Below are 72,089 nucleotides of genomic sequence, written 5' to 3'. Positions count from 1 at the left end.
AAACAACACATGGCTTAATCTGTAATCAAACAGTGAACAAAACAACAGGAATAAATACATCTTTATTATTAACAGCTATATAAATTATCATAATCAACATCAACTAAATTCAAACCAAACAAACATTCATGCAGAAAATGAATATAATTCCTGGATTTGCATTGGTTTTACCGGCGTTCAGTAACTGTCAGCTGCAAAAAAAATGTCCAAATTTTGTCCGACTTATACGAGGGTCAAGACTAAATCCTCAGAATTTGAAGCTGAAAAGGGCATCCGACTTATAGTCGGATCGACTAATAGGCGAGTATCTACGGTAAATCACATTTAAAAAATCCCAATGGCACAAACATGAATGAGAACCAAGCATTTTAACTAAGTACATGAAGTAAATATTTAGGGATGCAGTAGAAAACAAATAAAATTTAAAGAATGCTCTCTATCGTGTAAGGGAGAAATCTCCAAATTGGGATTCAGAGAAAGGCTATGATAGTAACCGGAAATTATTTAGTCCCAAGGCAACAAAAGATGAATGGTTGGTGTGTTAGCAATGTAAAAAAAATGTACATACAATTTTTTTTGGTTTAAACAAAATTTGTTAGATTATTGACATACATTTGTTCATGTACATGTAACTGATATGTCTGTTAAAAGATGGAAACTAGTAGGGGGCCAAATAGTTCATGCCTGTAAAATGTAGGTTTATATACATGTAATGCATATGCATAATATTGTAATTTGGTGTCGTGCCTTTTTCAATCATATTTTAGAATGCCCTGCTGTAATTAAATAATCGGTTCTAAAATTCATCTTTTAGCAAAACTATTTTGAGTTATTTCCCTTTGAACGACCAAAATAAAAATTGTATTAAACTTTTTTTCAGATGCCATTGCAAGTGCAGACAACATCAGAATAACACCATCACTGCGTAGCAAGAAAGGTAAGATTACCATGGTAACAATCCGTGCTCAAGTCTGGACTTTATAAAAGCATAGTAGTACTTGAAAAGGATCACAATAGAAAATGAAATCTGAACTAAAAAAAATAACACTTCGGCCAAAAAAAATGTCTTCAACGTACATGTATGGTCATGAAGGTAGGTATGTCGACATTTCTTTTTTATTTTTTGTGACACCAATATTAGTCTTGTGATCAAATCAGGGTCTGTCAGGTAATCCTAAACAACTGCTGAACAATATATGTATTTTTTTTTTGCCATAAGCATACATGTACATGTATAAACGATTTCTGAACACACCTAAATGTGACCTTATACATTGTTCAAAGGGTGCTGAGGCCCTAAACTGAATGAAAACCAAAAATTAGTTACGTAACTTGAAAAGGGTCACTATCGTGTGTGAAAGACTGGGAAAATGTACTTTATTGCGATAAACTGCCCATATGTTGAATATGGTAAATGAAATTGATTATGTTTTGTATAATGATGTGTTAATCACAACATATTTCTTTTCAATTGAGGAAAAATTATTCAGGTGTTACACTTTTCATTTAGTACTCAAGCATTAAGCTGATTTTGTTGTAACATATGTTATGAAAATATTATTCATGTTAAACAGTTAAAATTTACATCGAAGGTCTTTGCTTATAATTAGTTTCCCAATAAAATACTACATGCATATATTGTAAAATTTGTTACAATGACTATGTTACAAAGGTATGTACCTGCTGCTTAATTTTCAAACTTCACTATTTTAGAACATGCATAGAAAATTAATTTGAAGTATTCTATATTTATAGATTATTGCTATTTTACCTATGACAACATTGTTAATTACATTGACAACGGCATGTGTGCCCTTAGTTTCTAGGGATAATTTTAAATATCACTCTACTGGGATGAGAATGAAAATTATCAGTCAGTAAGATCAAAGGAATTTTTTTTAAACGATAAATCTGTGTATCTCAGCTTTTTATTTTTCAAATTTAAAAAAAAGACCTAAATTATTTTGAAGAATAGAAACTTTTAGGCTGTTTTAGCTCCTATTTCAGATTTGCAGATAATCCAGAACCAAATAGATAAACAAAAATCATTAATTTAGTTGTAAAAAGAGAGGCAGAAACATTTTTGTGGCTAATTGTTGTTTTTTGTTTGTTTCATACATGCTTGTATAAATGAGCATTGCACAAGAATCTTTTAGGTCTAGTCCTAAAGAGATTTATAGTAGTGATTGAATCAGTTGCTTAATCTTCAATGACTGTTTCACCTGAACCCTTCTTTCTGATAGTTGAGTTCATTAGGTGATTTTTTTCACCAGGAAATGGTGATGCAAAGATTTAATGTTCATTCTAGGCTATGTCTATATGTCTTAAATCCCATCCATTGTTCTTTTTCTTTTCAACAGGATGGGCATGGACAAAAAACCCAATCACTTTTGACCAGTGGTCAGTTGAGTGTGTTTTTAAAGTGACCGGTAGAGGAAGAATTGGTGCTGATGGATTGGTATGTTGAAATTAAGATAACAATTGATATATTGAAAGATTCATATAAATATATGTTAAATAATTAAATGTGTAAATTTCATGCTGTTTAAATGTAAAAAAAAATAATAATATACTGATTTTTGTGCTTGTGCCAGAGTTCAAATATAAAAAAGAAGATATGGTATAATTGCCAATGAGACAGCTATCCACAAAATACCAAAATGACACAGACATTAACAACTATAGGTTACTGTACACAGTCTTCACGCTGGACTGCTAAATCTACAGGCCCGCAGCTCAATTTTTGAAATTTTCTAGTTAGATTCTGTTGGCCTGTAGGTCTGATTTTTACAGGCCCGAGAGCAATTTTACCAGCCTGGGCTGTCACTCGTCGTGAAGACTGCAGTGTACAGCCTTCAACAATGAGCAAAGCCCATACTGCAAAGTCAGCTATAAAAGGCCCCGATAACACAATGTAAAACAATGCAAAACCCATTTGGTAAAAACTGCCATCAAGAATATATTCATTTTACTAATGCAAGTGACGTGTAGATTTGACAAGAAATTCACAGCATGCATGCCAGTCAACAGATTTGTAGTATCTGTCAGAGTTGCAAAGGCTGAAAAATTAAACCTCAATCATTTATCATAAGTCGATATAATTCCACAAATATGACATAACTTAATGCTATTGACATGATATTTTACAGGCTGTGTGGTATACTACACAGAAGAGTCAGGAAGGAACCGTGTATGGTAGTACAGATATGTGGAATGGACTTGGTGTCTTCATGGACTCATTCGATAATGATGGACAGGTGAATATCAATAGAAGTTTCTAATACTCTTGGTCTAAACTTAAATTTCTAGTTAATTGCCTTCATCATTCATTTAATTCATAATGAGTGTTAAGATAATAAATTTATTTCTGACATCTCATGTGAAAATGCATTTGATCTTTGGCAAACTATAGACGGGTTTATCTACAACTGACCTAGAAAACATGGGCGCATCCATTAACCTCTCACGTGACCGGTCAGCCATTACAACCGTGAAAAATAAAGCACGTGCATTGATCAAAACATTATCGATTTTCTGTTTACATTTGTATTTCTTTCATTTATTAATTTATTTTACTATGGATAGCGCCGAAAGTTATAAAAAAGGTGGAGGCAATTCTTGTGCAGTTAATAGTTGTACAAATAATCGTAGAAAACTCCAGATGTGGAAAAAATCAATGTGTGAATTACACAACGAGTTGCACAATGACTGTCCTTGTTTGATCCCATACAAGTTTCATTTGATGCCTTCTGACGAATTAACAAAACTCGAGTGGATAAAAGCTATTAACAGAAAAACTTTGCCAAAACATGTTTATGTATGTTCCGAACATTTTCTTGATGGTGCGCCGTCAAAAAGAAATCCGTTTGCAAAATTAAAACTTGGTTATGACAGTAAAGTTACACCCGGCAGACGCAAGTTAGCACGTTGTGAAACGGCTGTGAAAAAACTAAAATTAAGTTATGAGAATGATTCTGGTGACGATAATGTGTCTGACTCTACTGGTTTTGAAGCTCTAGACATTTCTGTAAATAATGACAATGAAACGTATCCCGAGGCTACATGTAGTTTTAATGTAGCTTATCCTGAAACTGTAACTAAATCTACCCAGTATGATGAGACGGACTTTCTTATTTATGACGACCATCCCTATGCTGAAAAATGGTCAGACATGCAGACAACATCAACTCAGACAAAACTTTTATTGACAGAGGAGAAAGGTGTTCAGAGTAAAATAGAAGGGGGGACCATGTCAGCAAATACGAACATTGTGACTGACAGTGACGCCTTATTATATACTGGTGTAACCAAGGAAGTTTTTTTTACTTTAGTGGAATTACTACGTGCAGACAATCAATTCAATTTTCAACTAGATATTGCAGATCAGCTTTTACTTGTACTGATGAGGTTAAAACTTCATTTGATATTTGATGATTTAGGACGTCGCTTTGGTATTTCAAAAAGTTTGGCATGTAAATTATCTAATTCTTGGATGCCAGTTCTTGCTGAACAACTTAAAGGCTTGGTTGTTTGGCTTCCAAGAGAAACAATTCGAGCTTGTATTCCCGAATCTTTTCGTGAAAATTATCCTCGTACAACTGTGATAATTGATTGTGCTGAGACATTTATACAGAGACCAACAAATCTTAAGAGTAGGTCAGAGACTTATGGTAACTACAAGTCACATAATACTGCAAAATATCTTGTTGGCATTGCACCTCATGGACATATAATGTTTATATCTCGGGCTTTTGGAGGTAGGGCAAGTGATAAATTCATAGTAGAAAAAAGTGGCTTTTGTCAGTATCTTTTGCCAGGAGACGAGGTGATGGCAGATAGGGGTTTCACAATTGATGATTTACTTTTCCCACTCAGAGTCAAACTGAATATTCCAGCCTTTACAAAATGTAAACCACAACTTAGTAATGAGGATTTAACAACAACCAGGCGTATAGCAAGAGTAAGAATTCATGTGGAGCGTGCGATTCATAGACTTAAAGTTTTCAAAATTCTAAGTAGTACTGTTCCAGTGTCCTCCTTGAAAAACTTTGATGACATTCTTCTTGTATGTTCAGCCCTTGTGAACTTAAGATCAGACTTAATAAGAGAACCTGATGAATTTGCTGAAATTTAAGTTCTTTATTCAGATAGTTTATTTTGACTTGGTCTCATGTGTACAATTTTGTTAATAACCTAACACCTTATAGTTCAATTGATATTTGCCACTGGACATTAAAAAACAATCAATCATATTTATGTGTCATACCAGTCGGATACATGTATACATTTATATATACAAATGTAGGCAAATATTTACTAAACTATATAGTGCATGAACATGATGAATGAGTTTCTCTTTCAATAAATATATATATATATATAAAGTTAAAAAAGGGGGAGGCCAAAAGCATGGTTCATGTATGCTTTCTCTGGATCAATCTTTGTGAACTATTTGTGCACACATACACATTCATGTATCAGCACCGGCTTCTTTCACCACACAACATGTAGCTTTAAGTAAAATTATTTTCAAATATGCTTTTCGGGGGGGGGGGGGGGGGGAGGGGGGCTGCTCATTATTGAAGACTGGTGACATAAATTTGTACATGTATATTAGTTAACATTGTTGTTTTGTTTTTTTTGTTGATACTTATAATTGAAGTTGTCTTATTGGCAATCACACCACACCTGTACATAAGGGGGGCTCATTGTTGAAGACTGGTGACATAAATTTGTACATGTATATTAGTTAACATTGTTGTTTTGCTTTTATTGTTGATACTTATTGAAGTTGTCTTATTGGCAATCACACCTGTACATATACATGCACTACAACTGATTACAAAAAAAATTAAAAATTAAACATAATTTTATTCTTCTTTACATTTGTTTGTCACTGTTTAATGATTCAAATGTACATACATAAATCGGTTCTTATTGACTCAAATGTATCCAATATTATTCTGTTTTATGTTTATATTTGCCATATTTTAAAAAAGGAAGTGTCACTACTTAAAATGAACATGTGAAAGGTTTAACCTAAGTTAAATTAAACGAAAGAATAGAAATATCTTAATCAGCTTGTGCAATTTTAATTACTTCATAAAATTTCTAAATATTCTACTTAGTACAAGACGATCATTGTCAATCTCGTCGACTATTCTGTTCAGCATTTTATTAGAATAGAACGTCCTTAATCTGCGAACTAGTTGCTGAATATAATCTTCATCAAAAGCTATCTATAAGAATGTTATCATCTGGACTTCTCCAAATAAAAATTTTAGCTTTATGTAACCCGGTACAAAACATTGTTAATTGTATTTGCATAAAGTAGGCTCTGCTCCCTTTTTTCTTCAATACATAAATCCCCTCACTATTTTTTTCTACATCATATTTTGTATTGGCAATTAGTTCTTCTAAACAATTCCATTTGTTGGCAATAGGAAATGGGCATTTCACTTCCAGTATAGTGTCCCCATTCATTATGCCATCCGGACTAGCTGATAGCCAATTTTCTGTCAACGACACATACATCCCGTGATCAATAACGTTATGGCCCTCAGACTATAAATATTTTTTCGCAATAGGTTCTTGCTCATTACCATATCTTGTAAACTTATTCCCTGTAAACTTAGGGTACAAATGTTCTCTGATAAATGCAGAGCAATCTGTGGTTTCCTTTATTGGAACTTTGCTAGCACTGCTAGCTGTAAGGCGTATTTTTCTGGCATCCTTCCACAACACACTTCCACTCTGTCCTTTGGTGTTCATATGTAACTCTTGGACCTTAGCAGGAGTGAGAGAAATGTACTTAATAACGAAGTTAGAACACTTTCCGCATGAGTCTAAGGCTGTGTGATCCAGGGCTTTCCATTGAAATTGAAGTAGAAGGCTCAATTAAAATTGTAGGCGGCTATAACATGCGTTCGGCGAAGCCGGACCCCCACCAAGCTATAAGCTTGGTGCCTTACGGCGGGGGGTCTGGGGGCCGCTAAAGGCCCCCAGAAGCTCTGGCATAAATAGAGCAAAATCCTGCATTCTCGCAATCTACTTGCACCTAATTTAATCTTTCAAATGACAATTTTTTATGTATGAAATTAAAGAAAGAAAAAAAAAACTCAAAGAAATTTCATTTTTTTTTTATGTTGGTTTTATTTTCATTACCTTATGCTTAAAATTCATTTACTTTTAAAGGAGTTTTATTTAAATAATCATCCGGTTTGTTAGAAATCTTGATCGATTTATTTTGCATAACTACGTGCATTTGTAAAGAAATGACCCCCCTTTTCTCTCTAAAGACTGTTACGCGTTTTTAAATCATACAATTATTTCTCAAGCATTGACAGAAAATTGATATATCCTCTGATTTTCTCTTTTTTTTTTGTAAACTGTTCAATAAGTCGGATACATAAATCATTTGGAAATGTTATTTATTTGAGGTCGAGTCGACAATATTCTACTTTCGTTTTTGATCTTGATTCTCTGAACACCACGTGCACTTTGAAAAATGAACTTCAAAAGATACTGTTTTCCAGATTCTGAACAATATGATTTACTACACTTTCTTTAATTTGACTAATATTATTCCATAACATAAGATTGTCATCCTATCTAATTGTCTTCACGTTTTAAAAGCCAAAAAAAAACCAACGAGTTAATGACCATCGGAACGTCTCTATTGTTATCCTTCAATGACCACCGGAACGTCTCTCTTGTTATCTTTGAAAAGAAACGATGCATTCTGACTTTAAATAGACAACCAATCAGTGACCTGAATTCATGTGAACTATATTTAGCCCAAGGTAAACACCGACTTTTCATCCTTGTTTATCGTGACCGCGACTTTGCGACAATATTCGTCTCTCGGCTGCCTGTAAACATTTGAAAAGATATTTTTTTCTTTTTGAATTTATATTTTTGTCAGTGAAGTAGCCGGCACTTGAAGCCACTGTAAGCGGCGGATTTCCGCCGGCTACCGCCTTCAATGGAAAGCCCTGGTGATCGCCATGATCTTCTTGAATTATATCCTTAGTGAACGGTTTACATGCAAAACTTTTACTTGCTGTCGTTCCTTTGATGCTGAATAAAGGAAGTAGTTTAGAACTGTTAACTGCTTCCTTAAACTCTCTATCCAATGTATACATTGGTGTATCCCGACTACCTGGTATGTTATTATCTTCGTCACTGTCCATTATATCTTCCCCTGCTTTCGGTTTTTTTAAAATAATGTTCAATAGGGGCTTTGGTTCCACATTTCTCGTTGTTCCACGATTCCATTTTGCATTTTCATCCGTGCATGCTACACCTGTCAAGTTGTTTCGAACTGCATGTTCAATTTTCCACAAAACAGCCCCAACATGACTACACGTATGGCCTTGACCAGCCATACACGAACACCACCCGTTTACTATTGAGCCATCTTCATTACAAAGTACAAATACCTCATTTGTTCTTGAGACTGTTTGAGACGATCTTACTTCTCCTTTAAACATAATTGTCTTATTATTGTTAATATAATGCGTTGTAACACCAACGTTTCCACTTTGAAAATAGTTAAAGCTTTGAAGGCTTTTAAAGTTTTTCATTTGTTGACCGTCAACTGCTTTGGACTCCACAAGAAAGATGTAAATATCTCCGTACATCATATTTGGCCATACACGCATGTCGTCTATCCATGTTTTGACTTTATCAACACCCGGAGGTTTCCATTCTTTTGCTACTGATGACATTATGTTGATTTTCTTCGTTAAGATCGATTGACAATAAAGGCTTGTTTACAAATTTTTCACGGTTGTAATGGCGGCGCTGTTTACGACGACACCTAGGAGTCGCGTCTCTAACTAAGGGGGATAATCGAAAAAACCTGTCTATAGGGGTGATCTTATCTAAATATTATTTTCTACTAATTGATGCACACATATACATGTATACTACCCATTAATTAGGATTCATGAGTAAACAGTGAACTGAAATAAATGTTAATGGAATTTCAAATTTTGTAAAAAAAAACAACTAAAAAAGCAGGAAATCAAAAATCACCATGAATTTAGTAAACATTAATATAATTGAATCAACTGTACCTGATATTGAAATTTGTCACAAATAATAATTCATATTCAGACGTTTAATTGTAAAAATAAAATCTGTCAACGAAACTGTTGCCTAAAACCCAAAACTTTATTTCATATAATAATTTATAATGTGTATGATATTTTTTTTCAGCACAACAATCCTTATGTTATGGCTATGGTAAATGATGGAACTAAACAGTATGATCATCAGAGGTAAATATTATGTCCAAATAATGCATGAAAAACATTAACATTAAGTTGTGTGAAAACTACACATGAAAAACATTCACATTCAATGGTCATCTAAGAAAACTTTTACAGGAAATAATGAATGGATATTAGTCATGTAAGAACTACACATGAAAAACATGCCCATTACTTAAGTGAAAACTTTCACAGGAAAAATGCATGCAAATTATTCATGTAAAAACTAAGACAGAAAAACATGCATCTTAGTTATGTGTCAACCATATCATGCAAATTGGGAAACATACATTTGTTTAGTGTGAAAGCAAACACAGGAAAAACATGAATATGAAGTCATGTGAAAACTTAACACATGAAAAACATGAACATTAAATTAAGTCCACGAAAAAGGCAAATTTTCCACAATCCATGAAAATTGGTACCCACAAAAATGAATGAATCCACAGTTACATGTATTTATATATTACAGTGATGGTTCTCAACAACAGATAGGAGGGTGTATGAGAGATTTCAGAAACAAGCCTTACCCTGTCAGAGTTAAAGTGGAATATTACAATAGAATACTGACAGTATGTACATTGTTTGATGTCATGAAATTTTCTTTATCTTCAAAAATGATACATTGATAATCCTATTACTGCTCTCATAGAATCGAAAACAATGGTTTTATTTTAATTGACTGTCTAGTTACTAAACATCTTTGCGTAAAATATTTTGCTTATTTCTTGGAATAAAAGATTGAACTCTACAGATTAACAATTAATAAGCAAACCAGATCAATTCTGCTTTGGCATGTTTTACCTTCCAAAACTTGACAATTTCATGGGTTGTAAAAACAATAAATTGTATGAAAATTTTTTAAATTAAAGGGAGATAATTCAAACCTTATAAAAACAAAAATAACCTCCAAATTTATTTATACTAGTAAATATTAATTTCATTGTCAAGTAAATAAAAATGACTAGTATAAGTTTAACCCCTAACTTGTATGAGCAGAATTTAGATATTATAGATTACATTTGATTTAGGGGAGACAATAAAATAAAATCTGACATATTTAATTGTGTAAGTATTACCAATGACTTGTATTTACAGAATTTATTATAGATAACATTGTATTCTGTGTTCTTAAGGTTTTTATTAACACTGGTCTGACAAATAACAAGGATGATTTTGAGTTATGTTTACGCCAAGAGAACGTAGATTTACCTAAAGGTGGATACTTTGGAATATCTGCTGCTACAGGTGGACTCGCTGGTAAGTTTAGATAAAGGCTTTTTATGTAAACAGTGTTATTTTATGTATTAAAAAAAGTTCTTTGTGTCAAAAAGGAATTTTATGTATAAAAAAATGCATTTTGTGTAAAAATAAAAGAAGATGTGTTGTATATATCCTATTTAAATATTACTTTAGTTCTTGAAGAATGAGGCAATGTTAATTTAGAAAAAGAATGCCAATATAGTTTTTAATGATACATCATGTACATAGTTACCTTATTAATGTTACAAATGTGATTAATTTTTTTATTTTTTATTTTCAGAAAAAAAACATTTGTTCTTATTCTTTTCGATATGATGATATATAATCGATTTATTTGCTTTTTGGAATACTTTTTTGTTGATTGACTTCTTCCTTTTATTTGTGTTGCAATCATTTTTTTATTTTTTTTAGACGACCATGATGTGCTTGCATTCCTGACCCATTCTCTACATGATGGTGATCAACTGGTAATTAATCTTTACATTATGAATTAAAGTCATCATATCCTCTCTGTAACAGATATTTAACAGTTCTAATACAGTATGAAATTTTAATATCATTGCATACAAAAGAAGACAAAATACCAGGGGTTTATTAAAATTATAATTCAAATGAAAACATTCAACACTATCATGACTATGGCTAAAAGAAAATCGACAGAAAGAGATAAATAACAATGACAAAAGATTACACAGAACACAATTGAGCAACAGTAACCTACTTAACAAACCTGGTTTAGTTCATGTGCTCCAGAAGGATAAGAAGTTCCTGTTTAATCTGTCTGTACATCCATTTGTCTGTCTGTACATCTGTCCTGTTTCAGGTTAAAGTTTTTGGGCAAGGTAGTTTAAGCTAAGTTGAAGTCCAATCATCTTGATTGGTATATCTATAAATGCAGTTTCTGTATCATTTTAGTTTTAGCTGACACGAAATTTATAAATAGATTAATGTTCTCTTCACAGGCAGCAAAGACACAAGTTTCTGAACAAGAAAGACAAAAATATGAGAACGAGTTTGATAACTATTACAAAGAATTAGAAAAAAATAAACAAGAGTAAGTACACTTATTTCTCTTTTTGTTCACACTTTTCAGACAGACAATTGGTTTTTTTTATGCACCACATACGATAATAGAGGGCCATTGTGTTTTCTGGTACGTCCATTCATTCGTTCATCAGTCCCGCTTCAGTTAAAGGTTTTTGGTCAAGATAGTTTTTTGATAAGTTAAAGATTTTAAGTATTGTTTATTTTCAGCTTTAATGAAGCCCATCCAGACAAAGTTCGTCAAGATTATGAAGGAGAGGTAAATATAAAGATATCTACATCAATAATTAGGTCTATTCCAGAAAATTTTATGTGACATCCAGGGACAGCACTTTTTTTTAAACCCCGACCACCCACAGATATAAAAAAAAATTAGAACAACACTCCCTTTAGATTTGGTATTACAAATACAACCACCCATATAAAATTTTAAAAAATGCTTTCCCTGGGGGTACATAGTAATTTCTGGAACAGCCCTTACTTCAGAATGGTTTCAACATTGACAAAAAAAAAAATTTGAAGCATAAAATGTGACTTCCATGTTTATTTTGTGAGAAATTATATTCCCTAAAAAGTTGGGTTCAAAATGGTGGCTTTCATAGTATCGGACTGGTAGAACGTGGAATTTACCCCTTCAAAATATTTATCATGGTCCAATGAAAATAATTGTTACAAACGAATTGCATAAAAGTTGTTTATTGTCAAATAATGTTTATCCATTCTGTTAAAGTCATAAGAAACCTCAAATTAAAAATATAATGCGTATGTTTTTAGCTCACCTGGCCTAAAAGGCCATGTGAGCTTTTCTCATCACTTGGCGTCCGTCGTCGTCGACGTCGTCGTCGTCGTCGTCGTCGTCTGTCGTCGTTAACAATTTTTCAAACATCTTCTCCTCTGAAACTACTGAATGGATTTGAATGAAACTTAACATGATTGTTCCTTAGTATATCCTGCACAAAATGTGCGCTTCGATTTTTGATCCGTCAAAAAACATGGCCGCCGTTACTTAAAATAGAACATAGGGGTCAAATGCAGTTTTTGGCTTATATCTCAAAAACGAAAGCATTTAGAGCAAATCTGACATGGGGTAAAAATGTTTATTAGGTCAAGATCTATCAGCCCAGAAATTTTCAGATGAATCAAACAAACCATTGTTGGGTTGCTGCCACTTAATTGGTAATTTTAAGGAAATTTTGCAGTTTTTGGTCATTATCTTGAATATTATTATAGATAAAGATAAACTGTAAACAGCAAAAAAGATCAGCAAAGTAAGATCTACAAATAAGTTAATATGACCAAAATTGTCAATTGACCCCTTAAGGGGTTATTGTCCTTTAATGACAATTTTTCACAATTTGTTCATCATATTTGCTAACTTTAAAAAATCTTCTCCTCTGAAACTACTGAATGGATTTGGTTAAAACTTAGCATGGTTGTTCCTTAGATTTTCCTGCACAAAGTGTGTGCTTTGATTTTTGATCCGTCAAAAAACATGGCCGCCGTTACTTAAAATAGAACATAGGGGTCAAATGCAGTTTTTGGCTTATATCTCAAAAACGAAAGCATTAAGAGCAAATCTGACATGGAGTAAAAATGTTCATTAGGTCCATATCTATCAGCCCTGAAATTTTCAGATAAATCAAACATCCAATTGTTGGGTTGCTGCCACTTAATTGGTAATTTTAAGGAAATTTTGCAGTTTTTGGTCATTATCTTGAATATTATTATAGATAAAGATAAACTGTAAACAGCAAAAAAGATCAGCAAAGTAAGATCTACAAATAAGTTAATATGACCAAAATTGTCAATTGACCCCTTAAGGGGTTATTGTCCTTTAATGACAATTTTTCACAATTTGTTCATCATATTTGCTAACTTTAAAAAATCTTCTCCTCTGAAACTACTGAATGGATTTGGTTAAAACTTAGCATGGTTGTTCCTTAGATTATCCTTCACAAAGTGTGTGCTTTGATTTTTGATCCGTCAAAAAACATGGCCGCCATTACTTAAAATAGAACATAGGGGTCAAATGCAGTTTTTGGCTTATATCTCAAAAACGAAAGCATTAAGAGCAAATCTGACATGGAGTAAAAATGTTCATTAGGTCAATATCTATCAGCCCTGAAATTTTCAGATGAATCAAACATCCAATTGTTGGGTTGCTGCCACTTAATTGGTAATTTTAAGGAAATTTTGCAGTTTTTGGTCATTATCTTGAATATTATTATAGATAAAGATAAACTGTAAACAGCAAATATGATCAGCAAAGTAAGATCTACAAATAAGTTAATATGACCAAAATTGTCAATTGACCTCTTTAGGAGTTATTGCCCTTTAAAGACTTTTTTCACAATTTGTTCATCATGTTGACTTACTTTAAAAAATCTTCTCTTATGAAACTGCTGTATCAATTTCAGCCAAACTTAGGCTTAATGAGTTTCAGAGTTTCAGAGTATCTAGTATAATTTTTATATTTCATTTCCTTGTATGTCAAGAAACATAGCTCCTATGGCTAAAATAGAACATAGGAGAAAATGATTTTTTTTTGCTTTTGAAGAAAATAGGACGATTCAAAGAACATTTAAATAAATTGAAAAGCCAAAATAATCATTGATGAGAGATTAAACCAAAAAAATTCAGGTGAGCGATTCAGGCTCTTGAGAGCCTCTTGTTTATAACTCAATGGATAGTTTTCATTATAAAACTTATGTACATATACTTTTTCCTGAAGAAAATTCTTAGTTTATTCATATTTAGAAGAAGTTTACTTTATTTTCATTGCTTCCTTCCAGGAACATAGATGCCAACCATTACGATTTTTCCGTAGTTTTTCCGATTTTGCGATTAAAACTACGCTATTACGGTCAAAGTCGAATAGTTACGGATTCCCAATCATCGCCGTTCAATTTTGTAAAACGCGGATTTTTATCATTACTTTTCCGTCCTGGTCCGGTATTTAGAAAACGCCAATGTAATGCTTCTGGTTTCTCGGGAGTTATCAACCTATTGTTGGGTAACTAACTGACTTCCAAAGAGGCAAACTTGCATTTTATGAAGTAGCTTTCCCCCTTTCTCTTCTTCTCCTTGACAAAACGAAAATGTACGAGTAGAGAACATCTGAACAATTAAAATGTAATGAATGGAATGCTACTACAGACAACATGTTAAACGACAAATTTTAGTGCACATCACTTTGCAACCACTCGTCAGTAATTTTTATTGGTAAATGCACGTTTATGAATGATTACTGAAAACTTTTCAAAAATACGGAAAATTTGATAGTTTGTTACTGATTGTGTCAAAAGGGGGTTGGCATCTATGCAGGAAGCAATTCCCCAACATATTTTCCGTATGCAAAGTGACCTCAGTGTGATCCATCTCGTAAAAATCCGGTGATAGCAATACACACGTTTGTCCATAAAATAAACTATAATCTGATTGTACATGTTTAACACGTGCTTAACATCCATGCTTTTTTGTTGATTGTGGACAAACAGGTGACAATCGTTAAACTTCGGCTTCAAAACACGAACTTTACCTGCCATATTTTCACAACAACACTGACGGATTGAAAAAAAAATGACGATTATACGTAATTTATGCGACAAAAATGATAAAATCGTGCACAGAAGACTTAGTTTATGATGTTTGTATGCATTGGTTCAAGTATTGGAATAACATTATTTTTCACCGGTCACTCGTTTATTATGACTTAAAATATCTATGAATGTATTTTGAATATCTTAGATTTATATATATTTTTTTCTTTTGTTTTTAGTTCGATAATCAGGGTGAGAGAGAATTAAGGATGATATTTGAAGGACAGAATTCTATCCATCATGCTGTTAAAGAACTTAGAAAAACATTAGACGAGTTATTAGGGAGACAGGAAATGGTTCTCACAAGAGTCAGTCAGTTGTCAACTGGGGGCGCTGTACAAGCTCCACAAGGTGGCGCTCAACAGGTTAGTGGTGATCATTGAAGCTTTTTCACCAATATTCATGCAAAAACCATATTATATTGGTATAATTGTACAACAACTTATAAATACACACATTGAAATACTTTTGATTTAACATTTTTTAATCAGAAAAAAATTGAAACAGATTACACAGCAGGCTATTTTGTGAAATTTTCCTAGTCTGTAAGATCAATGAAACATTTTGTAAAATAGCATTAATAAACATTATCCCTATTTTGGGAAATTTTCCTTTAATCTTACTGACTGATAATTTCCCTTCTCAGCCATGTTAGAGTGATATAAAATATTATTGCTAGAATCTAAGGGGGCACCTGCCGTTGTCAATGTAAACGTCAACGTTGTCATAGGCAAAATAGCGATAAACTGATTATTCTTGGCCATCCCAACTCGATTGTTTTTCGCACTTTCACTTTACTGTCTCTATCAATAAAATCAATTGAGATGACCAATGATAATCTATAAATAGTCATGATGATGATGGATAAGCACATGTGTAATGGCAAACAAAAAAAGAAGAGCTGATATTAATCCAAAAAGAAAATATATAAAACAAAATTAATATAATTTGTATCCAAATGATATACTGTATACTGTTTCTATTGTTAGGTTGTATGTTTTTTACTTCTTAAACCAGAGAACAAATTTAACCATTTGAAATACTGTAAATTCAGAAATTATTACGACGTATTAAGTATTATGAAAAATGCAACCGGGTTAATTAAAATAGCAATGATTCTAACTCACATTTTGAAATTTTTTATATGAATCAAACAGAAATTTTCTCAATATCGCAAAATTAGAATTGCATTTTAGTCTGAAATGACCAAATGCATGCAGTGATATCTGAATTTGCAGAATATAAAAATATATGAATAATTTGTCTTTCTATAGCAGCAGATGGGAGGAGGAGGAGGTGTTCCAATGTTAGATACTATAAAGAGACATGAAGTAGACAGAGTTATGAATAATCAAAATGATTTAATGCAGAGTGCTCGAGAAATGAGGTAAGATTAAATACACTTTTTCCGTTTTTACCCCCTCTAAGAATACTGTTGACTCATCTATTTTTCTTGGATACAAATATTTGTTGATTTAAGAAAAATTCAATTTTAATTTTGATTTGTTTTTTTGTGGATTTGCAATTAAAGCTTGCATGATATAATATTAGTTGATTATAGAAAAATTCTATTTTTGTTCTAAATTGTTTTTTGTAGATTCACCATAAAAGCCTCAGGGAAATTTATAATTTATTGAACATGTTGAACACTTGATTTGCAGTTTGCCTCTAACATTTGATAAATATCAATGGAAGGTTATGCGAGGTCATACATCACTAAGATGGAAAAACACTAAACTGAAAAAAAGTCTAGATTATAAACTGTATTGCATAATCAATTAACACAATAAATATACATGTATGTCTTTTTCAGACAATTATTAAACGATATACAAAACAGAGCCCATTTCACGGGCCACTAGATATAGAAAATGATTGTACGTGTTGGGCATCTGTGTACTATGGACACATTCTTCATGTTCTTGTCTAGCCAACTAGCTATATATACTGATATATATACTTTTGATGCATAACTCATCCACTTAATAAAAATTTATGTTATTTCAGACAATTATTAAACGATATACAAAATAGAGCGAATGTTATACAACAGAATATGGGTCAGGGAGGAGGAGCCGCAGGCGGGGGCGGTGGTGGTGGTCTCCCCCAACATACACAACAAGCTATATCAGAGTTACAGGAACATATGAAATATGTCAGACAAGATGTAGTTAATTTAGTTAATAGGCCACAGGTAAGAAAATACTAATGTAGTGCAACAGTACAGTGTACTTAATATTTTAGAGAGATAGCTTCGTCCAAATGTATGGAATTACTATAAAACCAAACTGTGTTATGTCCACATCGCTTGCAAATGTGGCCCTGTTTTATAAAGAAACAGTTAACTTTAATCATTAGGCTAGAAGTAAGAAAATACTATATTCATCTAATATAACCTCGGGATCAATGCAATGTATTCAAGAATGTTCAAAATAGTTTTTTTGGATCAGCCCTAAGAAAAACTACTCCTAAATGGCACAAGTATTGATAAAAATTTTACATCGATTTTAGAACACTATCTGAGGATATTTTTAAAGGACTATAATCCCTATATAATGAAGGGGGGGATAATCAAATTTCTTAAATTATACTCATAATATTGTAAGTGGGAAGATTTCTTTTGTGAGTTCACTTATAGGGACACAAGCTGTCAAATTCATGTTCATCGATGTAACTCAAATTCTCATATTAGCTTTATAACAATGTAAAACATTTATCCAAATTATAAAAAACCTAGAACAAAACAAATTACAGAGCGTATAAGAATGATTTTTTGTGGATCGAATCAGTCAATCAAATGATTTACCTTTGTTTCACTTTCAATGTTGACATTCTTTTCTTTTTATAGCTTAACATGCATAATTCATCTCTAGCTTAGGGGTTAAATTAAAGTTCACTTGCAAGGGAATGATTCATCATTGATGTTTCTTAGCTTATTTTGACAAAATTGAACCAAACTGGCTTCTAAAAGCAAATTATTATTTCACTATTTCATTTCATTAATAATGAACAAAAAAAATCATGATTTAATTTTTTAATATATCTCTTAGCTAGTGCCCTTTTATTGATTGTTGATTGTTGATTATTTTTATTTTTCTATTTTTAGTCAGCTGGAGGTGTCGCCTGTCCACCACCATTAGCAGTGTCCTGTATAACACCAACATTATTTTTTGTTTCAATAATAGCACAATTTGTATTATTAATAGCATATATGGTTTATAGGTATGTATTATTTATTGATTATAACTTTTTTTATGAAAAGAAACAAAAAAAATATGATAAATAGAATTTTTGTTGATAAAAATGGATAGCTTGGGTAAAGTTGAGAATGGAAATGGGGATTATGTCAAGGAAACAGCTGAAAGGCCACAATGGGTCTTCAACACAGCGAGAAAATCCTGCACCAGGAGGAGGTCCTCAGCTGGCCCCTTCATAAAATTGTGAACTAGCTCAGTGAAAATGGACACCACACTAAACTCCAATTCATATAAATGAACTAAAATAAAAAAAAATAAGATTAAGCCAAAAAGTATATATGCTTGTTTCCTGTCTGCGGACAGGTCCGGAAATATTTTATTGTCTTTACAAAATAAATCAAGAAAAATGTTGTAAGTCTTAATATTAGACTATGAATCCTATTTCTGCTGGATTATTCACTCAAATTTGTGATAAATCCTATCTAGCTGTAAGAGTATTTGCATGAAAAATTTGCCAGATTTCATTATACAAATTACCCTTTATCAATCTACTTTGCAAGTGGTCATTTTTATTTTCTAAATTACACATAGGAAGACCTTTAACCTTAAATTTAAAGGAAAAGTGAACCATGCAAATTGGGTCTTGGAAACATTGATTTTATAACCTTAGAAGTCATGAATTGAATAATTTTCATTGTTAAATTCAAATATATACATGAACCTTTAAATGTGTTATTATATAATTTCCATCTTGTTTTGCAGGTCAAATAAAGAAGCACAAGCAAAGAAATTTTATTAAGAAATATTGTTATTTATATTGGTGTGAATGTTGAGATGAATAAAAGAAGATATGTGATGAAGTTAAAGATCATGACCGATATTTTATGAAGTTCAAGATCATAACAGATATTTTATGAAGTTCAAGATCACATTTTTTAAAGTGCTCAGGGTCTCTTATATGGCGCATTTATAGATATTTACTACTTGGCTGATTATTAACTAATGATAAATTCTTGTTTATTTCAAATTGATAAAATGATGAAATATTTAGACAAATAGGTAATTTTAAATTCTGTATATTATCTTCAAAAACATTAATAAAAGAAGAGACAATGAATGCACTTTTTGTCAACCCGTAAATCTTAAGTAGAATAAGTGATTTCAGTATTTTATTAATGATGACATGATAACTTATAAATACTAACCAAGGATATTTGTTTTCCTCATGTAATTTTTGTTCAGGTAATGAACTTTCTTTATTATTTTATTCACATTTTTATGTCTCAAGTGAAATAGTGTTTGGTTTTGCAAGTTATAGGGTTTTCTAGATAAGAAAAAATTAACTCATTTATAAAGCTTAAAATTTCAAAAATAAAAATGTTACACCTTTTGTGAGTAAAATTTTCTGTTACCTAAGAACTTAAAAAAGCGCTCTTGAGGCATATTTGATGCAAAAATAAACTATGTTCATGACAAAATGTACATTCAATTTTAAGTTTACTCACAATGCATTATATAAATATTCCTTGAATAACCTGTAAGAAAGAGACTTTAACATTTATCTTCCAGAATAAGGTGGTGTTCTCCTTTTAAATTGGTATGGTATTTCCGGGTAAACTTGGAATGAAAATAACATTTTAAAGAAAATTCTACAGCAAAATCTTTAGATAGTGTCTCTTTCAAACAATGAATCACCACGATGATTAAAAGACACTGTTGATATTATAATTCATTTAAAATTTTAAAAAGGAAAAACATCTTAAATCCTTTAATAGGTTTTACCATAATATGCAGGAGCTAAATAAATTTTTTTAGATGTGTAAAATCATTAAACAATTTTGCAATGAACTGATATTATTAATATTAGCATTTAATACAGTAGTATAGAAATTAAGCTGATATTTTTGTAAGTTTATATATTGGAGAGTCACAAATCAAAAACTGATATATATATAGTTAATTCAAGAAACACTTAAGGCTGCATCAAATTGTTTAAAATATAATTTTATTAAAAAAAATTTATACAGGTCTGAATTTTAAATAGATTTTTACAATTAAAGAAAATATTTGTTAAGCATTAGCTGATTTAACATGAGGGATTCAGCTGATTTTTTAATTTTTATAAAGTTGCCCCCTCCTCCCTTCCCCTCCCCTCCCCTCCCCAAAAAAAAATTGAAAATAAACAATAAAAGATTAAAATTATATTTAGAAAAGTTAGACGACAATAAGGTGATACTTTTCTGCTCATATTGAAAAGTTAAGTTTTGTTTACAATTGAAATCAAATTGATGTAGCCTAATAATGAGTATGTCACAAATAGAAAAATAAAAATATACCCTGTAGATTTTTTAAGCCTATAATTTTATGATTGTTGATGTTTTCCTAAAGACTTGTTGTTGTTAACGATTTTTGTTCTCAAGAACATGGTGCTAATCACTGTACAGGACGTGCTTCAGTAGAACTATAAAGTATATACAGCAAATTAGAATAGATGTAGATTTACTTATATCTTGATTCAAGATCAGCATTATGTTTTAAATAGTCTTATAAAAATACAGTGTCCAATCTATGCTCACAAAGATCTGCAAACACTCCGCTCTTCTTTCTGTTTTAAAGACCTTTCATTGAAAATTTGCAATGCTGAAATTTCATTGGCTGATTTTCCAGGAACTGAAACTAGAACAATGTTCTCAGTTCTCAGATCCTTCTAAGCTAAGCTTGGACATCAGCTCAGTATTTTAATCAGATATGTTTGAAAGTTAATACGGGGGTGCAATATCATTGTCACATCATAGCTATTTACTCTTTTTCAATGCGAAAGATTAATTAATTACATTTTGAAACTATATTGCATGGCTGTGTATGTAACACATGATATGTTTAAGTTTTAAAACTGTTTGTGTCGTGTAAAGTAAAAAAGTGTGTTTGCATATCAGGGTCTATCTACAGACCCTATGATACAAATTACCTCTTAAATACTAGACATTCCTAGAAGGAGTATCAAAAATTGAAAATAGCTGAAAAGCTTATAAATTTTACATCTGTTAAGATGAGTTTAGATATAGAATAAAAAATCAAAAAAGAAGTACAAAATTATTTTGTCTCCAATATCGCCTATTTCAATATTTATTTTATTTCTTTGAAATATGATTTCAAGTGTCTTATTTTTAACTTCCTTATCAATTTGTGTGCAGTTCTGAATCTAATTTGGTGCAATATATATCAGTGCTTCTTGCAATTGAAACTGAAATGTTGATTTCCAGAGTTGTCTTCCCTTGTTTGAAAAAAAAATGGTGCAATCAACTATAAAGCATATTCAATTTTAGTCAGTTTATTTATTTTTTGTTCTTTTTCAAATTAGTTTCATTTTTCTTTGGTTCTTAACTGGATTTTCTTAGGTGTTTTGGAACATGCTAAAATTTAAATAGCTTATTTTTACATATAAAAATCTAGTTAATACATTATTTATATACTTCCATAAAAATATTATATTTGAAACCATAGTAGCAATTTTCTAGCTGAGATGAATTTAGTTGATCTGGATAAGATTAGTAATCTCTATGTAGACTTAGTAATAAATATAATATATAATTCTGGGGATAAAATTATTGTACATAATATTTTCAAATCCTCAGGACCCACCAATTATCGAAAATTAATAAACTCAAAATACCCCACCTTCATTGCCAAAATTAGATAAATTTAGTGCAATAGTCCTACAAATGTGTTATTAAAACATTTGCTAATTTTTGTATTTCTTTAGAATGAACGATCATAAATTATAAGTTTCTAATGCCAACCCTTGGTATTAGTGACAGAATCTTCCAAAGTTGATTTCTGGATATGTGATGAGGATTACTAGAAAAACAAGAGCTACAACTAAAAATTTTATATTATGCCTGAAAAAACATTAAATTATATAAAATTATACTTGCAATAAAAAGATGATTTATTTCATTATTTTATTATTGAAATCTATAGATCAACACAGCTGGCTTTAAAAAAAATTCATTCAATAAATTCAGGTGACAAAATTACAATATGCATTTTGATACATGTGCAAGTAATGCAAACTATAACTAAATAAAGAGCAAAAACAAGTAAAACTATATTATTTAAATGAAATAACTGTAATTTAAATATGAAGTTTGATATATTGTCAGCATGCGAATTTTGTAAAGCAAAGGTGTTGATATGATCTGCGTCAGATAGAAATCAATTGTATGCAAATGCACATATGCATGTACATATAAAAGACCAGGCCCGTAGCCAGGAATTTCCAAGGGGGGGGGTTCGTTGGACTCATGAACTCGACTTTAACAGTCACAATTTGAACAAAACATTGACTTTAACAGTGCTTATTTGATTTCAAGGGGGGGGGGGGTCGTCCGAATCCCCCCTGGCTGAGGGTATGAAGACTGTGATTGATTTTGGAAAATATGAGTTTTAGTATGTTTTGTAGATTTTTCTTACAACAAATCATTTTTTAACAGTTTACAAACTTTCTACAGAAATTTTCTCCAATTGAAATAGATTAACGTCTTGAAAAATTGGTTTATTTATACAATTATGAAATAGATTTAATATTCATTTGCGTATGGTTGATTTCTACCCGATGAGGCCCATATATTATATAAATTTTATTCCATGTTGTAAACATTCCATTTTACATGTATTTTATCATGAATGAGTGATGGTGAGAGACAGAGATAAATTGGATGTGAGAGATATAATTGTTTATGATATATGCAATGGATTTATATTTTTTATTAAGATTTATTAAATTAATTTGATTTGCTGTGTTGGTTAAACCTGATTCTTCAAAAAATGTGCTTTTTTTCCAAATTTCTTATTTTTTTGTAATTTTTCCCCACTACCCTCACTTTTCCCCATACTATACTGTTTTTATTCTCCATAAGCTTGTCATCCCCTCTTGATAACTTCTGACCAGAAATATTTCATTAATCAATAAGAACTTAAAGATTATTAATGAAGCTGGAAACTTGGCTTTCCAACAGCAAAGAAAAAATAATTTTCTAGTATGTTTACATTGGGGTGAAGTCATCTAACATAATTTTCTTTTAAAACTTTTCAGTATACACCTTTCCCCACTTGGTTCTCGATTGTGAATTGTGAATAATCTGGAGGTAAACGTAAATGGTTCTTGTGCCATTAATGTAAATTTACTTATTGTTTTGTCCAGTTATATTTTGTAAATTAATTCACTACCAAAATTATACATGTGTTACCCAATTTTTTCTTGCAAGCAGTAAATTGAATTTATTCTTTTTATTTAGAGCAGTTTTTAAAGATGTACTTTGTTAAATCAAACATATTACGATGAGTTAATATGAATAAGTTGAAAAATAACCAGATAAAAGCAATTTCAACTGAATTATATTGATATTATTATGCAACAATTGTTAGATATAAATTGCAAGAAAATTAGTTCACACTTGTTTGATTTTGGTTGTAGTTGTTATGTTGTGAATTAACTGGAATATTATGAATTATTCGTTGTATGGATGTATGACTGGTTAATACGTTTTATTATTATTATGAATGTATGTAAATGTATGCCAAAAATAGTTATTTCAGATCTGGGTCAACTAAGCATTTATTTCTTTACCAAAATAACTATTTTTTCTCCTCTAACAAAATTTACACTTCACAGCATTTTGTTTTTTTTTTTTTTTTTTGAAAAAATGTAGATGAATGATTTTGAAATTGCAGATGTTTTCTTGTTTTTATATTGAAACAATTTGTTATGTACACCTATATTGTATTCAGCAACAAGTTGAACCAAATTTTCAATGATAATAAATCAGTATTACATTTTTATAAAATCTGTAAATTCAGAAATTGTTGCATGAACTTGAAGTGATTTTTTAACATGTTTACTTTGGAATAAATGTTGAATCATTATGTACCCTTACAAAAAAGATTACCATCAAATTATAATTTTGTAAATAAATTATTGCCAAAGAAGGAAAAGCTGTGTACAAATAAAGTTATCAAAATATATAATGCAAAGTTTTATTTTTCGTAAATAAATTTCTGTTGCAATCTTTTGCAATATTTAAAACATTGTAAAAATTCTGAATTTGCATTAAAAGAAATATTGATAATTTATTAGATATTGATTTCAGTCAAGAATATGCATGTAACCCCTTTCTTTGTAATTTATGTCCTTTAGTATAAATGGCAAGCTATTATATACCCCTGCCAAAAAAATAACCATCAAATTATAATTATTAAAGCAAAAATATTTATTTAAATTGTTGATATATTGTCCTAAATTAGGACACAAGTTATTCAAGGAGAAATGACAAATTGAATTTATTTTTTCAACTACAGCAACCTAAATATGTTGTTAATCTTTTAATAAGAACATGTTTGTATGAAATGACAGCAATCTCCAACTACATTTCTGCCATGACTTTGTATTTTCTAGTCATTCCTTCTGTTGAGTATTTGGTGTCTGGTACATTAAATTTCATTATCAGGAATATTGTTTATTTTATTTAATGCCATAAACGAATACTACTGTGTGGTTTTAAAAGATTTTGTCTCCCCCATTGGGTCTTGCATTGTTAGATGGAATTGAAGTTTTATCATTTAAATACATATGTATAAGAACATGCAACAGTATTCATTCATACAAAAATTAAAAAAAGGGTTAAAGTGTGGTGGAAGATATCAAAGAAACATTCAAACTCGTAAGAGGAACTCAAACTGACTACACCATGCCAAAGAAAATAAAAAAAAACACAATCTACAGGCTATAAAATACAACATAAAAACTCAATATTGAGATTCATTAACCACACCAAAACTTGCGGATATCTCAGGTGCTCCATACTCACAAAAAATAAACACTCTGTGTCTCACAAATGAGACACAATGAGTTGACAACGCATATACCACCTGAATCAAAGGATCAATCATAGATTCCTTGTGCATTGAAAATCCCTACATAAAATGGGATCATGAGGCATGACAGCTTTACACTTAGTTGCCTTTGAGGAGAATGAAAACACATTTAACTGAAGGGCATGATTTTGGTTGCAAGAAATCAAAATGAGTTGACAGTCAATAAACTAAATTATTATAAACTAGAGGCTGCAATAAACGAGTTTCCTTCGAATGGCATTTTTCGTCTAATTGATGGAATATACCGAGAACGTTTGTGTTGTGTGAAAACTATTTAAGCTTTAATCTGGTGTTGTAGAACAATTTTTGGTTATGTATTACGGGTTTCAAGGTTACAAGTAAAAATTGAAAAACAAGTTCAAAGTGCGACTTCTGGACAAAAACTTGGGTAAGGAGTCGACTGACAGTTCATTCGTATTTGCTTATTTGTAGATTTGTTTACATTTCCAAATCTCTCTTTTAATAATCTTCCGATTCAATCCCCAACTCCTCTTAAAAAGGGAGCCTTGATCGTAACCCTTGGCTAGCAAAGAGGTCCATCTACTGGTTTCCACAAAATATAAACATGGTTAAAAATCCTCATTTAAGAGTTTACTGACGGTTCCGGCCACCTTGACCTATTCACAGATGTCCTGCTGATCATATATATCGTTTCCTCAATCATTTAAGGGAAATAACTCAAAGTAGTGGACTGACGATTTCTTTCAAAAACGCAATAAAGTGGTAATAATAATGGGCATTCAATCAAAAACTTCAAGATATAAACTGACGGTTTCATTCATGTTGACTTATCTACGAATTAAGTTGCCATTTAAGGACGGTAACTCTTATAAGGATCCGATTTTCTTGTTGACTCAAAATATTCGTCGAACCCTTTTGCTAAATACGGTTTCAGTTTTACTCTCATCCTTTTACATTCTAATTATCTTGACAAAACCTTTTTTCACCCCATAGTTTGACCTATGTTTTAAAGCAGTTTTCTCTATATCTAAAAACAATTAAAAAAAGTGACTTGAGGAGGCTCGAGGGTACACAAAATTCAGCAAAAATTTAAACATATTTATTTTCATAATTTTTTTTACTTTAGTCCAAAAAGTGAGACTAAGCTATCCTACATTCCGTCGTCGTCGGTGTCGTCGTCGTCGGCGGCGGCGGCGTCCACAAATATTCACTCTGGTTAAAGTTTTTTTTAAATTTTAATAACTTTCTTAAGCTGTCCTGGATTTCTACCAAACTATGACAGAAGATCCAGAAGTACATTTTGTAAAAAAAATCCATTTTTTCCGTATTATAAATGGACTTAGATTTTCTGCCAGGAAACAACACATTCACTCTGGGATTGAACTTTTTTTAATTTATTAACTTTCTTATACTGTTTTGGATTTGTGCCAAACTTGGACAGAAGATTGTTTATGACCTAAACCTAGAAGGAAATTTTGTTTTCTTCCAGTTAATATTACATTCAGTCTGCAATTAAATTTTGTATACATTTATTAGATTCATAAACTATCCTGGATTTTTACCAAACTTGGACAGAAGCCTATTACAATCAAAAGGTAGTATCAACAGGAATATTTTATTGATTTATTTCCTCATTTTTATTGAGCCTGCGTTTTACAGAAAGAGTAGGCGAGACACTGGGTTCCGCGGCACCCTTAAGAATTTTATTTATTACACTAATAGTTGTTAATTTATGATATGGTACAAAAATCAACCCAAAAAAATCAATTTGTTTTGGCCCCAGATGACTTTCAAAATATTTACATTATTGCAAAAGATCCAAATCATCTCCCTTTGGTGAAAAAATGCCATTTTTTGCATTAAATTTGAAATATCTTTTCTTCAAATAAAGTGTACTCAAACTTAACATTTTTAAAAAATTTTAGCGATTTCTATAATTTAGTTCTTTTTTTATTTTGATATTTCCTTTTTTCTTCTATTAGTTCAACTGAAAAAAAGTACCATAACAGAAATGCACGCTTCTTTCGAAGGCAGATTGTGAGCTTAAATGAACGGTGACACCATAACTTTTTATTTTTTTTATTTAGTATAGGATAAAGTTTATCTAAAGAAAAATATAACAAAATCCTATATTTAAAAAAAAAAATGATTTATACCCTCGAGCCCAATAAGATTGATATTGTTTATGATCGTAATGTTTTGAACTGTGCTTTAGTGAAGCACCGCTAAAAAGAATCAGTTATATCAAAGTTTATCTTCCTGCGTAGAATTTAAAAAGCTGAAGTTTAAATATTTATTACATTAACATGTCCACGTCTGCATTTTCATCACACATGTTTCATGCATAATTTTTATTTCATTTTACTTTCCCTACAATTTTTGTGGAAATATTGATTGTAATGTAAATAACATATTTCCTCAATAAACGAATTCGTGCATGCACTTAATTTGAGGATAAATATCATACTTCATACTCACTCTAATAAAACCATCAAGTAAAAGATTCAACCGATTAGACTTATTGAGGAAATTTATTCCATTTCCTTTATTATTGTGATATACCTGACTTAGGTTAGGGGGATTAAAGCCAAGTATATATTTTGTAAATAAAACGAAGACCTTTCAAATTATGGTCCTTTTACTTTGATTTAAACGCCAAAAGAGGCTGATACATTTTATCATCAAAACAATCATGGTTAAGACAATACAGTTCCGGAAAATACGGATTCAACATACAGATATTTATAACATCCCCGCCCAAAAATGAAAAATTCCCATATTTTTCAAAAATGTTGAATTCGTGCTCCAAAAGAAAATAATAATCAAATTTTCATTTATATATGACAATACAACATACAAAATGATAGTCACCTCTGACTTTCACCATCTATTAATCTCTCATGTTTCACAGACATGTGAATACACATACATATGACCAAACGCTGGCTACTCTTAACTTCAACATATATATGATGTAGCGAAATCTTATAAAATACTGAATTTTAGTGTAATTTTAAAAAAATGATAGATATACAGTACGAGATTAGATTAAGTGGAGTCCCTGCTCCTGACTAATGGTTAGATACACCTTATAATGAATAAAATTTATAGATTACAATGTGAAAAAAAAATCTACTTTTGCGTTAACTTTCATGCTACCATCCCTATCATACACACATTCTCTCGATTAAATAAAACAATAAAGTGAAACAAATAAATTTCAGCAGAACAAGACTATCAACCAGGGTTTATTTTTGAGTCATCTCTAATGCACCACTAACACACAAATCAGATTTTCTTTTCTTACTCTGCACAGACAGATTGAAAATTTAAATGCTAGGATTTCCGTCAAATCAGTCATACATAATGTTCGTTATAATACCAAAAACAAGTCTTCATTTATCTTTACTAACAAGTGAAGTTAAGTATCTCAGTACTTCATTTCAAAACATTAACTTCTACCTCTATGACGTTTTAAAATATTTCACATGTTGAGGTATAAACAAAAACTAACCATTAGCAACTTTTAAACTACTTAGAAATACATCAATAAATTGAATAAGATAGCTGGCCTATCTAGTCTAATCAACATAATATGTACATGTGTACCAACAAAAACAAAAATCATTCAACACAGTGAACTTTGTCGGTATATGAATAAATTGAGATTTCAAACTAGTTAAATTTTCATCAGTAAATTAGCAGTCTTCAGTATCAGTGCAATAATAAGAATAGATTATATCTTCACGTTGACGACTTTGAGGCGGACTCCCTTTTCTGGTACCTATGGAAGAACGCCCGAGGGAGTGTGCCCTATGACCCCGGGTTCGACTGGTTTCCCGGATTTCTATGATGGTAACACTGAAAAGCATCATGACCGAATTGCTGACAAAGTTGACACTGCATAGTTTGACTTATTTCACCGTGACCATTCCAGTTGCAATTTGATCGATAATGACCAGAAGCCTGACAATTTAAGCACGTTTTTGGTCGGTTATTTCCTGCCTAACTTGAAAAGTTATTGTTGTAACGAGGGTTTTGATTTTTTGGAGGCATTCTTGGTTTGTTATCGCTACTTTGTGATTTTAATTCTCATAATGCTTTTGTGAGCTCTTTAACTTGGTTTTGTAACTCTTGAACCGGATTATTATCATTAACAACCATTGGTTTAACAGCTGCATTTTAATGTTTCATATGTTCATTTTGTATATATCAGGTACCAATTGTTCGATTTTAGGGTTCTCCACCATGTGATATACCAGACTTAGGTTTGGGGGACTAAAGACAAGTATATATTTTGGTAATAAAACGAAGACCTTTCAAATTATGACCATTTTACTTTGATTCAAACGCCAAAAGAGGCTGATACATGTAATCATCAAAACAATCATGGTTAAGACAATACAGTTCCGGAAAATACGGATTCAACATACAGATATATATAAAATTATTCTGTTTACCATCTCAGCACATTGCTAACCTACATAATGTGTAAAGGAAAGTAAAAGAACACAAACATTATGTGTGAAATATGTGCAATTTTATTTTAAAGACGTTGACATATGAATTGACATTGATAATGTAATACATATTTGAGTTTCTGTTTTAATTCCATTATGGAAGAGAAACCTTGTTATCATTGTTATCAATGGTGAATAAGGAGGCAGACCTCAGTCAAGGAAAATAACTCTTAAAATCATCAGTACGTTTGTGTCAACCATTTTCATAAATATATTCTAAGCTTCTAGTTTACAAAGGTTATTTCAAATCTGTTTCAGGTAAATACTTAAAACACATTGATGAAATTTGACTATTACAAACGCATCACTGTTTTAAAGAGCTACCTCACTGAACCAAGGTCTAACTCCTTTAACATAGCAAGATTATTGAAATCTCGAAAACTTAGATAAGCTATTTAAGCTAATAGTATGAATGAACACATAATTGTAAGAACATAATATAATTAGAATATGGATGAGGGCAAAACTAGGGCTTATAATAGAAAACGTTATCCACGAATAATTTTGTTCAAAAATCCTTATCTTATTGTTGACCTTAAATGGAAACTTAAACTTAGAACCATATCGACGCGCGTATCGTCTTCCGAAGACTCACCAGAGCAATCGAAAAAAAGACTAAAGACCGAATCAAATACAAAATAAAAATATAACCATCGATTACAATTTGTTTAGTCCTTTAATATATGTCTTCGCAATCCTTTTCATTTGTAACGTCATCTATGGACAATATTTATAAGGAGTTGACTGCCGATTTGGACATATTTACTTATCTAAATTTTTATAATTGATATCAAAACAGTAGTAAACAAAGCATAAATTGTTGCAGAATTGTCATTTAATAGCAAAGAGAATAAAAAACACACATAATTTAGATTATCTAAAGGCGCCTTAGCCCATTAAATGACAGTGTTGCCAATATTTTATTCTAAAAATGTATGGTAAAGTCCTAATAAGTTGCAACTGACGATTTTAAACTAAAAGTATTTGACCGCCATATTTATTTTGTTTTAGATACCTTTAAAAATGAACATGGTTGCATTAAGAAGTTCATTAATACTTATCAACCATCATTTAATCTCGGAAGCGAGCAAACAACTATATGTTTCAACAACGTAACGCCTCTTTAATTTTCTCCCAGAACACTATATTGCCCTGCTCATCGTTCGGATATTCTATATACGATTGTTTCTGAACAAGTTCTAGCATCACAAGTGGTATATCCTTTGTTTGAATCTGTTCTAGAAATATTAAGAATATAATGTTCTTGCCATCTCTGGAATAAATACTTTCCATACTCGCCATGTTGAACTCAAACATACAGTAATAAGACTCGAAAAACGCTTTACTTATAATACAAATGGTTTTTCTACTTTCATGAATAGCATTAGTTATGTTAACAGTTATGTCCTGACCTGGCAAAAAATCTCGGTGATGAACACAAAGTTTAAATTCTTCGTTTTTTTCCAAGTTTGAAATGCAATCTTTTATGACGAATGATCTATCATTGTCCGAGTACGAAAGGAAAGAATGGTACGAGTAATCGATGTTATCTTCGTTTGAAGCCTTGTAGCTGTAGTGTTTGCTCTTTGCCAGATAAAACATGTACCGAAATTTCCATCTGTACTTATAAACAAGAGCGGATAGAAGAAGGACGATTACGGTAAACACGCTGATGGTGGATCCTATAAGAATATCAGAATACGAGACACAGTCCCTTTGTTGTTGATGTATTATTTCCTTCATTGTATCTAATGTCACCTCTGAACCATCATCAAGGACACATCTGTATTGTCTTTGATGTAAAAATATAACTCGTGTTTTCGTCATCCAAGTGAGAAAAGGCAAAGTTACGCAATTACAGCTGAGGGGATTGTTATACATATTTATAGTTAGGTAAGATATCTTAGCGATATTGTCAAACATTGCCATATTCCTCTCAGTAAGGGATGTTATTAAATTATTCGATAAATCTAAGAATCGAAGGTTAGGTGATCGTGACAAGTCGAATGCGACTTCGCGTAAGCCATTTTGACCTAATATAATGTGTTTTAAATTAGGCTGTCCATGAAATAACCTGACGTTCAGTTTGTTAATATTATTTTGTGACAAATCAACGTATTCCAACACACTTTTGTTTGTTGTCATATATCTGTTTGACTGAAGAAAATCCCCAAGAAGGTTATCCCTCAGAATCAAAATGCGAATTTTATTTAAATTGACAGCAAACTGATTAAGTTTGTTAGTGGAAAGGTTTAAAAATCGTAAGCTGTCTGGTGATTCCCATAATTCAGATATGGGTCCTGCAAAGTTGTTCTCTGTAAGTCGTAATCTTTTTATTCGTGAACTGTTTAAACAATAACAAAGAGTATTCCATGTGGTAGATAAGTCTTCTGTTTTCTCGGTAAATGTGTTCCTAAATGATAATATTTCAATTGGTGTCTGCATCAATTCGCAAACTATACGAGGGAAATCTTCTATAACGAACTTTGTACCTAATTTGCGTAGCGTTAAGCTTTTCAATCGAGACATACCAAAATGAAAGTTGCGTAAAAACCTAATAGAACAAGAAATGTCTATATCAAGGTTCTTTAAATAAGGCACAAATCTAAAAGTAGTACTAGCAATTTGATAAAACCAACATTTTCCTATATCAATTGTATGCAAATGATTCAAAGATTTATAAACTTGTCCAAATGGATCTGCTTTTAATATATCTAATTCCACAGTTTCGAGCATCTTTAAATCTGACAGCGATTCATCTGGGATATTATGATAACTCGAACGGTCAATAGGCGGGATAATATTTTTGACGCCCAAATGTTTTAGTCCTCTCAGTGGTTTGAACGCATCTACTGGAATTGAAGTCCCTTTAAAACGCAGAGGGTTATTATTAAGTTTAAGAACAACTAGCTTCTTCATATATTCAAACGAATTCTGATTAAAGCCGGCTATGACGTTAAACGACAGATCCAGCACGGTCAGATGAGTGAGAAATCGAAACTTTTCACCATTTATGAATTGAATTCGATTGTGTTGCAGATCTACACTATACGAATTTCTTGGAAAGTCTGGAATGGTGGTGGTATTTGTTTTGGAACAATCAATTATCACATTCGAATTATCTATTTCTTTCTTACATCGACAGTTTACTTGAAAGAAGCAAGGCACTGGTATTTTCCTTGCATAAATATTTTCCAAGTTATATGTCAGAAAAATGATCATAACAGTAATGAATAACATTGTGTTAACTTACTATGATTCCAAGCTATAATGAAGTAGAAAAAATATAGAACAAAACGATTTTCCACCTTTAACTACTTATCAGTCGATATTTTTCCCTTGTTGGTTTTATTAAGGAATACGACGCAATATTTACGACCTCAAATTTAATCTATACATTTATTGAGGAAATATGTCTATACTCGTCAAAATTTCCTGTTCGTGCCGTTAGCCAACCCCATAAATTGTAGAGAAAATAAAATGAAAAAAAATCTGTGTGAAACATGTGTAATAAAAATGCAGATGTGGACATTGATAATGTAATAAATATTTGAATTTTAGTTGTTAAATTCCATAAAGGAATATACACTTTGTTATAACTGATTATTTTTTTCAGTTGCAGTGCTTCACTATAGCACAGTTATGAAATTTTTGAAACCATAGGACCGTAGGCAATTTTTATCTTAATATGTTACTTTTTTTTAAATTGTTTTAGCTAAAAAATAAAAGTGATTTAATACAAAGGTCAACTATAGGGCGTGTTGAATTTTTTCTTAACAATTTAGAATGTATATAGATAAGAGTAAAACTGAAACCGTATTTAGCAAAATGGAAAGAGGAATATTTTAAGTCAACAGGTAAATGGACTCTTTATAAGAGTTATTGTCCTTGAATAGCAACATTACAGTGTAACTTCATTTTTATATCTTTGGGAAACTATAGTCGCTCGTGGGTTACTCTATTTAGCAAGATTGATAAGAAAAATGCATAAAGCTCTTCAATCGTTTCTCTTCTTGTACATCCCTGGCCTTCAAATATCTGGCATTGAGCGGTGATTTAAACAGATTTGGACGCCTGAAAATTATAACGTGCTGTTATCATTTTTCATAATGTTTAATTTGTGTTTCTTGAGGAAACGATACAAGAGACGAGAGAAACTATAAATTGCACACAATGATCTTTATGACATCTGTAAATAAGTTAACGTGGCGGAAATCGTCAGTCAACTCCCTAATGAGGACTTTTACCCATGGTTTTTTGTTGTTGCAACTAGCAGATAAAGAAAGAGAAACTTTTACAATGGAAACAAGGTATAAAGAAGCTATTGGTTTCTTAACCTATATAATAATCCCTTGCGATTTATAGGGACTTCAATTCTAGTAGTAACCGCTGAGTGGGCTAAAACATTTTGAAATTTAAAATATTACCCCGCTTATTTGATCGTTCGATTTATGATAATATTTCAGATGAATCACTATCAGATTTAGAAATGCTCGAAACTTTGGAAGTAAACATGTCAAGAACTGATTCATTTGGACAAGTTTATAAAACATTGAGTCACCTGCACACAGTCAATATGGATAAAATTTTATCAAATTGCGAACACTACTTTAAGATTTGTGCCTTGAAACTCGGTATAGACATTTCGTTTTCTATTAGGTTTTAACCCAACTTTCAATATGATGTGTCTTGATTGAAAAGATTAACGTTACGCAAATTAGGCACAAAGTTCGTATAGTTTGCGAATTAATACAGAAACCAATTGTTGTTATTTAGGAACACATTTACCGGAAAAAACAAACTTTTCTACTACATGGAATACTCTTTGTCATTGTTTATATAGTGCACGTTAAAAACAATCACAACTTACAGAGAACAACTTTGCAGAATCCATATCTAGGAATGAAGTCATAAAACTGTGTTCTGTGCTCGGAGCACAAAAATCATGCTCTAAACACGAAATTTAGCATTTTTGTTATTGCTTGATTTTGGAGAATGGGGTAAAGAAAAACTGACTCGAAAGTTATATAACTTCCATGTCTGAATGAAGGGTGCCTCCATACAGCTTACAATTTTTTTTAACCTTTCTAGTAATAAACATGATCAGTTTGATGTCAAGTTAAACAAAAGTATTTTTATCTTGAGTGGTAACTGTTTAAGGGATTTTTAAGGACGACAAATTGAGACCTGCATACAATGTATACATACAACAGTATTTTTATATAGTAAATGTAAAAAAAATAAAAAAATAAAAAAAATATTGTTCATCATCCGATTATAATCTAAAATAAAAGTTTATCGGCTTTAATTTTATTTTTATTAGTTAAATGTTTATATTTTTTTCTTACAATTTAAAAACGGTTAATGAAAGATTTGAGAGTTGGTATTTTTAAATCAAACATAAATCATGACTTAAATGTGGCATTTGATATGTCCTCCGACGAACATTCACCATGATCACATTTAGAAACTGCTTTTTTTTCACTACACTCAATACATCAGGAAAAAGACAGAAACTTGGACTCAGACCGCTTACAAAGAAAACGAAGATCTCCGGCTACTGGTGAGACATGCTGCAGATTTACCATTTGTTTCAACAGAGCTAGTTGAAGTTGTATGTAAAAACGCTGAAAAGACTGTCATCAACACGGCCGCTTTCGCAGAATATGTTACCGACCAATCGGTGAAATGGGGGAAAACCCGCTAAAAATGTTACCACTGCATCAACGAAAGACCACGCACCAACGATTACTCAGAGGGTGGCTCAGCAAATTAAAGAGACAAGCCAACAACTAAATCCTAATAGAAACACTCCAGAACTACCAAGCAGATACAAGTAGCAGCTTCTGGATTTCGACGAATGTCAGCAATGAAAGAACATTTTCTGGAATTATATGAACTTACCGTCCAGGACTACCCCAACCAAGCCATTTCCCTACTCTACATAAAAATACGACAGCAGTGTACAGTGTACTGTATTGACATTTAGCCAATATAATCAATATGTATTTGTTCAGTATATGACTTGTCATTTTATGAATTATTCATTCTACTTAATTTCAAGAATTTATAGTTCAAAATATGTTGTTTAATTTTGTTAGTTATGCATTTTCATTTGATTTCAACAGCTTATAGTGAAATTTTGTTGTTTAATTTCATTAGGTTATATACATTTTAATGTGCACATCGATTTGCACATTACATCACGTTTTAGTTTTATTACATTTTTTTGTGTGTTTAATTTAAAGAATTTTTGTATATATATGTTATTTTGTTATGTTTCTATTTATTTCCTCTCAAGAAAAAAATATTTTCCTGTGTATAACTTCAAGCATTAATCTTTTTATTTGTTTAAAGTCATATGGAACGAGTGACTGGTGAAAAATAATGTGTATCCAATTCCTGAACTAATGCATGTATATATCATAAACTTAGTCTTCTGTGCAAGAATTTATCATTTTTACGAAAACATACCGTATAATCGTCATTTTTTTCACTCTGTCTATTATGACGTGAAAATATGGCGGCTTATTAATTGTCGTGTTTTAAAGCCTTAGTTTACCAATTGTTACCTTATAGTAAACAACCATCAAGGAAGCATGGATATGTAGCACGTGTATAGCATGTTCACTAATATAATAGTTTATTTCATTGACAGATCCATGCGTATTGCGATCACCGGATTTTTACGAGAAGGGTCACGCTAGGGTCACTTTGCATATGGAAAATATGTCAGCGAATTGATTCTTCTAAATGTGGAAAAAAATAAAGAATTTTCTTCTGAACAAAGTATACGTACAAAAGTTTTATTTGAGGTATCATATAACTTTAATATTGCAAATACTGTGTTTATCTTTCTATACTATTGTAAATTGTTTCGTTGTATATCACTGTTGTGATTGTACATCAGCGCTCTTTGATGAACACAAGACATTACGAAAAAAGTCTCTACTATAGGGTGCTCTTCATTACCGAATGATTACCACCATTTGCATTGCATCTATTTGAAACTGTAATTAAAAGTCTACGATCTAAAGTCTGCAGATGATATAAGGTGCACAATCAAATAATGACCGACAATATTTAAAACAGAGTCCACAGAAAAACCTGGCAAGCGGAACACTATACAAAATCCCGCCCATATAAGCAGAAATAAACAATATGCAATGGAAATCAAAGACTGTTTTAAAGAATTGTTTTTGTCAATCAATAACTCGTGAAAATAAAATGATTATTTTAGCACATACAAAACGACATAGTTCGTGGTCTAGTGGTTAAGACCGATGGCTACAGTGCTGAAGGTCACGAGTTCGATTCTCACTCGGGGTGCTAAAAATATCAGTACATCAGAAGGGTATTTTCCCCCTCTCACACACATCTCTGGTACCCAGACCGGAGTTTAAACTAGAATGGGTACTTTGGGGGCCTCGGTTGGTCAAAGTTGTTCCCTACTTGACCTGGAGATCAATCTTCTGATATCTCTCTTGTTTGTCTGTTTCCACCGAGTGGCCCGGTGGTTCTCTCCGAGTACGTCGGCTTCCTCCACCATAATAACAGACTTCCCGGGTCCTAGCACTCCCTTAGTGTTGGTGGGGATTGACTTGTCCTTGTAAAAATAATTGTAGTATTTATACGTTAGTGACACATCTCCATTAATCCCGATAGGGAGTGTACATGGATGCCACTGTACCCTCGCAGCTTTCGAGGGGTTCTTCGGATATCGGAGCTATTTACCAGTACATACATACATTACATTTTGAATTGGCACCAATTTTACAAATGTTGATGATTAATAATTATAGATCACTAGACTTGAAAAAGGTTTGTCTACCCAATGAAAGTACTACATTTACAATATATTGTACTTTCGGTCTACCATGTATCTCCAAGTCATATACTTATGTGACGGGATTGCTTTACTTAGTAATTCATGTAGATACGCGCTGCCTTAATTGTAACACAGAGGTCCCGGGTTCGAGTCCCGGTAGAGACAAGTTGTATGTAGAATCATGTGCTACGGTTTCACCGTGTAGAACGCCACATGCGGGGTGTCGGCTATGTTTGACATGGGGTGGCAATTTTGAAGCGACAAAAAAGTAACAAGGTAAGTTCAAACATCAAAATTTCTTATTTTAAGAACTCTTAGTACCATAAAATGTATTGCACGGAAGGAACTGCAACGTAATCTATTTCCTGAAAGCAGAAGCAGTCGTTTTCAGTGCTCAGTTTTCTCAAACACCTCGCCCTAGTTTTCCGTGTTGCAGATTTTGAGGCTTTATATGCAAATTTCGGTATAAAAAACTACTTTACACAACTACCGTCCGTATTATTTATATACAATTGTATTTCTCTCATGGACTTCTACCAAATACCAGTTTCTTAGTAAAAGCTTATTGGTTTTTAAACTATTATTCATCAAAATATAAAGTGTCGCTCGGGGTGTCAGATTTTGCATGTCAAGGGGTAGAGGCTTGTCATTAAAAAAGAGTACATTTTCTTATAAATCGGTCTCTGTCTGAAACTTTTTAATTCAAACACACCTACACTGTTATGATGAAAAATTACAAACTTAAGTTATGTCATAAGAATATGAAAATTACACGTATGAATGAAGGAGGGTGACTGTACCCGAATTATTATCAAATCATTTTGATTGAAATTAAGTTGCATAGAAATACAATTAATTAAATGATTTGAACAGACCAATCTGATGTTATTCAATTTAACATGAATCTGACTATTTCCAGGAAAAAGTTAAGCGAAATATTGTCTAGAGGAAATGTATTTTCTTTTACAATTTGGATAAATGCTAGAAATTCAGCAGCCAAATAAACTTTTTTATAAAATTTGTAATCGCTGTTTTGAATTCATTTACAATTGTAGTATCATTGTCTTCAGGATTACTTGAAGTTGTCTTTTTATTCGATGAAAAAGATTCTGGTGAGTGTTTCTTTGGAGAGATTATTCTAATTCTTTTTGGAGTGCTGGAATTTTGCGGCGTGCACGAGTGCTTTTAATGAAGAACCTGGTGATGAAGTATGATGCAGTTACGCTGGTGGAGGTTTCGGGCAGATCTTATATTGAGAACTATTTTGTGATTTTCCACCAAGCTTGGGTTTATTGAGCCATAGCCTTGAATTTTGTCTGACCATGGTAAAGTGAAAAGAAAAAAAAGAAATCATTTACCAGCTTTAAAATTAAACATTTTGAGCCATTTTGTACTATGAATGAAATCAAAAGCATATTTTTTATAAGACTAAAACAGGCAAAATGAAGTACCCTTATTTTGTCATAGTACAAAAATTGTGTTTGAAATGAAATGTATCATATGAAGACTTATTTACGTGCAAATATATTTTTTTTTATGACAAGCCTCTACCCCTTGACATGCAAATTCTGACACCCCGAGTGACACTTTATATTTTGATGAATAATAGTTTTTAAAATCAATAAGTTTTAACTAAGAAACTGGTATTTGGTAGAAGTCCATGAGAGGAATGCAATTCTATATAAATAATACGGAGGGTAGTTGTGTAAAGTAGTTTTTTATACCGAAATTTGCATATAAAGCCTCAAAATCTGCAACACGGAAAACTAGGGCGAGGTGTTTGAGAAATCTGAGCACTGAAAACGACTGCTTCTGCTTTCAGGAAATAGATTACGTTGCGGTTCCTTCCGTGCAATACATTTTATGGTACTAAGAGTTCTTAAAATAAGAAATTTTGATGTTTGAACTTACCTTGTTACTTTTTTGTCGCTTCAAAATTGCCACCCCATGTCAAACATAGCCGACACCCCGCATGTGGCGTTCTACACGGTGGGTTTACGTATATATACTTATACCTTCAAACTGTATAATATAATGAGAACGCATCTTTATGGAATAATTCAATAAAATTAAATTCCGATTGATTATAAGTCCGTTACTTCTTTAAAATATATTAAATGACATCTCTAAGTTGAATAAGATAAACTTTAATTAAGCCGTTATCTGGTTACATGAACATTAGACATTACAGACCTATAGTAAATATCCCCGGGTATTTAAACACGGTTGTAATTTATTGTAAATCAATTGAAAATGTCAATAAATGTATCCTTAGATCAGATATAAATAAAGAGGTACTTGAATAGGGTGAACTATAAACACTGCCGATGATATATCGACATTGTTATCTCGGAGTGTTTCAGAACTTTTTATATAGCATGGGTCGTGCTAATTTTTGAAAGGTTAGTCAGGTAATCAGATATAATCAGGTTTATCACATATAGCATACATAAAAAGCAATACAATGGCATTACATATTTATGTACATTTTCTTGATATAATTTTGGTATGGATTTTACTCAATGTTGAAGGCCGTACGGTGACCTGTGGAAGTTAATTTTGCGTCATTTTTGTCTCTTTTCGAGAGTTGCCTTATTGTCTATGATACCACATCTTCTCATTTTTTATATCATAAAAGAAAAATGTCATTTGTATCCTAGTATCTAGCATATTTTGCTTCCCCCTTCTCCATTACCATTGTTCATGCATAAGGATGACATCCGCGAGTGGCAAGGGTTTTTATGCATAAAACTGAACAATCTCTTCCATTCTTTTCTTATATTTGCAACTGGAAGTTAAACAACCAACAACCAATTTTGCGAGTTCTCGCAGATCTTTACTTTTTGCCTTTTTTGTTTTGTATTGATCTGAATAGTTAACCCTTTTTCAGCTGATGTTTATAGTTTGATCTTATGTTGAACTGTTTCACCATTGATGGGGAGATCGTTTGGCGCCATATTTTGCATATGCTTGTCTAAAGTCAGGAGCCTGTTATTCAGTGGTTGTCGTTTATTGCTGGATATCATATTTGTTTTTCGTTTGAATTGTTTCACATTTGTCACCTCGATCTCTTAGCTTACTTTGCGGTTTTGTACTTTTCTAATTGTTAAATGCCGTACAAAGACCTATTGTTGCTAATATTTACGTCGTTTTGGTCTTTGATAGAGAATTGGCTTACTATATAGGAATCATACCATATCTTCTTATTTTTAAATATGGTGAGGACTATAGCAACGCCTTCAGTGGCATTACTGATGATAAAAAAAATCGAATCACTCAGACATTACTACTTTTCATCGACCATTAGTAGGAGATTTGTGTCTTATCCTCCATGCATCTTTTCAGTATGTTTGGTTTATTGTTGATCTTGATCAATTCCATCTCAGCAAACCGGAAGAAATATGTTGTTGTGTTGAATCAACGTTATCCAACGAATGTTTGCGCAATCCCAACCCCTTGTATGACAAGATGAATACGCATGAAACTTTTCCCACTTGACATACCCTTACTACAAAAATGTAACAAATCAATGACGCTGAAACAATTCTTGTTGTTCAAGTAAATTTTTTCATTTCAAATTGTTCGAAATTTAACTTAAGAGAGGCTAAAGATACCAATGAGACATTAACAATCATCAGTCGAAAATAAACTCACAACGCCATGGCTAAAAAAAGAAAGACCCACATCTAAACAACAGAACACAAAACACAACACCCAAAGACAGAGTAACATGAACCCAACCAAACTGGAGGTGATCTCGGGTGCTCCAACAGGGTAGGCATATCTTGGCTCCAAATGTGGCTCCTGTCGTGTTTCTCGTGTTAGTACAAATCTGGTAATAAATAAATAATTAATAAGTTGTAACACTCATTCACAAGACACATTACAAGAACTAAGTGTACATATTGTCACTATGTTTCGCCTAGTGTTTGTGCTAAGAAAAGGCCTCCTCGTGATCCGTACATTGAAACATAGTCGAGTATAAAAGTATCATACAATTTTTCTGCTTTTTTCGTTTTACTTAAATAAATCCAAATATTTGACATGCAAGATATATAAAATGATATTTTAAACTTGTATTTCGTTCACATTTTACAGGTAGATACGGTGATATTGTTTACATTAATATACAAGATATCATCAATAGTTATAGACTCAATACCTGTTGTACAATATGCATGTATAGAAATCAATTATCACAAACCCTTTGGGAAGGCCTCACATCAATTTACACTGCGGTATTTTAAATTGAAGTTATTTTGTGTATTAAAGGAAGTGTACCTGAGTTACATTTTATCCTTTGAACATTGTCCTACAAGACAATTCGCCATTGTACGGTATAAAGATTGGTGTCAATTTTTCTCCGACACGATGTTATTTCCCCGGTAACAATAGTTGTGTATTGGGTGTTATTTGCGTATTGATTTAGCTAAGATGGTAATTTTCTGTAATCATTATTGGAATTAGCTGCTGAAATCATCGTAAAAGGTAAGTTAAATTGTGTGTTTATATTCTTAGGTGTTGTGGTAATAGCTGAATGCTATAAAATTAAGGAGAAGTACTTTCTGTTTATTGATTAAATTTTAAGTATGTAAAATTCTAGTGAAAAGGATGCTTCCAAACAGAAAATGTTATGTGCAATTGATACAAACAAGGTACTAATACTTAAAATGATGACCTATTTTCCAGTGGTGGTTTTAGGATGGGGTGTAGCGGGCTTTCATCACCTTTGATTGGAAAGTATATCATAATATTTGAACCTAAAATCGTCAAAAGATTGCTCGCCTTGCTCCGCTCTACTGATTATATTTTCTAGGATTTAATTTAGCAATTTACGCTTTCCTTTCCAAAATCCTGGATCGATCCCTGTTTCCAGTCAAAAGATGACAATCGGCATTAACAATATATCAAACGAGATAACCATTGTTAAAAACCAAAAGAAATTCTGTGAAATAAAATATTTTATACTATAAGCATTCACAATTTCGCGTAGCATTAAGTACACAATATTGCAATGGTTTATCGAAATAAAAAAAACAGGCCATCCCTTTCTTCCCTTTCCCATTATACTGAGTCAAAGCTGATGACACTTATTTTTTAACTGCAACCATTTCAGTATCCGAAAATCACTTGATAAGGGACTAAAGAATCCGCCAATTTTTTTTCGTAATTTGTTGCCCCTTAATCGCGAAATTTTACAGCCGCAGAAAAAACCGCGAAACGGTATCATAATCAATCAAGGTTAGAGAAATAAAGGGTCAGAGATAAATGATGGACGACTCTGAAATGTTGTTTTATTTTATGTTTAATTGCTTCATTCTCATTTTTACATTTAAACACCTTTACTCTAACTTATAAAACAAACAAAATAAAACAGATAAAAAATCATTTGAGAAAAAAGTATGTCTGAAAGGTTTGATATGTTAGTTAAACAAATGATCTTTGTAGAAAAAAACAAAAAAGATCGACAACATGGACAAACGTTGAATGATTTGTCTACATGTAAAATACATCTGCATTGCTACCTGGCTAACCATTTACCTTAGCAAAAAATATTGATATAACAATAATGTTTGTTTTAAAGCGGAAATGGAATCAATTTAGATGAAAATGATAAAGGTTATGATTATATTTGGTTAGTCACTTAAATGTTTGACTCCTAGTTGAAAAAAAGTTATGAGGGTATGGATTGGGGCCATTCATTTTTTTTATTCTTTGTTTTTTTAGACCTTGTAACATTTTTTTTCATAATGTAGTACGGGGAGTGGACCTAAAGGAAAGCACACGTTAAACAAATGTCATTTGCAAGAAAATAGGTCATATTTTTAATTCAAACACCGTTTGGCACTACCGTATATCATAAATATTACAAACACATTAAAATCTTATAGAATAGTATATTGTACATAATTTATCATTCCGATTCATTCAATTTTAATTTGCCATTACGTATCCTTATTTACCTAACAATTTTCACAAAGGTATTACTTACCGATATCAATACAATATAAAGGATATTTTATCTAAATGCTTTGCAATGTAAATATTATGAAGATAGACTGACGTTCGGGTGAGACCAAGAGATCGACAAATACGTAATTAATCGATTTACCAGTACCTACCTGTATTTTTGAACACTTCAAACAAATAAAAATTTATAACCCTTTTTACAATATTTATGTATCGTATATACTATAAAAGACATGTTGTAAGTAAATTCATTTAAAATTTAAACGTCTAAATGGTTTGTTAAGGGAAATGGTGTTTAAGTTTAATTAAAGTTTTACCACTCAATATATTGACGTTTAGGGTGAAATATGTAAAATAATTTGTTATTTATTTCAAATTTTAATTTAAATCACTAGTATTTCACATGAAACTAAATAACGAAATCCCTCACGGGCATCAGGTAAAAAGAAATAATAAACGTTTTGGTATGAAATGTTATTTTTATTTCTGAAGTATACATTAAGAGAAGTTTTATATACGGTTGTAAAACCTTTTAACTATACCCTGAATGCATGTAATGTATACCCACCAACACGACAGTACATTGTGGTAAGTTTTTAATTATTTGTTGCTAACTGTCACTATTTGAAATAAAGTACTAGTAACTTACATTATGAAAAATACCGTGAGAAAACTATGATTTGCTAATATTTTATTATACATTTCGAATACTTTACTTCGAGATCGAAATTAAGTGTACAAATCTCTGAATGTGATATATTCTCGTGCTTTTGTATCAGGTTGAAAGTTGTCTCATCGACAATATTACCGAATATCAAATATTTGAAGACCATATGTCAACCTCGATGTATCTTATTTGTTCGTGGAGTTGCTGTCTCGTTGGACGTAGATATAGCTCACATCTCATGATTGTACAGCCCACATCTCTTAATATTTATATTCTAGTATTCACAATAAATTAAACCGCGAACGCAGAGTTTGCGTCAAATCGAAGACGCAGTTATAATCTTACAGTAGTTTATATTGAAATAATAATCAAAGTGAGATATTAAAAATGTCGCTGAGCAGAACAGAATATTTCATTTCTTATGTATAAAAAACATATTTACAAACGCTCCTACTTGTAATAAATGAATTGTAAGGTTTCAAAATATGTTTTTGAAGTAGGCGATGTCAAACCTGACACGTCTACAATAGATTATGGTAATAGTTTTCACCTCATTTGAATGAAGGGCTTTCAGATATATTTTGGAATATGAAAGATATATTGATATTGACAAATATAAGCTGTATGAAGTAAATGTTCGAATTCAACTGAAACGAACTTAAATCTACCAACCATGCATAATTGGTTTATAAGTTGTACAATGTGAATATGTATGAAATTTGTTTACATACACATACATACAAGTAATTTGATTTTGAATATGTGCATGCTTACAAACTTTGTATTGCGGTCGGCTCTTGTGGGTTTAACGAACACATTATTTAGCCTTTGTTGTGTTCGAATTGCTATCTTGAATACGCTTTATCAAGAAAGTTTATTAAAAAAAAAAACTGAAGAGAAATAACGTTTTTGGGGAAAAGAGCAGTTTACCAGAATGGCATCAGTACAGTCGCAAACCTAGGTCGAATCAAGGTCACAATAGTTTGGCCATATTCAGGACAATCTTACATATAATACTCAGCTCGGGGTGAGCGAATGCGACACTATATATCGGTGTATAACATGTTAAGAACACGTAAGCTGTTGTACTCATTATGTTTTTTTTTATTTACACCTTAATCGGAGGTTGGGATGAAAATAACTATTCTCGTTTGTTAAAAACTGAAAATGAATTGTAAGTTTGTCCAACAAAAGATGAAAATGAATATTCTATTATTGAACACATAATGCAGCTATTTGTATGAAATACTTCTGTTCAAAACCGTCAGTTAAATTTTCGCGCGGTAAACAAGACTCGTAGAAGGTGAAATTGAATATTTCAGAAGAACAAAAATCTACCCAGCCCCCATCCTACAGAATACCCTTAAATGTTTGCCTCTTAGGAGTTTGCTCGCGGCTACTGTTCGAAGACTAAAACTGCTATAAAAGCAAAGTCTTTGATTGCGTTGACGGGACTTATATCAATATTTATGATTCGTTTCTATTTCATAAATTGACCACATTATATGAAATGATACCTTTAACCTGACCAGGAGTTATTAGGAGAATGTCAAATACCTCTTTATAATAGAAACTTCCGTAGGATTATGATAACTTTTTAATCAGATCCTAACGGGAGCGGATTGTTGACATAATACTATACAAATCGCCCTGGACAAAGACACGATACAAAGACGTAGTATCACGGTATTATACCATAATACAAATACTACAGGTGGATCAAGAGGATCAAGTAGATATTGAAGATGTTTACCACAAGATACCTGTTGAGGGTCTGTATGCTGGTCGTACTTTAAGGTGCTTTAACTCTGGAAAGTCGCCAGTGATACGAATACATGTGTATACGTATGGCATGTTTGAATGTTTTCGGTAATTTGGAGATGTTTGCTAAAAGATACCTGCTGAGGATCTGTATGCTGGTCGTACTTTAAGGTTAACTGAAACGTCGCCATTAGTTGTCGCATGAATACGAATGCGTATGCATAATGATTCGATAACTTTTCGGTTATTTGTAGAATTGGATGATAATGGCAGTTCTTTAATTATTTCTGTTGAATTTATGCATAACTTTTATAAACTCGGAACAAAGTTAAGACATTCACATATTGTACAGTCGGGGTACTCGTTTTATATAACTGTCCACCATAATTACAAATATAACAATTATACAGGAGTTCTCGAAACTGAATCGAGCCAGCCTACCAAGTACCATACGCTTTGCTTCAACCAGCAAAGGTCTTTTTCAACGTTTACAAAAAGGAGTAATGAGTACGTTAACAAAACAGTAGCCACACAACACAATAAAACTATATCCACAGGTCAATATTCGGTCACTTTAAAAGGGTTTAATACCCTCTAGAGCCTCAGAGAAATTGATACTTTAGTGTCACTCTTTTGTCAAGTGAGATGTTTATAACGGTAGAGTGTGTAACTACCACTGTTTGTTTGCTCTCTGATACAAATATTTGACGAACATTTTCATTAAAGGGTGGAAACTTTCAACACACGCCAGGGAGAGGGACCGAACGCATATAAGTTATAAATGATTTGCGGAGTACATATCTTCACTTTCACGAATGAGTGAAACACTAAGCATATGACAGATCGAAAGACCGAACCCATACAAGTTATACATGCTTTGTGGAGTATATATATATTCTCGTTCGCGAACGAGACAGGGAGCGGGAATGAGCGCATAAAAGTTAGAAATGATGTACGTTGTATATATATATATTCACTATAAACGGATGAAAACGCTAAAACAGAACAGCGAGAAGGAACCAACTCGTACAGAGTAAAATTATTCACCGGAGTAGATACTATTTTGACCATTTGTAAATTGTTGTTGAAATATCGCCTTTCGTAGGACTATTAATTTCAGTACCTGTTTGAGGAATGATAATGTATCAACTTTCATCGAATTAAAATATTTTTCTATAGATGATTTCGATCTGATAATTATATGTGTGAATATATATCGTTTTCTTTTGATTTACAACAATTATTTATTAAAACATTGCACTCGCCTACCTCTCGGAAAATAATTTAATGAGTTAATTTAAACCCAAATGTACAATGAATTGTACAGATAAAGTATTCGATTAAGATTCTCGACACAATTAATTGAAGAGATAATTTCTAAGTCAAGATTGATAAACATCTCCGAGGGCCAAGTGTAAAATACAAGTCGTTTAATTTATGTTGGTTTTTGTGAACAAGGACATTTAATTTTTTCTCAACCTCGTGCGACTGGAACAAAAATTATCCGTTAAGTACGAAATGAAAATAAACGATTTTCAGTTATACAAAAGAATAAATTTGATAGAAATATGAAACGGTGATTTGAGATATGTAAAATAGATAATTACCTACAATTGTGATCAATCATAATATGTGAATTTTATGACTTATTTGACACGGGAGTGTATACACGTACGTCAAATGACTGTTTGTGTGTTAAACATACTTGTGAAAAATATACATGGAAGTATTCTGTTACCTACCCGAGGTTAGAAGTCTCATCAGAATTGTCGTATCAAAATGGAGTAACTATAGAGTAAACAAATCCCGACTTTCGGAGACTTGACTGACAGTTGCATTTTGTGCAAAACCAACGAATTTACGGAAATTCTTGCGAGTTTAATTTTTCACAGCGAGTGGATTTCATAATCTATGGAGTAAACAAAGCCTGATATTTGGAGACTTGACAGTCGCATTGTGTGAAAAACTATACTAATAGAATTTAAACAAATTGTAGCGAATTTTGTTTTCTACAATGAGCGGATTTCTTAAATATATTTGTCTGTTCAATCAAAAGGAAAGATATTCTCCATTATGGAGTGTTAATAACTTTCATTTTAAGAGGGATGGAAAACACAACGAGGAAATATGGTAAGCATGAAAAAAAAATCTATTTTTTCCCCTAGTTTATGGGTTTGGTGGTTTTGGAGGGGATGTTTTGTAAATGAATACTTCAGTAATGATTGCAGTTTTGTAAATGAATGCTTCAGTAATGATTGCAGAGTTTTATATTTAAATACAACATGGTATGTTCAATTTTTTTGAAATTAATAACAAATTTTAAATCCGAGCAAGAAGTTACTGACCAATTAATCAAATTATATCACTTTAATTGTTTCTATCATTAACAACTAAATTAAAGTATATCATATAAATAGGTTTAAATATACATCGAACTGAATAATAAGACAAGCCTAAACTTTTCTAAAATGTATATCTTCTTTTATTCAAATCTAAACATAATGATTGTATCAAACTTTAATTTCAATGTATAATTTATTTCTTTTAAATCCAAGCAAACACAAAACATTAATGGTGTGACATGCTGGAACAAAAACAAAATCAAACAGAGCTTTAAAAATTAAATTCTATATTTGAAGATACGGACACAACAGAATATACCTCTCCAATTCTTCGCAACTGAAAAGAAAATCTAACAATATCATGAATGTCTAATAAAATAGATGTAAATTGTTGACTTAAATATATATATATAGCTAATTGAAGTGATTGCTTTTTTAGTCCCAGTTATCATTTAAAGTTTACTATGTTTTACTTACTTTGACTGTTCCTTGCAAAACAAATCAAGCAATATCCAAATCTTTCATATTTTTTTTACCAAGAGTAGAATAGTTTCTTTGAGTAGCAATGATCTTCTGTTTTAAGTGTGAAAAAAATAGTAGTTTTTTTTTCATCTGACACATAAACAGTAAACAATAAAACAAAAATCTACATTCATTCACTTATATACATAATGTACTAGCAGTGGTAACCTTCTTGGGCTTGCGATTTAATGGTACTTTGATTCAGGGTCTGCGTTTCCTGCCAGAGCACACGAGATCACCCGCGGTGTTTAGTGAGGTTATTATCGCCCTTGCAGCCTTTCTTTTTCTACTTTTTTTGCCTTGAATTGTCCGTTTATCTTCGAGATAAGAGTTTGAATGTTCCTTAGTATCCTTCGCCTCTCTTTTAGTGTCACAGTTTTATTGAGTGGTGATAATTTAGTGTCACTATTTTATTGAGTGATGATACTTTAAAGTCACTGTTGTGTTGAGCGTTTATACTTTAGTGTCACTGTTTTGTTTAGTGAGATGTGAGATGTGAGATCTCAAGTGCTCCGAAAGGGTAGGAAGATTCTGCTTCGAACATTATTATCGTTAGAATGTAACGTTCCGATTTAAAAATATTTTATCTTTATCATAGTATGATATGCTCATATGGCAAGGTAAACAAACGTTTTAATTTACAGGTCCCTACATGTACATACTCCTCACCCCCTTAATTTTTTACACTCTTTAGCGACACATACAAAGTATATAGACATTAAACTATACAGTTATGGTAGGTTGTAGTAATAAAGGGTTTAACACTTGTCTATGGCAAGATACACCCACACATTCTAATTTAAAGGTCCTTCAAACCCCTCCACCCCTTCACCTTTTGACACTCTTTCGCGGCAAATATCAAGTATACAGAATGGTATGTTGTGGTAATAGAAGATTGTCCTGCGCAAGGGTAGACCCATTCTAAATCAAAGGTCCCTCCAAACCCCTCAACCCCTCCATCTTTTGTAACGTTTGACACACTTTCGCGACAAATATAGTATACAGACATTAAACTGTACAATTATGGTATCTTGTGGTAATAAAAGGTTTTCTCGGGCAAGGCACACACATTCTAATTAAAAGGTCCATATAAACCCCTCAATTTTGTGTTTGACACTCTTTAGCGACACATATATAGTATATAGACATTAACTGTACAGGTATGGAAGGTTATAGTAATAGAAGGCTGTACTAGGCAAAGGTACACACATTCTAATTCCAATGACCCTACAAAACCCTCAACCCCTCCATCTTTTGTAACGTTTGACACTTTTTCGCGGCAAATATCAAGTATACAGAGTGGTATGTTGTGGTAATAGAAGATTGTCCTGCGCAAGGGTAGACACATTTTAAATCAAAGGTCCCTACATACCCCTCAACCCCTCCATCTTTTGTAACGTTTGAAACTTTTTGCGACAAATGTATAGTATACAGACATTAAACTGTACAGTAATGGTGTGTTGTGGTAATAAAAGGTTGTCTCAGGCAAGGCACACACATTATATTTCAAAGGTCCCTAAAAACCCCTCAACTCCTTCAATTTCTGGTTGACACTCTTTCGCGACAAATATATAGTATACAGACATTAAACTATACAGTTATAGTATGTTGTGGTAATAAAGATGTCCCGGTTTGACACGTGACACTGAAACTATTGTAAATATACATTTAACATAAATCTAGTCCATAGGTGTAACCTTGCATGTTTCTCAGGTAAAAAGAGAACAAAATATGTAACACAGGAATACATATTTATGTCTAAAACAAACTGATATGTTATTTAATGTTATTGACAAAATAACGTATTTTATATTGTGTATATACGATTTAAAAACGTTTTGCTAAATAAGCGACTTATGGGTAGCTTCTAATCTTTCGAATTAAGCAACAGGTAGCAGTTATTGGGACCAAATCGCCTTCATTTATATTTATAATTTCAGTTGTACAGCACATAACAGGGATATGCTCATAAAATGTGAAGGGTTAACGTAGTTAAAAATTTCTAACCCCTTCCCCCTTTTCCACCCCCATACATACATTTTCAAAAGTATAATCAGCTATCGAAATGTGGTATGTACTACTGAAGAAGATCAGAAGAGCCACCTGTCGTCCATACTTTATAACACGAGTTTTCTTTTAGGCCTTTCTTTTACCCATTAATCTGCGTGTCTCGCCATTTATAACGCTATAATGTTTTGGTTATAAATTACCATACGTAAAACAAAAATAGAACTGGAATTCCTAACACTACTGTACATATTTAATCATTATTAAACGTATGAAGTATTGTCAACGTGACATGGTTTTAAAACGGCAATAGCTGCATTTTATAGTTCTATGTGACTCATCTTCTAAAATTTTTTTTCATCGCTGTGATATAGTATTTTTGTGCTGATGCAGCGTAAAGCAAACACTAATCGATCAATTCAACAGAACTTCTGTTTTTTTACAAGTATCGCGAATTTTTCGAATTTTATTTCTATTCTTACACATTTTTTGTACAATAAAAGTAAAATTACAAAAACACTGATCCTAATAAAATGGTGAAATCAAAAGCTGAAATACATCAAACGAATACATTACAACTGTTATATTCCTGACTTGGTGTAGGCATTGTCTAATACAGAAAATGGTGGATTAAACCTGGATTTAAAGCTAGCTTAACCTCTAACTTGTATGACAGTCGCATCATATTCTTTAACATAATTAGACCATATTATAACACTAATCTGGCTGATGTAATGCTGGAAGGCCGGGAATGGTGTATAGATCACACGATGACAGCATTACGTCCAGTAACAAATATTACATTAAATATGAATACACCCAATTATGTATTAAGGCGAAGTCAGAGAAAATAAATAAAGAGCAGGGGCTTTAATCACATATGAAAAAAGTATATTTCAGCGGCCAGGAGAAATGCCTAGTGCGTAAAACATATTTAAATATTGTCAAATGCCGGTTGATGCATGATTCATATTCAGGTAGAGAATGAACATTTAAAAGACCATCAGAAAAACAATTTTTTCTTGTAATACAATTTTTTCTTGTAATACAATTAACCGTAATTTTTATACTGTAATGTAAAGGTGTCAACTTATAATATTTGTTTCGCCTAACAGAACTTCCCCTAGAAACATTGTTATAAACAATGCAACTTTATCTGTTCCTGTTAGCTGACAACGAATATTTCGAGGCCTTCTTCAGTCCTAACGACAGTCTATGAAAGGACAAAAGAGTCATGATTCGGTTTGGTTCTAATTAATTCAGTATTTTTATATAATGCTTTCTTGTTTTTCAGTGCTCTACATAACTCTGAATCTTCACTGAGCCACGTTGGAAGCATGGAGACGCTGATCGACGCGCCATCTATCGCAGAAGACAATCCAGAGGTTATGTTAGGTAAGCATTTGTATGTGCTTTGTTTTTTGTGCAAATATGTTTCATAACTTTGTATCTTTTGTTATTAAGAAAACTTCGATTTATGCCATTTTTCGGTCTTTTAATCTTGGCTTATATTCATTATATTTGAGTTTTATCTCTCTACATTTCAATCAATAAATTCAAGTAAAAAAATCATAAGATTTTGCATTTTTGTTTTTTAGAAAATGTACCCTTATTATTAGCGCTCCTGCCACTTTGTGTTGTGTCTGTTTCTAGTAGATTGATTTTTGTAGTAAATTCATTTCTTTACATCGTCCTGAACATGCATGAAATATTTGCCCAGTGACATCACATAATTAAATATGTTTGATTGGATGTAGTAGACACCTTAATCATTCTTTAATTTTTATTTTATTAATGTCATTCTATTTTTGGCATATATGAATTGCATTTACATATTGTTAAATGTATTTGCCATTGAAGGATGCAATATTTGAAAACTGTACTTCGTTTAATTTTGAAATGTTCATCTATATTTGTACCCGTGTAGTGTTTTTGTTTGTTTGTTTTGTTGCTGTTATAGTCTCTGTGTGTTTGCCTATTTTATGAAGGTGTCGTTGGCTAGTAATTATCATTCGGTGTCTTTTGAAATAGCTTTAAATTGTAATTTACAGGACACCATCAAACATTTAAAAGTCACCTTAATTGATAAATGTGACAATGTAATTGATGCCTTATCTATACTGAAAATAATCAATTAATTAATAAGACATTTGTAATATTACCTGTAAGTGTAAGTGATAAGCAAAACATCGGAACACTTATTAATGTTTGTATATGATGATACCATGGAGACTTAATAAAATATGGAGTCTTTGAAATTACGAAGATAACATCATAATTATTTATTTTTTTGTACATTTTTTATTATAGACTAACGTAACAATAGAGTCCTGTTAATCTTAATGAGGTTTCATTGCTCAACAGTTATTTTTATGTAACCTCTATTGATATCAAATTAGCCATTTATTTTTCTTTCGATTCTGAAACAATTATTTATTACGTTTCATTTCGAAACAATCATTTACACCGTTTAATTTGGAATAACCATGTAATCCTGATATCCAATGCAGCTAGCAAAATGCGTGCTTGTTCCTGTTGGTGAACAGTTTAATTTATTGCGTTTTATTTCCACTTCATATGTCTAGAAAAGCAAAGGAAAGTAGGGTAGACGTTCGTTGACACATAATTGGTCATCAGCAATGTGTACAAGTTTCCTTTGATCATACTACCTACAATTTTATTAGATAGTGGTGCCACGCAATACTACGGCAACGTCTCGCCAAGGTCAATTTATCAATGAAATTCGCTCGAATTCATTCAGATATGATTCATACAATCGTACTATCGCGACGTTTTGTACGCTTAGAATTAGTGTTATAAACTTTTCCATGCAATTTCATACTAAAACCAGGCAAAAGATAAAAAGAATGATTGCATTTAAAATTTTTATACTCACTTCATCAGCTAGATTATCAGCTCCTCTTAGCGAGCTCGCATGATATTCTTGCTAATAAAGTCGGTATCAAAAACAAAAATGCCAATTTTCTATATGCAGTTACCCACATCATATTATGCTATTTAAAAAAAAATATGTTGCATGATTAATGGTTTTGTCTATGTACCTCTATTTTCTCAGAGATATCGGGTTGGCAGTTTGGCCTCTTATATTGTGCAATATTCATGGTAATTCCTGCTATACCTTTTTATTTAATGTTATTTGCTTTTTCTTTCAGATTTCCTTACAATGCAGAGTTTACGAGATAGATACAACGAGAAAGACCTATTCGAGGTAGAATTAACGGCCCCATACGTCAACGAACAAGACTTTGATAACTACGTCAGAGAATTCGTCATTGATGATGCTATTTCCGAGTGTTTTGCTGCCTCTGAAGATTCAAGTCCTATATTTTCATTCCCGGTAGGTTCCGATGTCTTCTATAGCTTACTTTACGATGTGATTTTTGCTCATCACTGAAGGTCGTACGATGACGCAAATTCCCTTCACATCTTCGACGACTGGCCTCCGATAGAAAGTTGTCGCATTTACAATTATAATACCACATCTTTCTTATTTGTTTACATTAGAGGTGTTTTCGAGATGTGATAGTAGATAGGTGCTCACGCTTAGCTTACCTTAGCCGTATTTGGCATAACTTTTTGGAATTGTGGGTCCTCAATTCTCTTCAACTTTATACTTGTTTGGCTTTTTAACTATTTTGGTCTAAGCGTTACTGATGAGTCTTGTTAGACGAAACACGCGTCTGGCGTATTTAATTATAATCCGTGTACCTTTTTGATAACTATTAGCATGCTATGAATATAAATCCTTTATCAAATTTGACAAAGATCATATGCGAATAAGATAAACATATTTCCTATTTTAGCAGAAATAGTTATCAAAGGTACCAGGATTATAATTTAATACGCCAGACGCGCGTTTCGTCTACATAAGACTCATCAGTGACGCTAGTACGTTTTCCTTATTTTATAATTCTATAGTTATTCCCAAAAACAGGGAATGATGTGCGCACCTTTATTTGATGATCAATTTTGATACAGCAGATTGCATTTACTGTAATGTCATGTTTGTGAACAGTTGTAACTAATTGTTTGAAATAGACAAACACCTTGAATGTATAAAGAATTACTTTACTATTTTCTCACACTACATGCTCTCATTTTCATTGTCAAAGGAACTGGGTAAGAATTCCCCACATACTTTTGGCCAAAATCAACTTACTAAAGAAAAAAAAAGATGTGAATGGAAGAATGTAAGACTAAACAACTTCTAGATTATAATGGAAAAGAACATTTTATTATAAAGAAAAAGGTTTGCTTGTTACTTTCAAAAGTTTATCAACCCCCCTACTGTTCAGTCTACTCGCACGCTTCTGGTTTTCTTCGTCAGTCTGATGTCAGCATATCGATTACAAATGTATTGTTAAATCCAACTGAATAGTAAAAAAGATATATAAATTGTTCATAGCAATGTGTATTTGTTGTAATACAAAGCCTTTTCTTAATAGTTTCAGAAAGCGTCTAATTCACCTGCAAAACAAAACCGATTGAAAAAGAAACTTGTCCACAAATCCCCTCAAGAGGAAATGATACTAAGTGATGAGGACTCAAGGTCAAGTGATTCAAAAAGGTCAAAGTTGATTGGTAATATTTTCAACCGGAAGCAGAAGGGTAAGGAGAATATGAAACCAATCAAAGAACCGGATCCAAAAGAAAATGGCGACATTACAGGGGCGATAATCGATGCTTGTGAGCATATTACAAATACATATAAACATCCTTCAGGGAAACCAGATTCTACTATAAGTGACAAATCATCGACAAAAGACTCAAATAAAAATCAGGGAATAGTTAAAAATGGTAACATAGTTAAAGAGAGTGATAATGTTAGTCGTAGGACCAGTGTTAGTAATCGGTCACGTGACAGTAGTTCTTCTCGTCGTCTACCTCCGGTTCCTTCCGATTCCAATCGATCAGAAAGTTCTGTTCCGAGGAGAAAACACTCAACTGCTTCGTCTACGGGTACATCAAGACGAACACCAAAAAAGTCTGAAACACTTATTGATGAACTTTTGTCAAAGAGCGATGCTGATTTGGTAATTATATTTTATTATAATGTCAACACGGCTATTATTTCGTCTTTAAGTATGTTACAATCATGAATTTTATATAAATATTATTCTTAAATTTGAGTATTAAGTTTTTATCAAACTTGGTTTGCCGTCAGCAAGTTATCAGTTGTTTACAGCTCAGTCTCATTACTTCATCTAGTTAAAGCAACATACTCTCCCGCCCATTCGAATGTAAAAGTTATCATATGGGTTGCAGATTAACAAAGAAATAATGAAATAATAATTTTTAAATATTTTTTTAAAGGCATCCACATTGAACAGTATGTCGTATGATTCTTTGAGAAAAACAAGAGACCGAATGGGTGACACCGTACTACACAGATGTGTCAAGGAAGACAAAACTACCTCAACAAAAACACTGTCTACTAAATATCCTCAGATGTGTTCAGAACTCAACAACGACCGATTATCTCCCCTAGAATACTCAGTAAAGGTGATTATTACTTAAAGTTTGAAGCTGATTTGAACGAGTCTGTCTCCTTTGAAATATTCCAGTAACACATTGTGTTTCCTAAGAACCTATTGCAGATCACAAAGCCTGACTCAACTATAATACCTCTTCAAACGATATTTTTGGTAACCAAACTCATGTGTCTGTAGCTAGTTCTTTAGGATCTCCCCTTGATGACCTTTGCATTGTTGTGATGTAATAGTCCCTCACTGCTGTGCACTGGTCATGAGGAGAACTACTGCAGAATGAGATACTATATTCCTGGTTCTATTTTTACTTTTTGTTTCCGTATTAATAAACTTTATATCATATTCTTTTAATATTAAATCGACCTCATTGCACTCAATGCCTCTTACCTTAATTATATCCTACATTGCTCATATTATCAATTTAATATTTGTGTATTACTTATAATATTGTGTATTTCACTAATGTTTATATAATCATTGTATGATGTTTTTGTATCTTGCCCGACAAGGGCCCATGATTGGTTTAATAAAATAATGTCTAATGTCTAATGTCTATGTCATAGGTTATCTATAAATTCGATACCTTCAAAGTCCTGAATAAACTCTTCCGTCAAAATATAGGTAAATCGTTATAATGATTCTAGAATTTATAAAAAGTTCTGGTTTATTAATATTTGTATTATATTCAGTGATGAAATTGCCTAGTTGTGTGAGAAGCAAAATTTAGAACATATGGCGTTAACCCAGAGTTAATAATTGAATTGTCAGCATCGTAAATTAAGTAAAAACACCTAAAGTGTTTTGGTTATTCCAAACTGTATTATCATTATAAGGTTACGCCTGCTGAATCAAACTGCGTCACTCACATGATCAATAAGGATTTCGGAAGTTAACCTTTTCAAAAATCCATATTTTTGCATCAGTACAAAACTAAACAGCTTTAGAAAACTAGTTAACACATTTCTAAGTGTTTTATGATCTATCTTGCAGCTTGGAAAATGTGAATGTATGCTGATATTACTTGAAAAATCTCGTTCTGACGGAGTACTGGAATCTTTAACGGTGCCTAGACTACTTAATATGGCAGCTCAGTATGATCAGGTATAACACAGTCATATATGCTTTATATCACACGTAAAAAATATGTTAGATGGAACCCCGATGACACAAAAAGACATGTAGGTGTCAACACATGGTCGTCAACTATAGACAGGTCTAATCAAAGGTGTCTGGTACACCAGATGCGAGTTTCGTCTCCTCAAAACTCATCATCGGTGCTCGAGTTAAAACAGACATACGATCTTCAATTATAGACAGGTGATTATAAACGTGATTAAAGGTGCCAGGCTTTATATGGTCCAGCAACCACGCGTTTCGTCTACACAAGACTCATCAACGGTGCTAGAATACACCTTATCGCTATTTGCCCGCCATTACTGGACATCACAAAGATCCCCGTAACCTTTTTGATTTCATAATACAAAATATCTGACGCCACAATGGAAAAATGATTGTTATCTGAGGTCAATAGCTCAAGCGGCAGAGATTCTTGTGTTAACCAGCGCAGATTTCCAAATAGTGATAAGGTTTATTAAAACAATTGGAAACCAAAATCAAGTATAGTGTTGAAGTCTAAGAGCATTGAAGTAAAATAAAAAAAATAAAACTAATGCCAAATACGACGAAACATTATACTAAGGTTAAAATATGATACTACAATAATTCACGTTTTTGTTTCCTTATTCTTAATATCAAAATTATGTCATGGGAAGTTTATCATCTAACAGCGGAATACACGAATTAAGATGAATTTGGTTCATACATATTGTCATCTCTTGACTTCTCCTTATCAAACAGTAATATACATGCTAAAAAGGGTTGTGCGTTTGGGATTGAGGGATGCATAAATACACAACCACGTCTGCTCTGAATACGGACGTTCATCTGATGCCTTCTTTTGTTAGGGCTTAAATAGATGCATATCCCAGCACCCTGAGCTTTATTTTTTAAGGTGGACCTGCATTTTTTAAGAAAAGTAACTTCGGGACGAAACGTTCACCTTCAGAAACATCTATCAAAAGTCCCAAATCTTCATACTTTGAACAGCAGACCTCTAAAATATTCTTCAGTCAATCCCTAACTATATATACAAGTTATATTCTTTCCGTTTACCTTTAGCCTGAATGTTTGGAGTCTTTGCTGAATTTACTACCTAAAGGAGAGGGCAATCCACTGGAACTACCTCCAGATAGTCTTGGTAATACGGCTGCGCACGAGGCTACCAGTAAAGGTCATCTCAGGTGTTTACAGGTACTAATGTACTCTTACTAACTAACAATTTATTCTTTTTGTATCCTACTATAGAAAAAGTAACCAATGTTAATGTAAAAGATTAATGTCACGTGAAAGTTTTCGTGCATGTCTAATTTGCTCTATTTCATGGTAGACATTTAACCGCGAAATGCACCGTACACAAACATTTCCCTGTTTTTTTAACGTCATATAACGTGACTATAATTTGAAACGCCAGACACGCGTTTTGTCTGCAGCAGACATATTAGTTTCGATTAGATTACAAAAGTTTCGGTGGGTATTCAGTATAACACACTTACTTTGAATCAGTTCCACGTTTCCCCCAGTTTTAGTTTGTAACCCGGATTTGCTTTTTTCTCAATCGATTTATGAATTTCGAACAGCGGTATACTACTGTTGCCTTTTATCTACAAATAAATCTGCATGTACCCAAATCAATGTACCCGAATAAAAACTGCTGGAAGGCCAAACTAAATGTGAATTTGCAGATCACTCAAAGCAAAAAATTTCGAATATGTGTCAAAATTCACGGCACAAAGTGTTTGTTACATGTACTCCTTACAAAAGTGCTGAATGCTTGGCTGTTAAACACTTCGGGATGAAACGTTCACCATCAGAAACATCTATCAACAGATTGTGAAAATAATTGCCGGTAACACCATCATCAATTTAACAACTGCATCACAAATATCCACGTAAAGGTATTACACTTATCATAATTCTTCTTTTCAGATATTGTTGGATAATGGGTATGATGTTTGGTCCAAGAATTCAGAGGGATTATGTCCTATACAGCTTGCCATACATAATCATCACACGGAATGTTACGGGTTTATGTTATTGTTTGAAAGTTCCCGGTGTCTTGCAAGGGAAGCTGCACACCAGTATAATAAGGCAGTCAGGTATTGTGATAATAATTGAATACACAACTTCAATTGTGCGCGAGTTTTGATGTATTATCACCAATGATTGCCTTTGTCTTAATTCAGTCCAACGCTGACGAGATTTCCAACAAAAATATTTTAGTTAATGGGGATAAAAAGCAAATAAATCTGATGTTCAAAATACCTTTACAAATAAACCTGCATGTGCCCAAAAAATGGAAATTAAGAACATGATATTTCATTTTGCAGTATAATGTTCTAAAAGATAAGAATACAAATTAAGATTAAACTAGTCGTCTATATCGTCATTTCATAATTCTTTAAAATACAAACACAGTCGCCGAATAAACAAAGGGAAAAAAAACACAAAAAGTATACCAATCTCTAAGCAACTTTTAAAACAGATCGTTCCTTATTTATTAGCAAAATCAAAAGCTCAAAACACACCAAACGAATGGAAAACAACTGTTATATTCCAAACTTGGTATAAGCATATCATCGTGTCGAAAATTTATGCAATAAAACTGGTTTTTTTTAGCTAGATAGCTTCTCGCTAAAAGAAATCTACATATATTAAAAGGAGAAAGCGTAGTAGTATTTTTTTTTTAATTGTTATTTTGAATAGAGAAAAGCCCTAGCCGATTAGAGTTTCTCCTTTGTTTTACAGTTTATTGTATTATGTATTACAGGTTAAGAAATTCTAAGATGTCAAACTACGACGCATTTGTTATGGTATGTTTATCTCGCATCCTTGTATTGTACATGTTGAATTTACACCCTTGGAAAAAAGCAACAGGACAATATCTTTTCTAATTAATCAAAGAGTTTTGAATTCGTTTTGACCCATGAAGACTTACTCGGTACTTATTTTTTTATGAGTTCATGGGATTCCCTCAGTTTTTGTTTGTTACTTTGATTTGTATCATGTTAACGTCAAATATAGTTTAAACATCGTTACGCTACTGTTTCTTAAATTTTTAAATCTGCCAATCCTTTGTCAGAGTTTCTGTCTGCATTGTATTGTAAATTAAGGAGTACTGTCAATCCTTATTTTTTTCTTTCACACATAGTCAATGAAGCTCGATTACAATCTTCCCAACATTTTTCGCAATTTCATTAAAACCAAAATTCGTGATGTCGTGTAATTGCATGAGAAGTGCTTAAATTTTCATTTTGTTTCCAAAGTTAATGATCGTCTGTTCCTATGGTTGGATTCTATTTTATATGACATCACGGACAAAGGATGTGATCATACTAAACTAGGTTATTTAATGCCATGTCATGTCAAATTATGTTGGCTTGATTTCATGTGATTCGGAAGAGCAAGAGTAAGTTTATTTTCTTTCAATACAGACAAGCCATCATGGCATAATTTGATAGGCACTTTCCTCATCTAAATATATTTTCTGCTGAAAAACTCTTTAAGTGTGAAAGCATTGCATAAAGTCGAGGTAAACTTTGGTTTTATACGTCTCCATTGTGATTGATTGCAAATTCGTCAATTGCACTTGTTTAATGATTTGTGTATCAGCATAATTAGTAATTGTTTAAATTCATTGAACACAGTAAAAACACATGAACAAAATTGTCATTTTCATCTAGTGAGGTAAAACGGTACTGGTTATTCTTAATCATTTTACATATATGAAATCAATTTGGTACAATTTTCATTCCTAAAATTTCAAAACATCTTTGAAAAAAAACACGTTAACTTAAAAAAAAAACTATACAGACAAGTTTATATATTAACAGATTGAATCCCAACTCTCACGATATCAAGAACAGTTGAATGAAGCCATGAGGTCCACTCTAGAGAGTCAGGAGAATATCTTAGTTACACTAGACTGTATATACGATCAGTTAGCTGCAGTGTTAGCTTCAATGGAGGATTCATCAGAATTAACGTAAGATATTAGGTTATTCTTTCAGAAAATTATTTAATCAAATGCGAAAAAAAAAATGAAATGAGCTTTACTATTTGTTATTATGATTCACAGATTATGTCTGGTTCTAAAGTTAAAAAAAAAGTAAAATAACAAAAATATTGAACTTCAATGAAAATTCAAAACGAAAGTCCTTTATCAAATGACAAAATTAAAAGCTCAAACTCATCAACTAGCATATTCCTGACTTGTTACAGGTATTCCCCCGTGTAGGAAATGGCATTACAGAGACTGAAACTGGCGTAAATTTCTGAAACAATGGTGCATTCCTGTTTGAAAAGAAAATTTGCAGAATTGCAATGACATATAACAACATATCATAATTTTTAAGGATCTGCTTGATATTTGTGATTAATCAAAGTCTATTTTCTATTCTCAGTTGCCATTTAGAAACTATTAAGGGTGAATCTGAACGTCTGCAAGATCTGTTTGACTTTTCGGTTATTGCTAATGCTAACAGTATGCTGTCTAAATTGCTAACCGACTTCCGAGAGGTACTGAAAGATGCGGATGGGAAGGAAACCAAAGACGGTACTCCTGATAAAAAGCCGTACATTAATTTTAGGTAAATGTTTGTCAAATTTTTCACACATCATACATAATTCTTCAGTCATTACACCTAGTGGTTTTTCATAATATTTGGTTTTATAAAGCTGAAAGAATTAAATAGATTGTATTTTCCGCTTATCAATTTCCCAAGAGGTCTCATTCTTTCTCCCCAAAAATGACAATGGTAAATATTAAATAAAATGTAATTGTTTTTCTTTCAAATAAGTAATATTTAAAAAAATTGAAGTTTTTTCGACAAGTACATAGAGAAAAACAATGATTTTTTAAACTAGTTCCATGGACATTTAAAAACAAGGAAGAAATAATAAACTTTTTCTGAAGTATCATACATGATTTCACTAGATATAAAAAAAAATGACAATGCCGTAAAAAAACTATTATATTAGGTATTAGTATTCTTATTTATATTAGTATGAATTGAAGCAAATAATGCGATTTTTGGCCTACAAAATTGTATGTCCTTTGTTATGTTTATTTTTCAGATCGTCATATAAGGATATGATAAAAACTATAGAGCATGATAAAGGAGAACATTTTGAAACAAAGGTACAACAGCATATGCAGACATTTATAGAAAAATATAAGCTACCGGAAACGCTATTTTCAGATAAGGAGAGTACTTTTAATTCTAGTAGTTCTACAAGCAATAGAACATTTACCATTACTAAAAAGTCTTTAAAATTACCGTCCTTTTCCGTGGACTCTACGCATCATGAACTACCTCAAAATAACCCTGACAATAGTAGTAAAGAAGGGAACACACAAAAATCGCCGTCCAAACTGAAGAGAGGTAATACGAAAACTAAAAGTCTCAAAGGTCGAACTCCATCCCAAGAGAAAAGAGCTGATGTGGTAAAAACAGCTCAGTCCGATGAGATTAGTCCAAAAGAGAGACGAAACATTAATAGAAATGCAAGTCAACATTGTAATGACAATACGAATAATATTGTTAGTCATATAATGTCGTCACCGGAAGTACCATTATTGGAAAGTCCTAGTGCAACAGAGTCTGTTTACACATCAACTCTGACGTCAGACCAAACTGTCACAGATCAGTATTCTGATTGGACGTCAAGGACTGAAACACTCCAAAGAGAATCGAATGATTCCGGTTCCGAATGGTGGCAAGAAAACAACGGTTACTATAACGAAGAAGAAGACGATATTGACGACGGTCATAGTCGTGTGCGTCTAAATGTTGACAATGAGGACTTGCCAGATGAAATGTTGCGTCAGCATCGTCTGAACCAACACTTAAAATCAGTAGAGAAGATAAACGCACATAGAACTGATGTCATTGAAACTGTAGTAACAGCTTCGGGTAGACAGATGGGTCGGTCTAATCCATCCAAAGTACCGAAGCCAGCTCCAAGACCGTCTTTGAACAAGGAACAACCGAAACATAACAAGGAATCTAAACGAGGGACAAGCATTTTTAGCAAGATCAAAAATAAAAGCAAAGTGAAACTTTTTAGTGCTGAGGACGTTGGTCCCTCGCGTGAAATAACCCCATCGGAGTTCTTGGAAAGTTATGATCGGTCACATGATGGAGCAAAAAATGATTTGAAGTGGGACGAAGTTTCTTTAACGGTAAGTTATCCTTAGGAATGCATTGATAAGTCTGAATTGTCTTTTTGTACTTGATTGTTTTTGTGATATACCTAAGAAGTTTAACTATTGAAGACGAACTTGTCACGAGCATTATATTACAATATACATCATCTAGGCGTTGATCAATTTTCAGTCACACAGGGTAACCTTTCCACAGTAACCAATGCATAATCATGCCTTATTATAGATTCTTATTATCATTGGCCATGATCAGTTCTGCTGTTGATCATTTCTCAGTCCCAGTTGGTAACCTCCACACAATAAGCAATGCTTCATTATGGATTTGTTTAAATAGTGATTGTCATATTTAATTAATGTTATCCTTGATCTATTCTGACGAGGTATGGTTGGTTACATGGTCTGATGCATTACATGCTTGTATTTCGCACCATCCACAGCGTAACTGAGTAAGAATTTGGTCCGTTTTAGTTTTACCAGCTCTTTAACGTTTTAACGACGGTTGGATATTAAAAATGTCTACCTTCAGCATCACTAAAAAGACATAAGTTGTCTAAAGGCGAATCTGGTTTAGGTAAAGTGATACCACTGTTTATTTATATACTAAAGAATCAATTGTCCTGCACTTAGAAATAAGTACCAAATGTTCGATTCTACAATGTATTGATAATTATAATATAATAAAAAAAAGGAGGTCATCCAAAGGGCTTTGACGAAAGAGGTATATGCATTAAGTCTGGTTGTGGAGACAATTTTTAACCTGTTACACCCAATCACTGCTATTGCAAGCATTTCCTTTATAAAAGAAAAGATACGAAACCGTTGATAGGGAAAAGTACCTATTGTGTGTTTTTCGGATTGCGAAAGTGTTGTTTCAAATGATACTCCATATTGTAATTGTTATTATCATTGTACGATTGTTAGATTTTGTGCCCTTTATTGGGTTGTTTTTGGTTTGTTTTGCATGCATGCGACAACAACCAAAACAAAATCTAACTTAAAACCATCATACAATGATAGTAACATGTACAATGTGAAATTGCATTTGAAACATTGCAAACTTATATTTATCTACACCAATACCAAAATAGCTAGAAGAACAGTATTGCATTGGTAGATGTATTTGAGATTGCAATGTTTGTATTATCGAAAGCTGACAGACGTTGTTGTGTTAGCACTGCATAAATTAGTTTATTTCAGTCGTTTGATCGTAAATCCATCATCAATTGTAAGAAAATATAAGTTAAGACTTGGATATGTAATGTACGAATCATTCGTTAATGAAAATTTTGTAAACTTGATCTCAAGTCTGGATACTGGCATATTTTATTTAATATATTTTTTATCTACTTCGTGGGGTTGTTAAGATACATGGCACCTGAAATAGAACGTTAAGAGAAGATCCAGGCTAAAATTTTATGAACTTAGAACTTGCGGTATAACACTTCAATTTGTAGGAGAAGATAGTTCTCAAATGTACCAAGTTTATAACTATTCACGACAGACGCGTGTTTCATCTTTATAAGACTCACCAGTGACGCTTAGATAGAAATAGAGATAGAAAGCCAAACAATTATAAAGTTGAAGGGCATTGAGTACACAAAATTCAAAAAGGTTGTGCTCATTACGGCTAAAAATATCTATGCCAAGTAGGCTTTTCTGTTTCCTTTTCGATGAATAAAATTGAGAATGGAAATGGGGAATGTGCCAAAGAGACAACAACCCGACCATAGAAAAAAAACAACAGCAGAAGGTCACCAACAGGTCTTTAATGTAGCGCGAAATTCCCGCACCCAGGGGCGTCCTTCAGCTGGTCCCTAAACAAATATATCTAGTTCAGTGATAATGAACGCCATATTAATTTCCAAATTGTACACAAGAAACTAAATTAAAATAATACAAGACTACCAAAGGCCAGAGGCTCCTGACTTGGGTCAGGTGCAAAAATGCGGCGGGGTTAAACATGTTTGTGAGATCTCAACCCTCCCCCTATACCTCTAGCCAATGTAGAAAAGTAAACGCATAACAATACGCACATTAAAATTCAGTTCAAGAGAAGTCCGAGTCTGATGTCAGAAGATGTAACCAAAGAAAATAAACAAAATGACAATAATACATAAATAACAACAGACTACTAGCAGTTAACTAACATGCCAGCTCCAGACTTCAATTAAACTGACTGAAAGATTATGATTTCATCATATGAACATCAGGCACAATCCTTCCCGTTAGGGGTTTAGTATCATACCATCATAACATATATGAGAAGAACATAACCCGTGTCATGCCAACAACTGGTTTTTGAAAAATGTGTTTAGTTCCGATGCAAAGACCCTATAAGTGAATCAATATTAACGCCAAAACAGTATCGTAACTATATCCCTTCTTAATAAGTCTATTCAAAGGTTTTGTTAGTTTTTGAGGTGAATACTGACACCTTTGTGCTTTATAAAGAATATTTCCATAAAAAAATTGGATGTGAAATACCTGAACGTATAAGAAGTCTGCATGTTGAGCTATATTTACGAATGATGTCCTTATACCGATGATAAAATTTAGTAAATGTTTTGACTAGTTTGTGATATCGAAAACCCTTGTGTAATAATTTTTCAGTAAAACATACATTTCTCTCTTTAAAATTTAAAACATTGTTACATACACGAGCGAATCGTACAAGTTGAGATATATAAACACCGTAAGATGGTGACAAGGGAACGTCACCATCTAAAAATGGATAATTAACGATAGGAAATGAAAAATCATCTCTTTTATCTTAAATTTTAGTATTCAGCTTTCCGTTAGGGACATAGATATCAAGATCGAGGAAAGGGCAGTGGTCATTTTTAGTATTAGCCTTATTTAAAGTAAGCTCAACAGGATACATTTCTTTAATATACATACTGAAGTCGTCATTATTGAGAGCCAAAATATCATCCAAATATCTAAAAGTATTATTAAATTTGTTTATCAGATGTTGTTTCGATGTGGCTTTGCTTATTTTTGTCATAAATTGTAACTTATAGCAATACAAAAACAGGTCCGCAATAAGTGGTGCACAGTTAGTCCCCATTGGAATTCCGATAATCTGAAGATATACGGAATCCCAAAAGCGAACAAAAATGTTATCTAGTAAAAATTCAAGGGCATATATAGTATCAAAGCATGTCCAATTGACATAGTTGTTTTTGTTTATTGCTACTAAAAAATGACCTAAAAGAGTTTGAACATATGTATTCACATTCTGACTTTTTAAATGCCCATTTAATTAGGTGTGTGAAATTTTTTTTAATGAGAATGTGAGGCAATGTGGTATATAGGGCAGAAAAATCAAAACTTTGAACAGATTCAAAATCACCAATATAAGCATGCAATTTATCAAGTACTTCCAACTTCCAACGAGTTCTTGACACTCCAAAAGATATTAATTCCACTATTTTCGAAGGCCTTATTTGAACAATTTATTATCAGGTTTTTAATTGTACTAAGTGTGCTGGTAAGAAGATTAGACAATTTAGTAGTGGAACAATGGCTTAAAGACGAAATAAATCTATATTTGTAAGGTGTTTTGTGTAGCTGCGGAAGCCAATACATAGTTGGGACTTTCATTGTATTCGGTTCTGCTTGTAAAGCGGTAGCTAAACGTTAATGTTTGTTACAGATGTCGTTTTCTGAAAATGGAGTCAGTTGGAATGTTGGTGAATTGGTGATTTCTTTTTTCAGAACCTCAATGTAAAATTTACGTCAAACAATAATAATATTATTAGCAGCTTTATCTTCCGGGACAAAAACAAATTTCTTGGCTAGTTCTTTTAGTTTATGTTTGATACGAGAAATAGGTTTGTTGTGGTTATTGTTAATAGTAAAATGTTGAATACGTATATCAACTAGCTTCATTACTGAATTTAAAAAAGAGTCCAAAGATTTTTTGTCAGCTTTCCCCGTTTTATCCATTTCATACAGTAAGTATGGAGTGAGTCGTTGATGATATTACGACACTCATTCCAATTAATAATTGACGGGGGACGATATTTAGGTCCTTTACTGAGGAATGATTTTAACTCTCGGTCTTGAACGATGTTAAGATCTTCTGTTATAACATGGGAAATGGGTCCATAAATATATTCGGAGGTTCTACAATTACATGAAGTAGGTGTATTTTCACTGATATTAACATCTTTACACAATTGACTATAATTAAACACAAATTTCTGGGTAGATTTCTTGTAAATATAACAAATAAGAGGTAGCTCAGTATTGTCAAAATATCCAGGAATTTGTTCTTTAACAGAATGGTCGTTAAATATACCGGCAATATTTACAAAATCAAAACCTTTATTGACATACTTTATTTTAATCAAATGTTTTTTATGATCTTCGGGGCGATCAATTTTGGGAAATAGTTTAGAATAACAATATGCCATAATAATTTGAACAATTCCATACTTAGGACTGCTATATGAAATTGTGTTGCAATCCTCCAAAATTTTATTTAACTTATTAACCGGTAATGAACAGAGTTTTGTTAACAGATAATGTCTGCCGTTGTTTTTGAAATAGAAATTAGGGCCGAAATATTGGTATGATTGGTCCAAAATTTTCTTTGGTTGCGATTTGTTCTACGACCGTGAGAACGGTTTTTACGAACAGTTTTAGAAACTATATCCAAAATGTTAACGGAATCGGTTCTAGATATATTACCAATTCTAATGATATTATCATTAAGACCGAGAGGGTAGACTGTCTGTAATTTTTTAATCCAAATTAATTCAATTATTTTCCGTGATCGTACAAACTTTGAATGAGATTCACCAGGCTGCTTATTTACTACTTCTAAAGGTTGACCTGCTAAATATTTAAAAGGATGGTTGTGCTTCTTAAGGTGTTGGTAAATGATACTTTTGAATTTATTGGGTCTTTTAAAACGATACAGATGTTCTTGTGTGTTTTGTGCGATCGATTACAGCACAAATTGTGTATTTATAATTGTATTATAAAAGTCCTAAGCAAAACTATATATAAACGGAGTTACATCAATGAGATGGCAACTCAACACAATTTGCTGAAAAAAAATAAATCACTAAAATACTGAAATCCGAGGAAAATTCAAAACGGAAAGTCCCTAATATAATGGCAAAATTAAATGATAAAACACATCTAACAAATGAACAACCACATCCACAGTCTTAAACTACACACATATGACAATTCTATGGCATCTCGAGATGTAAACAAAGTAAACAGAACCTATCAAATATGTGTATATAGTTTATAAGAACATCACTAACGTGGTTTAGAAATATTCATTTTCCTTTTTCAGGACGGAGAAGAGTACAAATCAAATGAAAAGCCTTGGTAAGTTAAGTAAGATATAGAAAGACAGTGAATGTATTTATAAGCATGCAGAATGTTAAATTACTTTGCGGGTGTCATGCATTAAAACCTTCATAAATTAGGCAACTTATCAAGTTGACCGCCTGACGAACGAAAAAAACTGGTTTTCTGAACAAATGTAATTGCCTTTAGCTTTGCTTAATTCATCACTATGATCTAGAAATTATTTGTTATCAGGCGTTTGTGATCTGTTATAACCATAGCCGCATGTTTAAGGTATAAAGATATCACATTCGTTCTTTTAATCAGCAACTCAATTCCTCTTGAAGATACGCATACCATCAAGTTTGCAAAAGGTTTTGGATCATGCTACCGTTGCTCTTCCTGAATAACTATGGAAAATGGCATCGTAAGCCATCTGACGGGTACAATTCTTGCCAGATTCTTACAAAATATTATTTAACAAACTTGATTGTATAGTTTATTTTAAAAAATGTAAAAGAACAAAAAAATGTTTTCTAGTTATTGACCTTGTACCTCGGATAGATAAAATATATGTCAGTTTAGACATTGTAACTGTTTTTCTATCTGAAAACGTAAACATACTAATTGGAGCAACACAAACTCTAGATTTTTTAATAAAAAATAGTATTCGACATTTTTTTAACGTTACTTAAAACAATATCTAGGTAATATTTGATATTATTGATAATTTGAGTACAGTCAAACCTGATTTAAGCAATCACTCATAGGAAGTATAATAAGTTACCGACCAAGAGAGACGACATTTTCAACAAGTTTCCAGTACATTCTGATTTCGATATCGACCGTGGCACATTCTTTAGGTGTTTTCATTCGATTAAGTTGTCGTTCATGCGAACTGTGTAATAGAAAATGTCTGATTTCGACACTCTTACTTTGAAGAAAAATTCAAAATAATTTATGTATTTACAACATGTTTTTCGTCACGAACAATTTTTGGTAGTAAACATGGTAAAAAGCAATAAAATGACCGTTGTAAAAAGGGGAAAAGGTAAAATTTGTTCGAAAACTAGGTTACCGCTGACCGCGTTTAACATGTGTAGGCTTGAATTAGTTTAGTTAACTAGTATATAGAGAAAACGCTTGAGACAGTCTGAAAACGATTGTCAGATGCATTGAATCGCTGAAATGAGGTGGTCGTAAAGACAGGTTTGACTGTGGTATTAGATGGTATATTTTGACAATATTCTAGCAAAGAATGTAATGATTGATTTATCTTTGATAGGTATGAAATGTCGGAAGATGAAGAAAGTCTTTTACAAGGTTGGAAAACGGACGATGAAGATGAAAATGCGAGGGATTTTGGAAACCTTTGATTTTGAATATACTGTGGATTCTTTTATATTCGTGGGTACCAATTTTTGTGGATTACGGAAAACTTACATGTTCGTGGATATTTAATATCGTGGTTTTACCAAAGTCCACATGCAAGCATATAGAAAATTTGTAATTCGTTCAACATTTAAATTCAATGGTAACCTTTACCCACATAAACCACGAAAGTTAGTATACAACGAATAATAATGAATCGACAGTATTAGGACAAAAACCGTCTAACTGTGCACTGCAGCATCATCAAAATAAGGATATACGGTTAAAGTGATATCAAATCAATTTTGTTTTATTACACTCAGGGTTAACATATAATATTGTTGTGAAAACAGGGACATATTTACAAAATTATATTTGCATACATTATCTATTTTATTTCATTATCTGTGTACATATCAATCTTATGTTGATCAAAATATGTTAAATGAGTATTATTACATTATTAGTTATATGTAATGTTGTATTTTTGTTATTGATTTTGTTGACTGATTATAAATTATTTAAATTTAATCTCAGATTTGTTCTTAGAAACATGTCACCCAGTGAAAAATCAATCGAAATACTGATTAAAGAGGAAAATATAATTTTAAACAATCCCCAGCTGATGTTAATACGTCAAACGTCAGTTTGGAGTCTGTTCATTAGATTGAACGTGGTACCTAACACTACAGGGAGATAACTCTGTAATGTCAGCTAAACGTTTTAATTACGTTGTGTTGTAAAGGGAATGTAAAGCTTTGATCACTGAATTAACGTGGTATATAACACTACAGGAAGATAACTCTGTAATGTCAGCTAAACGTTTTAATTACGATGTGTTGTAAAGGGAATGTAAAGCTTCTCAGTGATCAAAATAGATGTTTGTCAAACTGCTGTATAACCAGTGTAATTTTTCTGATAAAATGGTTGGTTCAAAATTTTTGAAATTTTTATATTTTTGTTTAAGGGTCAAAGTAAATATTTTGTCAAAATTTTATGAAAATTAAACGAGCCAAATTAATTTCCGTCAAGATGTTTGGTACAACCTTAGGGGAGATCTGACGTAACAATTACAAATTAAAAGGAGGTGAACCTCGTCTATCCTGAAATACATGCGACTATTGCGACATATCAGAGTATAAAACATATCCTAGCGAGGTTCACCGTAGCCATTTCGAATTACTGTGGGTACATTTTTGTCATTCTGAATCTGATTGGGCTATGCCTGTCCTCTTTTCCCCGAATGTGACCTACCAAATAATAGCCAACTTGAATGTACGAGCAACACCACGGTTGACAAATGTGGAGCAGAATCTGTTTACCCTGTTTCTTTTCGTGGGGTTCGATTTGCTCAGCCTTTGGTTTGCGATGATTTTTTTCTGAGAACTGTTGTTTTTCAGTTGGTCTTATTTTCTTATGTTTGCCTAAACTTTTATCATTACCTGATGAGTTTCAATGTCCTCTTTGTTTGTTTTGATCACACATCGGTGTCAATATAATGGAAATGTATGCGACTGAGGTTGTTTAGCTATAAAAACCGGTTTAATCCACTATTTCCTACCTTAAAATATTCCTGTACCTCGTCGGGAATGTTGCAGTTGTTGTCCAATCGTTTTTTGTATTTGAGCTTTTTGGTTTTGCAATTTGATTAGGGACTTTCCGTTCTAAAGTTTCATCGGAATTAAGTTTTTTTGTCATTTTACTTTAAGGTATAGATCATTCGCCTC

The 72,089-nt window shown here is 32.2% G+C and overlaps 3 protein-coding genes across 5 annotated transcripts in view; all 3 read left to right on the top strand.

Moving 5' to 3' along the window:
* The window catches only part of LOC143052387 (protein ERGIC-53-like), a 29,754-nt gene extending 4,867 nt beyond the window's left edge, over positions 1 to 24,887 (top strand). Inside the window, exons 2-15 of one of the 2 annotated variants that reach the window (XM_076225414.1) lie at positions 881 to 937; positions 2,361 to 2,458; positions 3,150 to 3,257; positions 9,223 to 9,284; positions 9,748 to 9,847; positions 10,412 to 10,535; positions 10,950 to 11,005; positions 11,501 to 11,592; positions 11,793 to 11,841; positions 15,361 to 15,546; positions 16,462 to 16,568; positions 17,189 to 17,375; positions 18,288 to 18,403; positions 19,141 to 24,887. In XM_076225414.1, coding sequence (XP_076081529.1) covers positions 881 to 937; positions 2,361 to 2,458; positions 3,150 to 3,257; positions 9,223 to 9,284; positions 9,748 to 9,847; positions 10,412 to 10,535; positions 10,950 to 11,005; positions 11,501 to 11,592; positions 11,793 to 11,841; positions 15,361 to 15,546; positions 16,462 to 16,568; positions 17,189 to 17,375; positions 18,288 to 18,403; positions 19,141 to 19,177 — 1,379 coding nt within the window. In that variant the 3' untranslated portion in view covers positions 19,178 to 24,887. Of the gene's footprint in view, positions 1 to 880; positions 938 to 2,360; positions 2,459 to 3,149; positions 3,258 to 9,222; positions 9,285 to 9,747; positions 9,848 to 10,411; positions 10,536 to 10,949; positions 11,006 to 11,500; positions 11,593 to 11,792; positions 11,842 to 15,360; positions 15,547 to 16,458; positions 16,569 to 17,188; positions 17,376 to 18,287; positions 18,404 to 19,140 lie in introns of both variants that reach the window. The other variant, XM_076225413.1, reaches the window with a different exon arrangement.
* LOC143052388 (uncharacterized) lies at positions 3,414 to 5,235 on the top strand. The gene has a single exon (XM_076225415.1). It carries the CDS (start codon positions 3,443 to 3,445, stop codon positions 5,132 to 5,134), a length of 1,692 nt encoding a protein of 563 aa, XP_076081530.1. The 5' UTR covers positions 3,414 to 3,442; the 3' UTR covers positions 5,135 to 5,235.
* A 16,985-nt stretch (positions 24,888 to 41,872) lies between the features above and the next one.
* Positions 41,873 to 70,893, top strand: LOC143052385 (uncharacterized). 2 transcript variants are annotated; one of them, XM_076225397.1, is made up of 14 exons: positions 41,873 to 42,108; positions 52,184 to 52,284; positions 54,063 to 54,247; positions 55,356 to 55,943; positions 56,224 to 56,412; positions 57,390 to 57,500; positions 58,578 to 58,709; positions 59,445 to 59,614; positions 60,286 to 60,328; positions 61,349 to 61,500; positions 61,919 to 62,104; positions 62,592 to 63,699; positions 68,996 to 69,030; positions 70,277 to 70,893. In XM_076225397.1, exons 2-14 carry the CDS (start codon positions 52,227 to 52,229, stop codon positions 70,365 to 70,367), a joined length of 3,048 nt encoding a protein of 1,015 aa, XP_076081512.1. In that variant the 5' UTR covers positions 41,873 to 42,108; positions 52,184 to 52,226; the 3' UTR covers positions 70,368 to 70,893. The 2 variants fall into 2 exon arrangements, with proteins under 2 accessions (XP_076081512.1, XP_076081511.1); XM_076225396.1 differs by lacking the exon at positions 41,873 to 42,108 and adding an exon at positions 47,197 to 48,148.
* The last annotated feature ends 1,196 nt before the right edge of the window (positions 70,894 to 72,089 follow it).

Source organism: Mytilus galloprovincialis, chromosome 11, assembly GCF_965363235.1.
Source record: "Mytilus galloprovincialis chromosome 11, xbMytGall1.hap1.1, whole genome shotgun sequence".
Lineage (NCBI taxonomy): Eukaryota > Metazoa > Mollusca > Bivalvia > Mytilida > Mytilidae > Mytilus > Mytilus galloprovincialis.
This window is presented reverse-complemented; position numbering and strand designations above follow the sequence as displayed.

Excerpts from the sequence above, each read along its gene's own strand:
- LOC143052388 (XM_076225415.1), top strand. The coding sequence starts at position 3,443 with ATGGGCGCATCCATTAACCTCTCACGTGACCGGTCAGCCATTACAACC.
- LOC143052385 (XM_076225396.1), top strand. The coding sequence starts at position 48,033 with ATGAGCGGATTTCTTAAATATATTTGTCTGTTCAATCAAAAGGAAAGA. Across the intron at positions 48,149-52,183 it reads AAACACAACGAGGAAATATG|TGCTCTACATAACTCTGAAT; the intron begins GTAAGCATGAAA and ends CTTGTTTTTCAG. Across the intron at positions 54,248-55,355 it reads GTCCTATATTTTCATTCCCG|TTTCAGAAAGCGTCTAATTC; the intron begins GTAGGTTCCGAT and ends TTTTCTTAATAG.